This window comes from Micromesistius poutassou (genome assembly GCF_964030765.1).
Source record: "Micromesistius poutassou genome assembly, chromosome: 16".
Lineage (NCBI taxonomy): Eukaryota > Metazoa > Chordata > Actinopteri > Gadiformes > Gadidae > Micromesistius > Micromesistius poutassou.
In genome coordinates, this window is record NC_140286.1 from 5332602 (window position 1) to 5402382 (window position 69781).

General features: G+C 44.9%; 7 protein-coding genes across 10 annotated transcripts; 3 read left to right on the forward strand and 4 right to left on the reverse strand.

Annotated features, from left to right (window-relative positions):
* Window positions 1-1678: 1678 nt before the first annotated feature.
* On the reverse strand, window positions 1679-15024 carry LOC311361125 (uncharacterized protein). Of its 3 annotated transcripts, none has more exons than XM_084481326.1 (10): window positions 12948-14991; window positions 6792-6951; window positions 6565-6706; window positions 5375-5758; window positions 5069-5176; window positions 4785-4889; window positions 4572-4670; window positions 3386-3439; window positions 3066-3183; window positions 1679-2956 (listed from the first exon to the last, which is right to left on the reverse strand). In XM_084481326.1, exon 10 carries the CDS (start codon window positions 2713-2715, stop codon window positions 2299-2301), a length of 417 nt encoding a protein of 138 aa, XP_084337452.1. In that variant the 5' UTR covers window positions 2716-2956; window positions 3066-3183; window positions 3386-3439; window positions 4572-4670; window positions 4785-4889; window positions 5069-5176; window positions 5375-5758; window positions 6565-6706; window positions 6792-6951; window positions 12948-14991; the 3' UTR covers window positions 1679-2298. The 3 variants fall into 2 exon arrangements, 1 of the variants encoding a protein (XP_084337452.1); XR_014638565.1 differs by lacking the exon at window positions 12948-14991 and adding an exon at window positions 14994-15024.
* A 240-nt stretch (window positions 15025-15264) lies between these two features.
* Window positions 15265-21947, forward strand: LOC311360497 (3-keto-steroid reductase/17-beta-hydroxysteroid dehydrogenase 7-like). Its single transcript, XM_084480575.1, has 9 exons — window positions 15265-15415; window positions 15857-16060; window positions 16404-16496; window positions 17311-17425; window positions 17760-17954; window positions 18591-18695; window positions 20291-20347; window positions 20576-20674; window positions 20992-21947. Exons 1-9 carry the CDS (start codon window positions 15381-15383, stop codon window positions 21097-21099), a joined length of 1011 nt encoding a protein of 336 aa, XP_084336701.1. The 5' UTR covers window positions 15265-15380; the 3' UTR covers window positions 21100-21947.
* Window positions 21948-23061: 1114 nt separating this feature from the next.
* Window positions 23062-31186, forward strand: serbp1b (SERPINE1 mRNA binding protein 1b). Its single transcript, XM_084481530.1, has 9 exons — window positions 23062-23402; window positions 24457-24673; window positions 25028-25168; window positions 26151-26219; window positions 26706-26780; window positions 26938-27115; window positions 27494-27559; window positions 28030-28227; window positions 28803-31186. The coding sequence occupies exons 1-9, from the start codon at window positions 23147-23149 to the stop codon at window positions 28860-28862; spliced, it is 1260 nt and encodes a 419-aa protein (XP_084337656.1). The 5' UTR covers window positions 23062-23146; the 3' UTR covers window positions 28863-31186.
* Window positions 31187-31771: 585 nt separating this feature from the next.
* On the forward strand, window positions 31772-34575 carry slc35d1b (solute carrier family 35 member D1b; the record flags this gene model as incomplete). Its single annotated transcript, XM_084481598.1, has 13 exons — window positions 31772-31959; window positions 32066-32099; window positions 32186-32272; window positions 32356-32423; window positions 32530-32601; window positions 32688-32756; window positions 32846-32948; window positions 33040-33132; window positions 33210-33277; window positions 33366-33444; window positions 33560-33642; window positions 34233-34285; window positions 34392-34575. 13 exons carry the CDS (start codon window positions 31772-31774, stop codon window positions 34400-34402), a joined length of 1008 nt encoding a protein of 335 aa, XP_084337724.1. The 3' UTR covers window positions 34403-34575.
* A 3412-nt stretch (window positions 34576-37987) lies between these two features.
* mier1b (mesoderm induction early response 1b, transcriptional regulator) lies at window positions 37988-44547 on the reverse strand. Of its 2 annotated transcripts, none has more exons than XM_084480923.1 (13): window positions 44518-44547; window positions 43676-43700; window positions 43357-43505; window positions 43055-43261; window positions 42224-42380; window positions 42023-42087; window positions 41794-41866; window positions 41562-41713; window positions 41283-41364; window positions 41061-41155; window positions 40637-40683; window positions 39985-40112; window positions 37988-39879 (listed from the first exon to the last, which is right to left on the reverse strand). In XM_084480923.1, the coding sequence occupies exons 1-13, from the start codon at window positions 44524-44526 to the stop codon at window positions 39512-39514; spliced, it is 1557 nt and encodes a 518-aa protein (XP_084337049.1). In that variant the 5' UTR covers window positions 44527-44547; the 3' UTR covers window positions 37988-39511. The 2 variants fall into 2 exon arrangements, with proteins under 2 accessions (XP_084337049.1, XP_084337048.1); XM_084480922.1 differs by having other exon boundaries at window positions 40637-40764.
* Window positions 44548-46276: 1729 nt separating this feature from the next.
* Window positions 46277-47914, reverse strand: dynlt5 (dynein light chain Tctex-type family member 5; the record flags this gene model as incomplete). Its single annotated transcript, XM_084481574.1, has 4 exons — window positions 46277-46480; window positions 47161-47288; window positions 47537-47625; window positions 47796-47914. 4 exons carry the CDS (start codon window positions 47912-47914, stop codon window positions 46277-46279), a joined length of 540 nt encoding a protein of 179 aa, XP_084337700.1.
* A 2749-nt stretch (window positions 47915-50663) lies between these two features.
* LOC311360582 (SH3-containing GRB2-like protein 3-interacting protein 1) lies at window positions 50664-59779 on the reverse strand. The gene is made up of 17 exons (XM_084480684.1): window positions 59717-59779; window positions 59141-59204; window positions 58775-58845; window positions 58136-58213; window positions 57964-58044; window positions 57553-57851; window positions 56715-57210; window positions 55754-55875; window positions 55246-55393; window positions 54585-54641; window positions 54175-54286; window positions 53388-53543; window positions 52941-53073; window positions 52480-52682; window positions 52254-52318; window positions 51374-51538; window positions 50664-50895 (listed from the first exon to the last, which is right to left on the reverse strand). Exons 1-17 carry the CDS (start codon window positions 59766-59768, stop codon window positions 50873-50875), a joined length of 2325 nt encoding a protein of 774 aa, XP_084336810.1. The 5' UTR covers window positions 59769-59779; the 3' UTR covers window positions 50664-50872.
* Window positions 59780-69781: the final 10002 nt, after the last annotated feature.

The following is a 69781-nucleotide window of genomic DNA, read 5'->3' on the forward strand; positions in this document are numbered from 1 at the left end:
TTTACACCGCACTTATTTAACATACCCTGCAAATGTATAAATCAGTGTTCGAATTACGTGGGAGCCAGAGGGAACCGAGCTTCCAAAAAGGCAAAGTAAAAAACTGAGGGGTCTCATATCTGAAGGTGTCTGCCATATTTGGCATTGTAATTTCATCTTAAACAACACTCATCCATCCCCGTGCAGTCTCTTACCATTAAAGATGTTAGATTAAAATATAGGATAGCCTACTATACGTCACGTAGACTGACTCATTTCACGGATTCCTGTGAGACCGGGTTGCCTTAATTACATCGGTCGCATTTGTCAGGTGAAAACTAAATGTCGAGGCGGTGGTTGAAAATAGTATTTCGATCGCTTATTAAGTTCACTCGTGGCGTGTAATGGTTTATTCGTTTCCCTGTATAATGTCCTTAATTTAGAAGACAGTTAAAAAATAATAATAAAAAAGAATAATTGTAAAAAAAAATTGATATAAAACAAATTATTTAAAAAAAAAATTATATAAAAAAAATGATGTAAAAAAAATTATTTAAAAAAATATATATTATTATAATTATTATTATTATTTTTTTTCATAATTTTTTTAAATATCTTTTAATATAACTTTTTTTCAGATTTTTTTAATATCTTTTTTTAATCTGTTTTTATATATATTTATATATTTTTTAATAATTATTATTTTTATTATTATTATTTAATAATAGGTAAGACCGCACGGGGATGGATAATGAGCGTTGTTTAAGATGAAATGACAATGCCAAATATGGCAGACACCTTCAGATATATGAGAGACCCCCTCAGTTTTTTGACTTTGTTGCCTTTTTGGGAGCTTGGTTCCCTCTGGCTCCCACGTAATTCGATTTATAGGCCTACATTTCAGAGCTGCCAACTTGCACGGTTTCACCGTGTGACACACATTTTGCCTGCTTACACACGCCACACATCCAATTTCTCACGGCCAAAAAAACAAAAAACACGCGTCCCTCCGTCCCCCCTGTCAACAATCACGATCACGATCCCCCCACAGTCAACATTTACACCCGCGGACCCTGCTATAAGGTATGCATTACAAGATTCTACAGAATCTCACGTCAGTAATGTAATGCATTACTGAACTGGTCGTAGGAGACCATTCGGGAACCATGCCTATGTAGGTAAACAAATGATACGTCTAAACGTAGGAGTCTTTGTAGCGCGTTAAGACTGGACGTTATCGTGAAACCGGGCCCAAAGCTCTTCTGACTGCGCAGATTCCACAAGATGGATCATATCTGAAGCTGACTGGTTCCACGTTGCTTAGCAAAGTAAACATTCGTTGAAAAACACACAACATAAAGCATGTCAAATGTAAGTAACATAATTAATATACCTTTCCCATATCTGACCCAACTCTGTCTCTGGGACTTGCTGGTGGTTGACTGGTGTGCATTTACAGTTATGGTCAACATTATGACAGCCTCTAAACTCGCTTCAGTAAAGATATAAGACTATACAAGCTATAGTTATAGTAGGCACACATATGCGTGTCCAGAAAAACGTGAGATTTCAAGACAGTTGACAGATAAACGGCCATCATTGGATCAAATCAATATTTAATATCACGTCCATCAATCATGAAAAACAAATTTAAAAGCTACTGAATAGTAAAAAAATAAAATAAAAATCAAGCATTGAGTTTAGTGAGTTGAAGAGATTACTTCCAACGTGAATGATTCCTCTGCTTGGTCTTCCATTCGAGAACTTGATTAGCAAAATATAACCACAAGGTGTTGCAGTAGACTGTTTTATATGCCTATTACAAGAATAAGCAGACTGTAAAGCACTGAAAACTACCAGCTTATATCAGAGGCACAATGGTAGTCTCCTATACTATATTCAATCTCCAAGTTGGAACTTGCAAACGCACAGCATGAAAGTAAATGAGAGACCAAAGTCTATAGGCTTGACAGATTTACAAGCCAAAAACTTTTTTATTTGAACAGAGGTTGAGCAGACTCATAAGGAAATTAAGGTAAAACATTAACAATCGGTTCCTTTGACAGCCACTTATTAATATCAATTTTGGTTAACTCGCCTTCACTTGACTTAACATCATGGAAGTAAATAAACCAACCCACTTAGAAGACCATGAAGAAACATCTCCACATTTATTCTGAACCTGCCTTCCATTCATCTTTGAGGTTTCTGCTACTGCAGTGTTTCAACCAGTTGTGTGTTGTGTTGTGTTCATATAAACCAACAGAATTCAGGCTGACAAGACCAACAGCTCAGCTCTGTAGCGGTAACCGTGTCACTCTACTGCTTGTGTTTCCCTTTCCTCTGTTTGATGGTGAAGAGGTTTTTGTCGGCGGGGTACATGTCTGCGCCGCTGCCTTTAGATGACCTCTTCTTCTTCCCGCCGGCCCTCTTCCCCTTCTCCTTCCCCGCCCCACGGCCGCCGTACAGCTGCTGCGGGGTGTAGAACTCGCGCTTGAAGGGAGACGTGCGCGGCTCCGTCCCCGCCGCTCCCCAGTTCAGCCGGTTGGGGTTCTTCTTGTTCCTGCTCTTCTTCGCCGCCTTCTCTTCCCCGCCCCGGAAGCACTCCTCCTCGTAGAACGTGCGTTTCTGCGGTGTGGCAGTGGTGGTGGAGGAGGAGGAGGAGGGCGGAGCCGTCACAGGCTTCCACTGGTTGGCGGCGCCGCTGACGGGCGTCGGCTTCAGCTTGGCGGACATCTTGGTTTTGAAGACGACGGCCGGCCAGCGGGGCGTGGGTGTGGGTGGGGGTGGGGATGGAGCTGGAGCCGGGCGTGGGGACCCTGGCGGAGGAGGGGCAGGTGTTGGCGTTCTCCTGCTGCCGGTGGTGGTTCTTCTTCTTGTAGTCGTGATGGTGGCTGGTCCTCTGCCCCTTCTTCGGTGGTCCCAGGGCGGTGGGGGGGTTTGGGTGTGGTGCAGAGCAGGCCGGCTTCCTCAAGTTCTGGACGGGGGGGAATAGTAAATAAAATCACAACGTTATTCAGTGGCATTCTGAAACTAGTGGGGTCAGGGTGCTGTGTGTCAGAGGAGAAGAGAGAGACAGAGCTTACCTTTGACCTTCCACTTCACCCTGTGCTCCCTCTGGTTGAAGTTGACGGGAGTGTCGTAGTGATTGATGAAGGGCGTGCTGGGGTAGATCCCATTACACATCCGACGTTGTGTACATGCCTGAGACACACACAAACACCCAATACTGATCTTGCAAAAAGGGCACACGCTCGCTATATTTTTTGATAATATTCATCTTTAGATCATAAATTTGATTCATCATTTGCTTTGGAGAAAATGAAGAAAGGGAGAGCAGGGTAAAGAGATAGAGGGAGGGACAAGAGGAGAGGATGCTGCGGTGCAAACTGAAGCGGCGACTCACGTGGCCAAAGTGGCCCTTTCTGGAGCAGTTGAAGTAGTAGGCGGGCGTCCTGCCCTGGTCCAGGGGAGAGAGAGAGAGAGCAGGGGAGAGAGACAGAGAGCAGGGGAGAGAGACAGAGAGCAGGGGAGAGAGACAGAGAGCAGGGGAGAGAGAAGACGCACATGAATAATCACAAAAAAAAGGAAAGCCTATCAGAACGACACCACACTGCCTGTCAGAACACCCCTCCAGCGTCAGCGTGTTTAAAAGTGACATGTTATACCACTAGGTGTGAATGCAATTAGCCGTTGCAAGCAGTTTGAACAAGTGGGCGTGTCCACGTAGATGTGCGCTGGATAGATCAGTCTACCATCGTACATCTAGGTGCACACGCCCACTTGTGATTTTTAAAAAACGGCTCGTAAGGGCTAATCCCACTCCCACCTGGTGGTATAATATGTCACCTTTAAGAGCAGGATGCTGGGAGTCCCACATCAGGTTAGCCCTCTGCCGCTGTCACCCGATAGCCTCCATTAATATTTCACATCAATGACATCGTGTGACGAACATCTGCTTTCTGAAAAAAGGCCTACTAGTAAACTAGGCCTAGGCTATTCACATGAAATAAAACAAAACATTGAGACCATTCCACAAAGCACACTGGGTAATAACAAATTCAACCCAATGGACTTGTGGTAAAACCACTCGTGGTCTCCACAAGTAACTTACAACTTGTAACTTGCAACTTACGTGACTTAGGGACTGTTGGTTATTTATTTTAAGACCCACCGGAGGGATTTGGACCTCTGATCACTTTATGCATAACCCCCCCCCCGGCGATATAATTTTATTTTGACATGACCCTGCAATTGACCCTGCATGACCCCCCCCCCCCCCCGGACAATTCATCATCAACTCAATAAGTCACATCAGAAATATTGAGTGACATATATGAAAGGATAAATCTAGTGATATATTCTGTCAACAAATTCCATGAGAAGACAAAAACCAATAGATAATTGATCCTACTAACAAGTATTAGTTGTGTATCCAAATCCCGATGTGGCATAAACACGGACACAAAGCATTTTCATATATATTTTGGAGTTGCCCCTCTGTAGATCCTATTTGGACCAACATTCACAGCATCCTGGAAACTTTTCAACCAAATAAAATCATAAATAAAAATAAATGAATGTTCACCCACCAACCCATGGCCCATTTATTGTGTGTGAGAGCAGAAGCCAGCGTGCAAGTTCTCGGAGTAGATGCCCTGCAGCCCCCCTCTTTTCCCCTTTCCTGTAGCCTGTCGGTAAATAAAAACAGTCCTTGTTAGAGGGCCCCCCTTTATTTTCTATGGATTGCAAAGACATTTTACTAAACAATTTTCAAATATTTGTGTGATTAAAAGTGTACTTACTGTTGCCTCCACTTCTCTGTCCAATCCCAGGGACAGGAAGTCCAGCCTTTTTAAAACTGTGGTACCCACTTGAAATCGCCTCGCCTCATCCAACACATCATCGAGCTTTAAAATGACAGTCAGTTAAGTACTTACTACTATATCATACTTGACAGCAAAAAACAAACGACAATAGAAAACCTCTTTAGAACTAAATTATATGAAGAAAATACTTCGCTTTGTTTAATGTGGGCCATATTAGGCCTATTAGAACTAAATCAAGAAAAATAAAAAAATACATTTACCCATGTCAATTGTCCTTCGTCCATCTCATGCTCCGTTACTTCCCTTCCTGCACATATGTGGTATATGTGCTTCATTCCACAAGTGTTCATTGCAAACCTCAAAACCTCCTGCAATACGGTCAGAGAAGCCCAATTTCAGAAATGACAGAAACATAATAAGCAATGTGTGGAATTTGTACCATAGCATGTCTTTCTAGCAACTGACTTAGTAAATAATGTTACAAGTTGTACAACATTATATTTTAGTGCATTAGATAGTGTAGTATTAGGTGCTACATTTTTGTACTGTGATGATCTCTGGAATACCTGTTGTGGTTGTAGCTGGAGCTTCCACTGCTATTGTCGCACTCATGCCAGAAGCTTCTACGTTAATTGTAGGGGCTACGTTGACAGCAGGGGTCGGTGGTGGGATGATGGCAGCGGCCTGGTTCGTACCGGTGGTCGGTGGTGGGATGATGGCAGCGGCCTGGTTCGTACCGGTGGTCGGTGGTGGGATGATGGCAGCGGCCTGGTTCGTACCGGTGGTCAGTGGTGGGATGATGGCAGCGGCCTGGTTCGTACCGGTGGTCAGTGGTGGGATGATGGCAGCGGCCTGGTTCGCAGGGGGTGCCACGGATTGTGTCACAACAGAGGCTGCTGCAGTGTTTACAGACTGGGCAGCTGTGCAAGATGCAGCAGTGGCTGCTGATGCTGTCAGCAGGCAAGGGAAACAATTAAGATTATGACATTTGACATTCTAAACAGTACGTGTTAACCAAAACAAACAATTACTGCTAGGAATTTCCACACATTGGATTAATAAAGCCTTTTTATTGCAGGAGATGGCTTTACAAAGACAATACCAGTTTGACATCCGAATGTCACAAATATGGGACGATGGACTCATCATGTCTAAGAAGTGGTTGTTCTTCCTCAATCCACTGAAGAGCTGCTCGGCACACTGGCTATTGGCCCAGCCACGTAACTCAGGCACAAGCTCTACCTTGCGCAGAACATCCTTTGGGTCTTTGGTGTTCCTCATGAAAGCGGTCACAAAGAGCATAATGCTTTGATGACCCTGTAATAGGGTGGCCATTTTCATCAGGTACTGGCTTCTTTGTAGTTAGCCAAGGCAAGCTGACTTTCACTTTCTTTGCAGAGGCCAATCTGATGTTGTCATCAGTAGGATCCAGCAGTCTCCCCTCATGAGGGCTTAAGGGCGAGGACTATGGCTCTCTTATGTTTGTATGTATGTGTTGCCAGTCCCCTTGCAAAATCATACAAGGTCACATTGGGGAAATGCTTCATTGATAGCAGCAGATCAGCACAATCTCTTGGGCTCTCAGCCCTTAGGTTGAGTTTAACTCCATAAACAACAGCACAAGGGCATGTGACCACAGCACATCCACCTGGTAAAATAAACTTATCGTACCCGCTATGATAACCATTACAGTGAAATCTAGTGAAGTCTGAAAGTTATTACTGATGCAAACACTTTTGAATATAAATCAACTCACCAGAAGCCCCCCAGACCTTTGCAAACACTTTGTCATATGCTGACCGGTTCTGCATTTCTTTGCGGAACCTCATAATAAGGTCCATCCTGGAGCCCTTGGAGTCTATGCCACACCCCTTGCAGAGACTTAGCACAGCTTCCATCTATGATGTTAAATAGCAAATATTACAGCCCTGATAGATTTAACAATGAGAAAAACCATACAAATACTCCACAGTGTGCAAATACCTTCAGTTTCAGAATCTCGTCAGTGAGCCGGTCCTCTGTAATTAAGAGGTTGGATTCTTCATCTGGGTTCCTTGGTGTGTGGAGCCTCTTGTGTGGGGACCAATCCATGGTGCCCAGTTATGGTAACTGGGCCGTACCACAAACGGATTCTGCTTGTAACCTGCAGGAACATTTCAGAAGAAGAGTACAGAATATGTTACTCTCATTGCAGCACCTGTAGGATTTTCATTCATGTCACTCAAAACATATTTTGGATGTTGACAAATTCTGGTTCTGGATGTAGTTCATACCAGTGGCGGCTGGTGGTTTTTTAAGTGAGGAAGGAAGGACTGCGCGCTTGGTTGCCATTGGCCTGCTTGCACTGTTTGTGGCGTATGGTGGCATAAGAATGTGTGACTCAAATTGTTTCAGGGTGTTTTGGTGAACTACAAAATAGCAGGGAGGGATAATTATGTGAATAAAATTGATACAAAGCCACTAGTGGCAGCATTGTAATTTGAAAGCTGGTGGGCAGCATGTCTTGGACTACAAGGGCAGAAGGAAAGGATGCAAAGCCAATTAGTCAAATCAGGCCTACTCTTGATTTGTAAAACTAAATAAAAAAAATCTGCTCTCAATGACTGAAGCTATTGGTTGTAATTTGGTTCATCAAATGTTTATTTTCAGTTACAATTGTTGCACGAACATCCTTTCTACTAGGGCTGAACGATTAATTGCATTTGCGATAATATCACAATATGACAAAACGAGATTTTCTACCCGCAAAGGCTGCGATTTGATTGGTCACGTGACTTGCGAGTGAGCCGAGCGGAGCAAAGCAGTGCAGGCAGTAGGAGAGACGCTGCTCTTTAACCTGCTGCACAATGGCCTCAGGCTCGTCAGAAGAGCGCACAGCTGAAAGTTTGGTACCAAAGAGGGGCGGCACATCAGTTGTGTGGAATTATTTTGGCTATAAAAAAGACGATGCTGCGCAACTGTCCCGCATTTCGATCACAGCCTCGTCGGCTTGAAAAAAAAACAAAACACCTCAGCGCACCAAATCAGCCGGCCGAGACCTCGCTAAAGAGGTGGTCTCAGTTCGCTTGAGATGTGAAAGCGAACGCACCTCGGTCCGATCCAGTTCCAAAAAGCATACGCCTCTTTGGACGTAACAGGCACCCGCTCAGCCGCGTGCATTGTGGGAATTATTGTTTGATTAGCGGTAACAGCCAGGGACGTGCACAGGAGTTTTGAGGGGCAGGTGCCGAATTGTTGAGGGGGGGGGGGGGGGGGGGGGAATCGCGGACGAGCGCTATTGTTGACGTGGGGGTTGGATCGCGGACGAGCGCTATTGCGGGCGCGATTGTTGAAGAACACTCAGAGGGCACTTTTTAATATCAGGCAAAAAGGGCAGGGGCTCAAGCACCCCTAGGGCCCTATGTGTGCACGTGCCTGGTAACAGCACATTGTCGGACCGTCGGGTGAAAATGAGTCGTGGCTCAACATGGAGCAAAGAGGAGACGGAATGTCTATTGGATATTTGGGCAGACGCCCACATAGAACGTATGCTGGCAAACACACATAAAAATGCCTTTATGCATTTAACACATTGAGCACCAGGATGAGGGAGAAGGAGTTCGAAAATAAATCTGATATTGTTTACTATGAAACAGATAGATTTATTGCTTGTGTTCGTTGAAAAATACATGATATGAGGACCGTGAAAAAATAATCGCATATTAAATCGCAATCGCAATATTGAGAGGGAAAAAATGGCAATTAGATTATTTTCCAAAATCGTTCAGCCCTACTTTCTACAATATCACACAAAACGGTCAGAGTAACAAACTAGTAAAAGAACAACAATAACATTATTTAACAACTATTTACATGGGCTGTAAGCCTAACATTGTTTGAGGTAAATGTGGATGTTGGTCATGGTTGAGGGACTTAATTTGTATATCAAGTCAATCCTCCTTGAGGAAGATATCAGTGACCTGGTCATACCAAACTGGATCTTTTGTTTAGTGATTTCAGCATTTTCTTTTCAATCAAAATAATGGCCAAATTTGTAAACCTCTCCTGCCCCTGAACAGTCCACGTTGGAGATTTGACATTATTCATGAGCAAACAGGGCCAGCAATACAGTCGATTGTTAGTAATGCTACCAGTGAGCCATGAGTACTTAGCAAACCATGTAGCACTCACAACATTGACTCTGCCATTACTTTTGGTGATCTCGATTTTGGGAATTGGTCTACCTTTCACTTGCTTTGTGTCTCTTAGACTGAGCTGCACTGCAGCGCGGGTTTGATCTCGTAACCGAGACAGCGTTGCCAGATTGGACACATTTTCCGCCCAATGATTATTTTTCCAATCTAACGTGGTTAAAAGTAGACCTGTAAATCTGACCAATCTGGCAACACTGAGCCTAGCCAGGGCTCCTGCTTATTGGTTCATAGCGCAGTGCGTATGAAACAACCACCGCGTAGTTGGCGCGATTCGATCCCTTAGCTAGTCCCACCCATATACGGATAACATCTCGATCATGATGGAGAAGCTCACGGCTTTGCAAAGGCAAGGGGATCGTTCTGGAGACCGGCATGGACTTGGAGAGTAGTCGCGCAAATTGGAATGCGGCTACTCGCCCCAAAATCAAACAACCCTAATCTTATCTTTCGGCCCCCCCCAACCAGCACCGGCCTCGGCCAAGGCCACTGCTGGAACAACATCTCCCGGATGAGCACTGCGGCGCGACGCTCTCTTCGTGCCTCCCTCCCCCCCACCCCACCCCACCGACACCTGCTGATTTGACTCTGTCTGGGACATGATCAAGGCTGTCTCCATGGCAACTTGCTGTGTTATCGCGATGACATCCTGCGGCTGAGATACCATGGTTGAGCCGTCGGGCGAGCGACTCTTCAGGCCTACGCACACATGAACTCTTACACGGATACAGATACGCAATCACCCCCCTCTACCCCCATCCCACGCCTTCGCCGCTTTTGGCTTCCCCCCCAGTACGACAAGACGGGCCTGTGTCCAGCGCCTAACGGCTGCATATGACCGGGTGGCTGCTTGCCTGTACTGGTTAACCCCCCCCTCCGTTGCAGGTTTTGTGTTCTCATGTTGTGACTATGTGCTTATGTGCTGAGGTGTTTTTTTTTCCTGTTCCCACACTGTACTCCCCCTGGAGTATAGCCTGGGGGTTGCCTTTTTTCTCCTCCCTCTCCTTATGTCTTGCTGTATTTTTCTCTCACCCTGTCTTCCGGTCCTGTCTACCCCATGTGTGTTGTGTTTATGTGTTGGACTGGTCGATGGCCCACTTTCGTTGTGCATGCAAGTGTACAATGACCGGGTTTATTGTTATCAATAAAGGTTTGTTTGAATTTGAATTTGATAGATATATATGTTCTATATATCTATGGTCCCACCCACTCGGAGGAGGACTTTCCTCCTCTCGCCCATTGACTCCCATGTAACTCACCGGCCGCCAGTACTATGAAGGTATTACTGTAGCAAAAGTCTTGAGCATGTGTACACTAAAGTCACAAATGTGTAACAGTAAAGTTGAAGTCGTAAATATTTATGTTGCATGTGTACACTAAAGTCACAAATGTGTAACAGTAAATTTGAAGTCGTAAATCTTTTTTCTACCATTGTAAACACAAAATAGGGGCTACGAGTTCACAAGTCCTTTGTTACAAGTGCACAAATCCTATCCTGTGCATCACAACTTCAAGGAGTCATGCACTTGACACTTATGCTACAATCATTGCAGCGCAGTTGGAGCAAAACACATTCGCACACCCGTGTTTCATAATCTGAGAACGTGCACAACATTTGTGCATTTGTAAACCCAAATGTGAACTAATGCATCAGAAGTTGCACATCTGTGAAATATTTCCTCACAAATAAAATGATATAGATCACTATGTTCATTGAGCATTTTAATGAGCGAGCACAAGTCCATCGATACAACTGCTTGAATCTGCTGCTACGAGTCTCAGCTGTTGTTTTTCCTGCGGGTACTGTTGCAACACGTCTAGGTGGTACATGTGTAGTAAAAGTGATTCGTATCCGTATGACACAGAGCGTCCGTGGGCGGGACAAAATTGCAGCATAAACCAATGAAAGTTGCCGGCAGGGGGTGCAGGGAGTGCAAATGAGCTCATTAAAATGAACATAGCGATCTATATCATTTTATTTGTGAGGAACGGTGAGGAACGGTTTACGAATGCACAAATGTGCACATTCTCAGATTATGAAACACGGGTGTGTGAATGTGTTTTGCACCAACTGCGCTGCAATGATTGTAGCAAAAGTGTGTGACTCTGAAGTTGTGATGCACAGGATAGGATTTGTGCACCTGTAACAAAGGACTTGTGAACTCGTAGCCCCTATTTTGTGTTTACAATGGTAGAAAAAAGATTTCCGACTTCAAATTTACTGTTTTAGTGTACACATGCAAAATAAATATTTCCAACTTCAAATTTACTGTTACACATTTGTGACTTTAGTGTACACATGCAACATAAATATTTCCGACTTCAACTTTACTGTTACACATTTGTGACTTTAGTGTACACATGCTCAAGACTTTTGCTCCCTTGCGTCTTTTAGTTGCGCATGAAATGTTTATTTTGAGTGAAAGACGTGCATTTGGGAAGAAGAAAATAAAGTCTTGGTTAACCTTTGTGTCGTGTTCATTTCTCCGCCCTTACTTTGGTGCTCCCGGTCAAATTTGACCAGCCTGTTTTTAATTGCTCTTACATTAACAACACATTAAAAAAAAACACCAAATTTTATTTAACTCCCCTTTAAGCTGTAAATGTCTGTAAATGTCAATGTCAATGTCTCAGAGTCATGGTTTACATGAATAACTGCAGTGAATATACAAAGAATAGACACAGAAACTGTGTGTGCGTGCTGTGGTGATGGTGGACCACAGGTTACAAAGTTGACTAAACCACTCAAAATTCAATGAAAGTGGTGAATTGTATATGTTCAAATGCCTAGTGTGGAGGATATCATAAGGCCTTGAGACAATAAAATGTAAAACACAATATGTATGATTGATGAAAGTAGGAAATCGGTCAGATTTGACCCGAACACGACAGTAAGATTAAGGTCTGAGAGCGCAAATAAATGCCTCAAACTAGTGCTGTCATTTTAAAATAACGTTACGTTTCTTTTATTACTGTTATTTTTTAAGGCAATTAATGTGGATACTCTGCTATTTGGTTTCATTTACTTACTCAATACTTAACCTAAAATTACAGCCAGGGCATCAAAATGAACAAGAACATTTTTATGTGATTCCAAACATTTGAACAAGAGAGAAAGATGGCAAAAAGATACCTCAAAGAGCTTTTCAGAGAACTTCTCTTAAATGGCATGTGTAGCGGACGGAACCTACGTCCGCTTAGTAGGGGTAAATCACTCTTCCCTGAATGGCTGGAAATCAGAGGATCTAGGTCCCTAACCCCCAGGCCTATTAGTCTCGTGTCTACTCTGCCTGCTCCGTTGAAGTACAATAGCTTAGGCTTCAGAATTTAGACCTGTCACAGTGAAGACCTAAAGAATAGAATACCAGTAAGTAGCTGTGTGTGTGACTTACCCTGTATTCCCCCTAACTACTACACTTTAAGGACAGAGGGTGAGACGCCCCTACTTCAGAGAAGAAAAACTCCACAATAAAAGCAATAGTGTAAAAGTTGAAAAATGAGTGGTTATTTATTATACTAGTTTTCTTATACTAAGTAAAATAGAAAAGTAAATGAAAAATAGAAATAAACATACATATATATATATAAAAAATGTAAAGCATAGAGGAATCGCTTCCCTATCAACCTGTAACCACCATATAATGTTCAAAACCTTACATCAACATCCACTTCACCAGAGTGGCTCAATAACACTTTCACGGTTTGGCTTAACAACACTATCACACAATAGTAAGTATGTCAATTGTAACTTCAGAAACGGTTTTGCACCATACACATAATAACACTCAATAACAATATGTCCACTCTCGGTTCAATGTTCCTTTTGGTTCGGATTGTCCACGTTACGTGTGTGCCGACCGTTCACCAATTAGACATGTCCATCACGAGTGCGTTGCTGTCCGTTGAGAATGATAGCCATGTGTGGCAGCAGGGTAGCCTATTTACTCACCCACCGCACCGTGCATCAATGGAGGGAGAGGGAGAGAGCAGGAGCCACAGACACGTCCCGGTCTGTAGCAGTGAACTGGCTGGCTCTTCGTTCTTTGGCGTGACAAGCTTCCAACGTTGGCGACGGGCTAGTAATATAACTGAATAGTCAACACTCTGCACTACCTAGCGAGGACGGTCGCCTCGCACTACGCGAACTATACTTGTTAATAATACGACCCCGGATGAATCTTCAGCGCTGATGGCGTGGAGTCTTCCGCTCCTCCACACGCCACTCCAGCCGTAACTGTTCCGTAGCTCAGATTAAAACATGTCGCACACGCAATAACTAAGAGCTAAACTGTTATTCAAGTGATCTATCATACCGAAATCTCCGTCAGCATGGGACCTCGCCGAGCGCCGCCATCTTCTTCGTTCTTCCTCACCAACTCTCTCTAGTCCCGCTCTCTCTAGTCCCGCTCTCTCCTCTCATTCGCCAGTGCACTGCATGCGAGTACCGATTGGCCGAGCCTATGGCGAAGTTCATGGGTGCGATTGGGTGAGGCTATTTTGAGGGAAAGGTTATCGTAGGGGCTACATATCAAGGAATATATGCACACTCTAGGTGTACACCTACACATTATCCTTTTCAAAAACTCTTCCAGTCTCTCTTCTTCCCTCCTTTCATGTCTTCTGTCTCTCTGCCTCTCTGTGTGGACCTTGTTGGATTTCAAATTGTTAGTTTGGTGTTACTTAGCCTATATTTTATTTATATTACAAGTGCCTTTCGAGCTAAGCACGGAAAGAACAAGTAGGCTTCTATAGGCTAGATAATCCATAGGCTATGTTACAGTTTCAAATATGTTAATAAGGACATGTTATTTTAATTCTGATTTAACATTAATTCCATGTTGTTACTTTTCAATATCAGTCATTAGGCTAAATAAAGTCACGTTTGGCAATTAGCGGAGTCCAAGTAACCTATTCTCGCAATATAGACCCTAAAGGTCTAAAGGCCCTCCTCAAAACAAAATTACAAGGTGTCTTAATGTAGTGTAGGCTATCAACCAATGACCAAATTACTAAACTAATTAAAGGCCATGACACACTGTTACCTTCTGTTAAATTCCTTATTTCTGGGTCAGACTGGGAATAAATTCTGAGGTCTTGGTTAAATACATATCTATGGCAGCAGGTATCAGTATACAGCTGTGTTCCCATGTCAATGCATGATTAAATGCATGATTAAAACATATCTAAACACATTTTGAATGTCCTACGTCAACAACAGCCAGTGGCTTTTATATAAGCCTTCCTTCAATTTGTTGATAGGCCTACTAAGTAAACGAAATTTGGGTTATGGTTATCAAAAATGTTCGCCGCGCGCTCTTCGCACGCCCGCTGACATTTTGCAGGTTCTCTCTCCAGCCAAAGTCCCATTAAGGCAACCCTGCCTTAATGACACATCCAATACTAACTCGAGCGACTTTGAGTAACATCTCGTTTGCTAAATGACAGAATGATAAAAGACGAGCATGCTCGTCATCGAACAGTGGACTATAAACTAGCTCAATAACGTCGGGTTTATGCAAACGTATACACCAAAGACCACATTATCCCTATTTTTCATTTATTTTCAACATTAGAAATAATCATCCATGGTTTTGGATGATTCAACAATCCCGTCCGACCGCAAACACCCCCCGTCAACAATCCCGTCCGTCCGCAATCCCGAACCCTCCCGGCAACAATCCCGTCCGACAGGGGGGATGGGGCAGTGTCCCCGTTTTAGTTTTCTATGACAAAAACACTACACGTTTGGAGGTTTTTACACCGCTGAGCCCAAAATGTCCCCGGATTTTGTCTCAGAAATCTGGTCACTTTACCATAGCCACTAAGCTTGGAGCAGGAATCAAGAAGACGAATCCTCTTAAGTTTAGGCTTCAGGGCCTGTAAAATATACCGTAATAAACCTACAGTTTAGCTTCATAACAACGACAATTATCTGCAATAAAACTTATTTCACTCCTCAGTACATGTGAATGAGGCTTTGACGTTCAACACTCACCGACGTAATGGACTCTCAGTCTACCTTCTTTTCAACCGCAACCGGAAATGCTAATATAGTATTGTGGGCGGGGCTGGACCTTTCTAGGCAGGGCTGGTCGTCCAGCCACGCCTTCCCGCAGCCGTCAGCTTCTCCAACGAGGGCGCTCTGTGGAGACCAGGAAATAGTCACTCTCAGTAGCGGCCGCTGATTGGCCAGAACTCTAGTGACATCCAATCACACCATGTTTGCAGTTGTGCTGCTGTTCAACGTCTAGAGTCGGATCATACGGGGGCTGTACAAACCATCCGTGGGAGTACGACTACAATCCCAGTGTATTTCTATGTGGTGACAGGTCGTTCATATTCCTAGATTTAGATAAAAAACGGCTGTCTCTGACTTTACAATATGGAAAAAGTTGTCCTTGTCACTGGCGCAAACAGGTAAGTTGACGACGCCGTCAAATCTCTGTTTACATAAACGCGAGGCTATCCTGCAACTCCTGTGCAGCAATTACAATTCAGTTTACCACAACTTTAAAGGAAAAGGATAAAAGTTGTACAGTTGTTATACATTGGTGTACCTTGTTGAATAGCATTCCAAGTCGTGTGTGCGTATTTGTGCATGCTCCCAATATTTAATAATTAATTATAATAATAAGTAATTATTACAATATTTGCATTGACATTTCAACAGGTCTGATACAAACATAGACCAATACTCAAACCCAACATTACCCACGTACACATTACCTATGTACACTCACTTAATCCCACACATGAGTACTCATTACCCCCAGTAAAATAGTACAATAAAGATTATACTATTATCCAGAGAGTCTATTTTGCAATATAAAACTAAATGTATTTTTCCGTTCTCCACAGCGGCATTGGCCTGGCCCTCTGCGAACGTCTGCTAATCCAGGACAGCGAGGTCCGCTTGTGTTTGGCCTGTAGGAACTCGGGCCGGGCGGAGGCGGCCCGGTCGGCCCTGTTGACCTCTCACCCCGGGGCCCGCGTGGACCTGCTGAACCTGGACGTCGGCTCTGTGCGCTCTGTCCTCCGCGCAGCCCAAGAGGTCAAGGCCAGGTATACATGGAGGAGTCGTTCAAAGGGTTTTTGTAGAAAAACTTTATTAAGGCTATAGTATGCTAACTAATGAGGGTTATTGAATATATATCAGACTATTCTTTTTTTTTTGTTTTACAATTAAACTTGCACTTAGCATGTACTTTTTCCCATAAGCACCCAAACTCTAGCGGTTTAAGTTGTAATTACAGTCAGGTGCATTTTCTGAGCTTTTTCCAGGCGGTGGACCACAATAAAACAATTTATAGAAGGGGATAGTAGTAGAAAAGTTGCATAGTGCGGGTTTAAAAAATGTTTTACATGGGTAAACGTGTCAAATGAATTTGTTTTTTTTATCCTTTAGGTACCCTCGCCTTGATCACCTGTACCTGAATGCAGGCATCATGCCCAATCCACATGTGGACATCAAAGCCTTTTTCAAGGGCCTGTTCTCCAGGTAGAGCATGAATCCAGCCTTATATTCCACCTAGTACTAGTTAGCATGTACTATTTTGTCATTCTGCAGACACAAAGGATGATGGATGACAGTGAAATCGTTACATATCACTGTAATCACTGCCCCGAGGGAGGTTGAACCCAGTACCTGGCTAGGGAGTCGATCCCCCTAGCCGCTATGACCCTATCACCAACCAGTGTTTCCCCCAGCACTGTATGGTTAAGGCGGCCGCCTTAACAACACTAGGGCCCCGGCTTGACTACCAATGTATTGAAGAAAAAAAATAATTTATTTATACTGTATATATATATATATATATATATATACACATTATTTTTATTATTACTATGCATAAACAAAGTACAAAACTCTCGGGGGGAAAGAAAACATACTTCCATCAGGTACAAAAAATATAGATAAATAATGCATTGGTAATACTGGTTACAACAATATTTGTGCCAATAAAGCTTTTTGAATGGAATTGAAACGGCGGCATCTGGTGGTTGTATATACAGCCACGCAGGATAGCATGCGCGAATGCTTCTCGTCAGCTGTGCCACAAATAAGAAGATCCATTTGTATTCAAATAAACAGTTGTTTATTTCATTAGTGCTTATTGGCATCTTTGAGCAAAATACCCCCAAAATGTTCACCTCCTTGCTATGCGCCACGCATCCTCGCTCCGGGCAGCGACCACCTTGACTAAGACATTTCCTGGGGGAAACACTGACCAACCCACTCTTGGGGTTCTGAAGCACTGAAACGGTTGTGTTGTGTTGCTACAGCAACGGTGATCTGACTCTCTCCATCACAGTAACGCCATCAACATGTTCGCCACGGCAGAGGGCCTTCTGACCCAACAGGACCGCCTCAACTCGGACGGGCTGCAGGAAGTCTTCACCACCAACCTCTTTGGTCACTTCCTCCTGGTAGGAGGCTCAGATGTTCACCTTGATTGTATTACTGAACACCTCAGAGAAATGGCTTGTTGTCTCGGGATTAAATGAGATGTTTGTTTATGACAGTATTACGGCTCATATTTTGTTGCATGGAGTGACAACCTTTTCTTTTCTTTAACATATACAAGTTACCATGGCACCATGTTTTTAAAACACCTTTTTCAAACAATTTCATTTCAAATAGAAGCTCAACTTTTTTTTTCTTGTATTCTCCGCATTTTAGCCAATCAAATCAAAAAAAAATTTGTATTGCCAAATGCTGACCAGACATGTGTGCGCGTGTGCATTTGTGCATGTGTGCTAGGTCAGGGAGCTGGAGCCCCTGCTGTGCCAGGCGGAGCTTCCCTCTAAGGTGGTGTGGACCTCGTCCAGCAACGCGCTGCGCTCTGCCTTCAGCCTGGAGGACCTCCAGCACGCCTCTGGCACAGAGCCCTACAGCTCCTCCAAGTACGCCTCGGACCTGCTCAGCCTGGCCCTGAACCGACACCACAACGCGCAGGTCAGCCCCGTAGACCCAGTGGTACTCAGGACCCAGTGACGCTTTCTTACTAAGGACCCCTCTGGAAGATGCTTCGTTTCAGCCAGGCACCCCTTTAACCAGCGCAAAAACCTTTTGGGAGGGTTTTCACCTCACTTTTTGGGATGAACTGAGGTCTCCCAAGTTTCTTCTTAAAAAATGTATAAAACACAACACTGATGTTTTGTGCTGAGATGCCTTGGAAGATGGCTTCATGCATCTGCTAGATCCTTTCTCCCTCCTAAAATAATCTCCAAGCCAGAAAGGGGTTGCAGCCAGCGCATGTTAATCCCATTGACACATCATAAATATTCCACATGTTCTTCCTGACACAGACAACCTTTTGGTGTTTTTGTGCTTCTTTGTCCTTATTTTATAATTGTTCCTAGTAACCCCTGTAATCCTTTAAAGTACCACAAGGGGATCATGTTTTTGACCCCATTTGAGAAACATTGCCATAGCCTAGAATAGGTCATCTTGTTCCTAGGCGTTCTCATCTCAGTCCTCACTGTGTGTGTGTGTGTGTGTGTGTGTGTGTGTGTGTGTGTGTGTGTGTGTGTGTGTGTGTGTGTGTGTGTGTGTGTGTGTGTGTGTGTGTGTGTGTGTGTGTGTGGCCAGGGTCTGTTCTCCTCTGTGATCTGCCCAGGCCTGGTGATGACCAACCTGACGTACGGCATCCTGCCGTCCTTCTTCTGGACACTCCTCATGCCCATCATGTGGTTTGTAAGTTCTTGTTTAGCTTAGCTGCTCAGCCCAAAGAGCACTCACTATATAGATCCATCGATCGCCCTCACTCTCTCGATGTCAGAGATCAGGGCCGGCCCGAGGCATAAGCGACCTAAGCGGCTGCTTGGGGCCCCCTGGCCATCAGGGGGCCCCCAATCATGTGATTTTTTTTTATTATTATTTTTTTATTCAAGTTCAGTAAACCACACTTAGTGTTTGACTTCAAATATGAGAGTTTAAAATAGATTTGGATTTCGGTACCCTCTGAGGTTAAAAATACACTGGTTTGGGGTAAATAACAACTATATTAATACAGGGGCGGATTACCCTCTCAATGGGGCCCCAGATCAAATACAGAATGTGATATGTTTTAATAGGGCTTCCTTAATCATAAAAAATGGGTTATGGGTTGATGTCTGAATGGGGCCCCTCAAGTAAATATCACACGATGTGATGTGATATATCTAAAAGCCCTCTAAATCATGAAATTCTGCTCATGCCACAATATCTGTGTGGAACCTTGAATGTATCTAATCAAGTATGGACCAAAATATAGGCTAGGCCTTTAAAGTAGACTTATGGTTTGGGGGCAGCTAAACCCAGCGTTATATCTGTTTGTGCAGGCCCTGCAAGTCAGGTTATAGGCTGAACGTATTAAGGTATTGCCCATCTCCAGCTGGCCATCCCCAAGATGCACCAGAATACAGGAAATCACATCTACCAAATTCAAAATTTTCTGGGGGAGGACCCCCAGACCCGCCCCACTCCCCCTTTTACATCCACTTTTGCACAAATTGGAGGAGGGGGGTCTTTATGCATCTTTGCATAAAGAGTGCCATTTGTGTCAATAATCATCAAGCAAAGATGACTCTGCAGCGGTGGGAGGGGGGCCCCTAAAAGCTTGAAACAAATTCTGCTTAGGGCCCCCAAAAGTCTTGGGCCGGCCCTGTGAGAGATGTATTGATTACTGTCGATATATACCAAGAAAACCCTTCTAAAATTAGCTAGCTTTAAGATATATGATTATTGTAGGTTTGTGTGTTAATGATACAATGTTAGTACCAGGGCCAGGGCATAGCGACCTGGAAGCACTTTTACTTGAAAACTAAAAGAATACACTCACACAACAGTTGTCGTTCCTAATTTGTGAATCCAGCCGCACACAACAAAGTGATATGTCCCCAGGCTACGCTTTCTCTAGATCTCTGGTGCTGAACGAGGTCTGCAGTACAAGTTGATTTACTGTCTACCAACTCGATAGCAGCTAAATATTTAATATCACATTATAAATAATTATATTTTTAAACAATGCGGATCCATTCCACCTTTTTTGTTCTGGTAACTTCCCTGAATGTTTGGCTCCACACTCACATAAACAGAGTACTGCCGTTTTACGCTCTGTTCTGCCATTTGGATGTAGTGTTGCTTTTCTCTGCTTGTTTGCTTATTGTGTGTATCTTTTGGATGTGTGTTGTTGCAGTGGGTTTACTGTTAGTGTGCTGAGTGGTATTGACGAAGAGACGGTCTTATTCTATTATTATCCATTTGAATATGCTGTATTCTTATATTATTATTATGTTTGTCTTCCACAGATCCGTATTTTCACCAACACGTTAACATTAACCCCGTACAACGGAGCAGAAGCCCTGGTATGTCGCTTAACTTTAAACATTTAAAAATGAACAATAGGCTCATTTTTAACTTATTTGCCCAACTCAATTGTCTGGAACAACAATTCTTGAGAGATGAGACAAGATGTACTTCATGTACATGGATTCTGTTCCATGAAATCCATTGACTTTGAGATGTGTATGAACATACACTCTCGTGTGGTTCATCACTCTAACATTAAACAAATGTTATGGTCTTTATTTAAGAACTGGCTATTTCTGCAAAAGCCAGAGTCGTTGGACGCAAGGGCCAAGTATCACAGCATGACGTCTGGCCTGGGGAACAACTACACACAGCCTCGACAGGTCGGACTCACCGCAGGCCTCTCTCCACCATGAACCTGCTCCCATGTGACAGTGACAGTGACATGGCATGGCGGTCCAGGCCAGATCACTGTGTTCATGAACAGCTCTGTGTGAACCATGCATGAACACACGTCACTCCCAGCACCATACATCATTTCGAATAACCCTTTCACTGGGGAATATCTGTAAATCTCTTATCTGAATACATTCAAATGTAGTTAAATATCTGATATCCTGTGAGTGTTTAAATGAGATCGGCGGTTGTCACCAGGACACTATTCCCTTATGTGTTTCTGCGTGTCGCACTCCTCTTTCAGATGGACATCGATGAGGAAACCTCAGAGGCCTTGTATGGGAAGCTCCTGGAGCTGGAGAAGGTTATCAGGGGACAGATCACAGAGGAGCCCGACAGACTGAAGGCCTGATGGAGACTCTCTCCCTCTCTACCTGATACCTGGTGGGCGGAGCCACACCTGACTCCTCCCCCCCAGAGCACCTCTATACCGGACGCTTTGGGCCTTTCTTTAACATTTGTTGCTGGTGTATTCGGGTCACACCATACACCACCCACTACCCGGTGCAGTCAATTCTTCCACATCCCATGTGGATCATTGTGAAAACAGTCAGTTCATTTATTTAAATAAATGACTGATTGTTGAAATCCGTAAAACTGAATTTACGTCTCCATTGTTGTTGTGGCCAACAACCAACGCCTCTGTGTTGTTATGATATGGTTATAACAAATCAGAGTAGCGATAGGTTGTGTGTTGTTATGATATGGTCATAACACCAGAGGGGAGATAGGTTGTGTTATGATACAGTCATTGTTATAGAGAGGGAAAGAAGACTGCAGGAGCTGTTGGCTTCAGGCTGTCAGAACATAAGCCCCTTGAGCCCTGACTTTACGTATTTCAGACATCTGAGAACATTTCTGTCCAGCGAATAGGTCTTTTTTAATTTGACATATCATTTAAATGTAGTCCTTTGGCAGGTGTTTTTTGTTTCAAAGTGACTGACGGGTGAGACTTGAGCCATACAAGAGCCATGTCAAGAGCATGAGTGGCTCTTTCTGCTCATTTGCGTATTGAATGTGTCTTCCTCTGATGTTTCCATTCAAGTACGTAGGTATTTACAGAGACTTACAGAATCGTAATTATTCTCAACCAAATTGTTTGTTTTCCACGATGAACAATATTTATTCACACTTTGACAAAAAGGAAAGCATATGCACAAAACAAGCCAATATAAATAAATCTATGATCTTAAAGATGAACGTCTGGGCCGTCTTGTCCGTTGCCTGTGGGCGGCGTCTGTTTGTTGACACTGCGACACCTCCGCCCTCCGTGTGCTAGATACCTGATAGCTATATCCAGTTCCACCCCAATGACACAGTGCTTATCTGTAACTTAACACTGACTGCTCTGTGTATGGGGTGATGTGTGCTGGCCAGTATTGCTCACCAATTACAGCTTTTCTCTTTTGTTAAACCCAAGTTCAATAAGTCATGAGATATGATTAGCCAAGGCCTTGCACAAACCATATGAAAAATCGGAAGACAATTTGGCTGCAAAGACCTGCGCAATATCAACATTCTGCCAGTAAATCTGATCATCGATCAATCTTGTGTAATATAATACCCTTTGGAAACACTTAGGCCTACCTACCTACATCTTCGCTGAGAAGAATAACCTCGATAGAACCTTTAACACCCTGCTTATTTCTATCTATGGATCATAATGGTGATGATGGGGGAGTCTATTTTGGCCAGTGCAGCAGATGTTGAGGTTGTGATATGGAGTGGTAATGTTGAACGCACAACGGCTGACCCTCTGGGGTTGGAATCTACGGCTGTTGCTTTGCTGCATGCATGTTTTTTTTATGAACATACAAATCCCTCTTAATCTTTTGATTATGAACATATGTAGCAAGAGCAACGGCTATAGCTTATTTTATCCATCCACATATTCCACATTTCTCAAACTTTCCTATCCCCAAATACACATTTGTAAATGGATGAATAGCTCTGTAGCCCATATTGATCCAAATTACAATTCTGCCAATGAGGCAAAGGTTTGCGCATAAGATTTCTGTACATAACTTTACTAACTTAACAATTATAGAGGTGATAAATGGTTTAGTAGGCTATTGCAGTTTGATGCAAATATTACAATGACATAACCCCACATCTTCCTAGTCTAATGAAACACAATGAAAACATCTGTCATGCGTTCCATTCCATTGAAATGAGTAATAACATGTTCATACCCCATGCTGTGTACTAAGTTGGTAAGGATGTAAAGGCATAATGCATCATGTAGCTCACTGTACTAGTGACGGTACAGAGTGTCCCGGATATTCCTCCCGCCGGAAGAGAAGGGTGAGCTATCCCAGCCATCTTGTGGCAGTTACAAGCGAATTGCTCGCACCAAGCCTCGCAGAATCGGAGGTAAATCCCGCTGAAGGGGCGTCATCATGCCCGGACACTTGCAAGAAGGCTTCGGCTGCGTTGTGACCAACCGGTTCGACCAGTTATTGGACGACGAATCCGACCCGTTCGAGATCCTTAAAGCCGCCGAGAACAAGAAGAAGGAAGCGGCCGCAGCTGGGTCCACCAAGACCGCAGCGCAGGCAGCCAAGCTGCCGAAGAAAGAGTCGCAAAAAGACAGAAAGAACCCGCTTTTGGACAAGAAGGAGGAGTCGCAGGCTCCGGTACCACTGAAGAAAGATGGTAGGTTGTGGGTCTGCGCATCCATCCCCCCGTTATCCCCTGTCTATTATTGTTGTTTTCCTAAATAAGCGGTCATTTGCAGGTGCTTGGTGAACGTTGCTGCTGGGTGTCCACTGTAGTGATGCTCAGCACGGGGATAACATGGACCCTGTTCTGTTTTGGGTGTCTTTATAGAGGACAGCCGCACTGTCTCTGCAGACTGAGACTACACACATTAGAATCATCTTAGTTGAGTTGCATAGATGCTGCCGACTTAAGGCTTCTTGTGTGTCGCAGAAACAGGCTATAGTCCACCACCACCAGCAGAATAGACATGGTGCGTTATGCCTTCATGTCCTATTTGTGATGTATGTTACGCACATCGGCAGCAGCAGGAAGCTCCAGAAGAAAAGATAGGTCACCAAAACAAGCTGGACTCGCTGCCACCACTCTGGTGGATGCTGCCGTCGGGTATCGCGATTATCGGTGTGTGACCTTGTCAGCTGCAACCCTATCTTGACCTAAACATTAACTGACAGCGACCAAACGGAAGGTTATTTCGGCGATGGCGCTTGGTGCCAATTAGCTGTGTGTTGTGATATGTAGCGCCTGACCCGGAGGATGCACAACACCATCAATTCAGAAAATGTTTACGTAAGCGTCTTGGATGGTTCAGAAATAGTTGCCGTGGTTGTTGCTGTTGTTGCCTTAAAAATGCAATTGATCATGACACGAATATCTCCCAATAAACTGTTTTTGCATAAATATGGAAAAAAAAGAGAAATAAAAAAAACGTTATTAATGTTTAATATGTATCACATGTTATTAATATGTTTTTTGTTATTAATGTGATGTGGTTTATTTCAATAATGTAAACAATAGGGCACATAAGGCTTTTATAGGACGTTTATGGTATGCATTGTTTGCACAGTGTCAAACCTCTAACCCGGGCAGTGTTGATGCCATGCCCTAGCAAGTTGAGCTACACTGGACCACGCGATGTAAACAAACAAAGTAATTCTGTGGCTGGTCAATGTATAGCATCCTCTCAGGGCTGTTGTTGTTTATGTGTCAGGCATCAGGCGAGTGGGCCGCCGACCTGACCAGCAGGGTCAGCCCGGCCCCCCCCATCAGGGTGAGGGGAGGCGTGAGGGGGACAGGAGACCGGACCGGAGACCCCCACGGGAGCGCCGCTTCGACAAACCCACCGAGGAGAAGCCCGAGGGGGGCAGTGGGGGCGGTGGTGGCGGTGGTGGGGGCGGGGGCGGTGGTGGAGAATTCTCGACTGACAAGTGAGTGGCCATAGATGTTGGTTCCCACGCTCTTGAAGAACACTGTAAACGTGCCATTTTTTTTCCTTTTTTTTTTTCCTAATTTCCTCCAAATGTCATGCGACGAGGACCAACAATTTTGGTGAAATTATGAATTAAAAGTTGGAATCTAATATTCTGATATTTTCTTTTTATGGATTTTAAATTGAGTCCTAATTGTTTTTTTGTATCACCAAGAGAAGCATGAATATGTTTATACGTTTTTTTTACAATTATTAATAATATATATTTAGTTACGCAGAGGTCTGTGTTTAAATTACTGCCGAGCCTATGTGTGTATACGTTTTTCAGGCCTTCTATGTTTATGTTTATCAGGCCTTCCGGGGACCGCCCCCCAAGAGGGCGTGGCGGTGGACGTGGCGGGCGTGGCGGAAGGGGGCGTGGCATGGGCAGAGGGGAGGGCTTTGACTCTCGTGGAAAACGGGACTTCGACAGACACAGCGGAAATGACAAATCGTGAGTTTTATACAGCCACATTATCATCACCCTTCCCATCACCCACCCTTCCAGCAGTGTGTGCTGGTATCCAGTGGGGCTTTGTTAGACGTTTTTGTTTTTCCGTGAAATGCTTTTCCAAGCAAACTGGAAATTTTATCAGGGAGATCAATCTTTGAAGGTTTACTTTGTTATTGCTCTTTATCATTATTTGTTGTTATTGTTAAGGCTATTGATAGCTCACCCCATCCTTGTGATGTGGTAGGTCTATTAGATGTGAGGGAGGTCAGGGTCTTGGGAGGGGAATAGGAGAGGAGCTCAAAGCAATACATGACACAACTCACACTATGGCCTTATGCCGTTTAATTATCCAATATATTCAAGCATGCTTTAGTGTTGATGTTATTAAAGTGGTTGTTTTATTCAAACACCCTTTAACATTGATGGTATTATTGTGGATGCTTTAGTTTGGATATCTTATAGCTTGCTGTGTGTTTCGTCCTATTTATTATTTTTTAATTGTAAAGCACATGGGAATTATGCTTTTGCACTTTTCAATAAAAAAAATATTGGTTGCTTTTATAATTGGACCCATTGTGAAACAGTCCTTTAAGGGTGGTCATTTATTTTGTGATTATGCCCCGGGTTCATTGCATCACATCTCTGCGACCCTTTGTTTGGGGCACCAGCAGTCCATTGTGTAAATATGGGTGGACAAACTCTAGGGTAGCTTGTGAAAGGGCTTGCAATGGCTTATCAACATCACACCTGGTGGTGACACCGTGGCCCTTTAAATGACTTACACCACAATGTCCAGCATATGTGTTTTGACACTTGCCGTTGCAATGGCAAGGGCAAGGTCTCCGAGACCCAATTAGGCTGACTGTGCACATAACCTTTAACCCGTAGACAGGATGGTCGTTTCAAGTTAGTGGCCTGGTTACGATGAGGTCGTCTACCGGACTCTGTTACCTGATGTGGTTGTGTGTCTTTGCCACAACAGTCAGAAGACAGAGGAGAAGCGTAGTGGAGCAGGACCTAACAATTGGACCAATGCCAAGGAGGAAGCAACGTGAGTCCCATACGTCTGAGTTCAAACTGATCCGTGTCTCATGTGATTTGAGGTTTTGTGAAGTGAAGTGAATACTTCATTCAGAAAAGCCTGACATTAGTGCATTATTGATAATGTTAGAAAAACGATTATAGAAAACGTTAAATTATTGTTATTTTTAAGTCTAGTTCACACTAGACTTGGAGGATGCCTACAGCTAGACTACGCACATTGGTGGTTGTATACTTCCCTTTTATAAGAGTGGCGGCAAAAACAGCCAATGAATAGTTGAGGATTGTGTTATTATTTTTTCGATGTGTGAATTCTAATTAGCATAATGTTCACAAACTTCACTAAAAGAAAGTCCAGGCAACAGAAGCTAGTGTACTGAAAGTGTGTGTGTGTGTGTGTGTGTGTGTGTGTGTGTGTGTGTGTGTGTGTGTGTGTGTGTGTGTGTGTGTGTGTGTGTGTGTGTGTGTGTGTGTGTGTGTGTGTGCGCGCGCACAGCGAGACTGAACAGACGACGGCACCCGAGGCTCACCCCGAGGGAGAGGAACACCCACCGGCTGACTCTGAGAACAAGTGAGTGACCTTTCCCATCTTCATCTTCATCGTCAGTATCTGCTCACCGCTGGCTTTCCTTCATCATGGACTCTAGTCCGGGTCAGTTCGGGCGGTGGTTAGCGTAGCTGCGTCGCGCCGCGCTCGACTCGCGTTGACCCTCACGTTGACCTTTCAGGGAGAACGAGGTGGAGGAGGTAAAGGACGAGGGACCCAAAGAGATGACCCTGGACGAGTGGAAGGCCATGCAGGACAAGGAGCGCGCCAAGGTGGAGTTCAACATCCGCAAGCCCAACGAGGGAGCCGACAGCCAGTGGAAGAAGGGATACGTGCTGCACAAGTCCAAGAGCGAGGACGTGAGTCGTGGAACATATCACTGAGGAGTTTGGTCAAACTGTAGACTTTTTGTTTTTTATCCAAGCAAATCTTTCACTTTTTTGGCAATTGTTAGTTAAATTTTTTGTTTGATTTTCCCATTATAAAAGGTGAATTTGTTTTATTTTTGCAATTCGTTTTTTCCCTTTCTAATAATTGGACACGGTTAGGTTTTCTGTTTGCCTTTATTTCTGCGCATGAGCAATATGCAGGCTCTTACTAGAGTGCATATAAACATGATTTAGTGCCATAGACCCCTCTTGGAAAAAGTATTGCTGCCTAGTTTTCCCCTTAACTGGTTTCCCAGACAAACGGCTCTCTGAGTTCTTTGTTCTGATATTTTGTCTACCCCCCCTCAGCGACCCGTCGGTGCTTTGATCGAGTCCCCGGAGACGGAAGCAGAACCCCAGCCAGTATTTCCAAAGGTGAACCTCTACTTCATTTATCTGCAATCTGACCTGCAACTCATTTGTCCTCGACATTTAATTTATCTATATATTTTTTCGTACAAAAACAATTAAACCAAACGATTTTGTCTATAACATTTGGCAAAAATGACTGAAGGAAAAGTTGGTGTTTTTTCAAATGTGCTGGCTTGCCTGATAAGTAGCCAGTAGAAATGTGTGTGTGTGTACTTCATAATGAACTGGAACAAAAAACATCCCACTATTTGAAGTGGGATGTTTGTTGCTCATTGAAGCTATGAGCAGGAAAAATCTATCGCTTTCCTTCAACACTACTTGAAAGGCAGAGATCACAGTAGGACACCTGCTCCAATACAGAAAGTACTGAAGGAACCGTCGCATTGAAGGGGAGACGTTTAGCTTTTTTTGGCACCAGCCAGTCTCGTTAGGTATTGACGTATGACCCTCCCTAAATGCCTCCCTCCCCACAGGCAACCTTGGCCGCAACCGACGAAGCCGCAGACCACCACTTCCGCAAGCCCGCCAACGACATCACCTCGCAGCTGGAGATCAACTTTGGAGACCTTGGACGCCCTGGCCGCGGGCGCGGGGGGGCCCGCGGGGGCCGAGGGGGGAGGGGCGAGAGGGGAGGCGCCAGGCCGGCACGTGGGGGAGGACGACCCGAGAAGGTAGCTATGGAGACCACTTGCTTATTTGTGTTGGCGTGGATTGGAAATGTGGGTCAACTTGTGATGACGTGTGGATGCTGGATTTGACTATGGTTGCGATCGTTATTTGTCATGCTCTCTGCGAATGAGGTAACGCAATGGTGATGGAGCCCATTGCCCACTGAGCCCAAAGCCCTTGCAGTGTTATGAATGTTACGAACTGGGTGTCGTGGCCACATTCCCACCATGCATTCACATAACAAGCGGCACACAGTTAGTGACGGGTTTTCCCACAGCCAGCAGTGGTTGTACCCACCGCAACAGGCACACTCTTCAATTGACGTGTGTGTGTGTAGTGGCGTGCTGTTCTGTTACTCTATAGGGTCCACCGAAGAGAACTAAACGGAGCACTTCATGCCCTTTTATGTGAAATGACTGTCAAAGGTTGGGTTATTTTCAGAACTTTTGTTATATTGCACTAGAGTTGTGAGTGTTATTCACATCAGTTTATCAGTGGAAAAAAAATGATATACTGTATATCCTTGTGTGTGTTCAGTATTCCTGACCAGTATCCTTCTTATGCTTCTCCTTCCCAGCCCAGTGGCGTGTCAGTCCCCAACGTAGATGACCCCGAAGCCTTCCCAGCGCTGGCCTAAGGCCCACCCACCACCACCACCACCAGCCCACCCATCAAACCTTTTGTCCAGGGAGGGGGGAGGGGGGGGAGGGTGAGAGGGTTTCCTTGACGAGGCTTGCATGCTTACCACAACTTCAAGTATATAAGAAAAAAAAAAACAGAAAAATATACCACCACCCACCCACCCACCCGCCCAACCAACTACAGATTTTAATGATGAAAAAGACTGCCATCCCATACGAACCACAGCCCCGCCCCAGGAGACTGACATTCTAGTTTTAAAAAGGAGAACCAAACGAAGGAAAAATCTAACAAACGAACCACGTCACAAAAAAAAAGGACCTCTTGTTACACTGAAGCAAATTATTGGTAGACGTTTTGTATTCAAAAGACCTGAAAGCAGGAGTGTTTTCAGACAGTGTTTTCCGTTTTTGTTTTCCAGAGTTATGCATACTTCATACGACTTTCTTTCCTTTCGTTCTTTCCTGTGCTGCTTGACTTAATGCATATTTGAGGTTTTTTTTGTTGTGTCCGTGTCTCTCGTCTGGATCCTCCAGTCTCGTTTTCTTGGTTGTGACCTCCAAACTCCAAAAGGTCCTCTTGAGGCGATGCGGTCGTAAGGGTCCAGGGTGTATTGTTTATATTCCAGTTATAACGCACTGATTGTTGTGGAGCTACACTACAATTTAAGAAAGAAGAAGGAACTTGTTTTGTGAATTATGCTTAAAATATAATATATACTATTTGGAATTGTGACTCTTCCCACTCTGGCTAGCCATCCTTTTGTAAAAAGCACATATTCGGGATGGGTGACCAGTGGATTCCTTATAGCGCTTGATATTTTTTATTTCTGCTTGTTGTGCAGTGAAAGTAAAATGCCTCATTTGTTTTATTTATTTTTATGCACTTGTTACTTTGCTACCCTGTTACGCTTGTTATTACGTGTGTGTGTGTGTGTGTGTGTGTGTGTGTGTGTGTGTGTGTGTGTGTGTGTGTGTGTGTGTGTGTGTGTGTGTGTGTGTGTGTGTGCGCGTGCGCGCGCGTGCGTAAAGCGGTCAACATGTGATGAGCTTTCAGCGTCGACGTTGCCAATGTAGTTCAATGGAGCCGAGCGTCACAGCCCCATCTAGCGTTGACGCTACCCAAGGCGCAGTGGACAAGCTCGGATTCAAACCATTTTAACCTTGACCCCTGTTGACGCTGACCTCTCGAAGCATGTCCAATCAACAGCTTTGTTTGACGTTCTAAAAACAATGGAATTCAAATGCCTTTATGTTTGTTGGCTGGCTATATTCCGTTTTCCCGGACGCTCATCATGTGTTGACTGCTTTACTAGGGCCACTCGGGGCCCAAAATACTGCTTCATCCCTTCTATGGTTTGCAGACTGCACTACTAGTTACCACAGGATCAGTAAGCAAACATTGTTTTGTTTTTATGTTCACTTGTATGTATGTATGTATGTATGTATGTATGTATGTATGTATGTATGTATGTATGTATGTATGTATGAATGAGAGATGGGACGATTGTGACAGTGAGAGACTGCCTGCCTGTAAGTGTATTTGTGTTTCTAAAAAGTGTGAAGGGCAATTTTGTGAATTTGACAGGTCCAACTTTTAAGTATTCCTTCTTTGCTGTGAACTCGTTTTCTCAAACCGACGACCGCAAGTCTACGCAGCATGTTTCTTGCCAGATGTAGTACATATTGTGTTGTTTTTTTTAGGTAAGAAATTGTAGGTGTAGACCATGTGCTCATATCTTGCACTTGGAGTATTGGTATGTGTCGATCTCGGAAGCACTTGGATTTCATCAGCATCAGTAGGCCTACTCTAAAATATAGTTTTGTTCTTTTTCCTCGCGTATACATATTTGCCGTTTTTATTTTATTGAAATATTATATTATTTTGTAATCCTTGCAACAGCACCACTGCATAATTTGTCTGAATGAAAGATCTTTTGGTGGTGGGGCCCTCGAGCGCTGCAGAATGTAATGTAAGTTAACGGAGCTTCCCGCCGCCAGCATCTGCGTTTTGTTACCGGTAACCGTTGTACTATGTCAATGCGGATTTGTTTCTCATATCGGCTAAGGATGGGGAATGCTGGGTTCCGGTCTAAATATATTTTAAAGCTTTATTTGCGTCACTTTGAAAACCCTTCCTGGTACGATGCAGATGCAGATGCCGGCGGCCCGGAGCAGACCTCGTAGGCCCGGTGATCCACTCGATGGCCCCGATAGCAAACATCCCTGTTCTAATAAATTGCTTTAGCTGTGTTCCATGTATTCTGCCCACAACTGTTGGGTTGTGTGAAATCAATACTGTGATTTTAAAGTTGTAAACAAGTGTCGTGGACTTTTTATTGCTTCCTCGTTAGAGTAAGAGGCAAGAGCAACAGAGTGACAGCAAGGCTTTCACATATCTGAAATAGGCAGTGTAGGGAAATATGGATAGCCAGCTAGATGGGGACATTAGTATTTTTAAGTTCTATTATCATTATGTACAAGCGTCGTCCTTGGGCGAGTTACGTTGGTTCTCACCTGGTAGTCAAAGTTGACTGAACGTATTCTGTTTACTTTGAATCTGAACTAACTCGTTTGCGCATCAACCAATCAAACAAACACTGCCTTCGGCTACATCAGCAAACTAACTGTTCGATGGCTCTAGGGTAAATGGATGTGTATAAGCAAACGGTTGGTTATTAAAACAAACTGCGGGTAAGTTAGTAGCCTAACTGAAGTAAACGGTGTTGGATGTGATTTTAAACAATGAAAATATATAATAAATAACTTGTATATTATAATATATGGGTTAACCTTGACATAAGTAAACAGTTGGATATGATAATTATAATTTACTCACGAAATGATAAGTAAACCGTGCTTTATGTCATACCCCGCCCAGCGCGTCATTTGACAGACGTCAGTGGTCATGGCTGAATTTGAACCGCGCAGACGTCTGCACGATGAGCCCAACTTGTCGAATAAAGCCCAAACCGCTGTCAAATCGGTCCCCGCTGACAACGCAGACGTCTATTTTAAGCTGTTGGCAGCCGGGTTTTACGGTATTAGCTCTTTTCTTATTGTCGTGGTCAATAAAAGCGTCCTCACAAGTTACAGGTAAGCGACCAGCCTGTTTGAACTTCGTAGCCCCCGGCAGTAGATAACTAACCAACCTGAATATGATAAGATATCCACGAAAGATTCGTGTTTGTTTTCAATGCAGGTTCCCGTCATCAACATGTGTAGGAATTGGCCAAGTAAGCTTTAACCTACATGATCGCAGCCAATATGAGTCTTCGTACAAATTGCTCAAATATTGATTATTGTATATTCCATCGTACAGATGCTGGCCACTATTGTAGTTCTGAGGGCTGCAAAGGCGCTAGGTGTCATCAAATTCCCAGATATGGACTTAACCATACCAAACAAGGTGATATTCGGGTGCATGTCTTAAAATTAAAATGTGGATTTATGCGGGATTCCTGCGTTTAAACTTGTATCTCCCCTTTACAGATGTTCCCCCTGCCTATTCTCTATGCTGGGAATCAGATATCAGGGCTGTTCGGGACACAGCGACTAAAGTAAGGTGTAGCCATTCAATAATCTGTATCTGTATCTGTATAATAATCTGTATAATTGATCACCCTTGAGGCTCTCATACAATGGCTTTGTTTTTCTACCCAACAGTCTGCCCATGTTTACAGTCTTAAGGAGATTCGCCATTTTGCTCACCATGGTGTTTGAGGGGCTTATACTGAAGTAGGTGTAGTCCACATTTACACCAAGATACAATGGAGTAGGGAAACATTTACATACGTAATACTCTAACTTTCCTGTTCACACAGAAAGACTTACTCCAGATCTGTTAAGTTGACTGTATTTTCCATGGTCTTGGGAGCGTTGGTTGCGGCCAGGTAAGAGCCAGCACTGGTTCGTCAACTCAATCGTCACACTCTTTGCTATTTCTCCTGTCACAACATGTTATCTCGTTCTTCTTTTGTAGCTCCGATCTATCCTTTGATCTCCAGGGATACGTGTTCATTATGCTGAACAATCTTTTCTCGGCAGCCAATGGTGCTTACATGAAGCACAAGTTGGACTCAAAGGTAAAGTGTTTGTATTTTAACTCTGCATGTCTCAATGTACACATTTAATTTTTAAAATGACCTATATATAAAAACACTTTCTTTTCATTAGGAGCTTGGGAAGTACGGTCTACTTTACTACAATGCGTTGATCATGATTTTCCCTGCACTGGCATACGCTTTCTTTGCAGGTGACTTGCATGTGGTAAGATCTTTTATGTGGTGTTAATATCCTCATCTGCAACACTTCTTTGGGTATAACATGTGTACTTCCTTGTTTAGGCGATGGAGTTTGATGGATGGTCCGATGCAATGTTTGTTATACAGTTTCTCCTCTCCTGTATTTTTGGGTAAGACCATATTTAAGAAAATAAATGCATTGTGAGGAATCTTTAATTTAGCAATATAATAGTCTAACTTTACTTTATATTTCGGCAGTTTCATCTTGATGTATTCCACGGTGCTTTGCACTCAGCTCAACTCCGCCCTCACTACCTCAATCATTGGCTGTATTAAAGCAAGTCATTTTTAACATTGGATGAGTCAGGACTTTCACCAATAGTTTCATATTTATTTTCTTAACTACAAAAAAGTAAAAAGTACTTACTATGTTTTTCACTCCCTCTCTGAAGAACATCTTTGTCACATACATTGGTATGGCGTTCGGTGGAGACTACATATTCACCTGGACCAACTTCATTGGCCTTCACATTAGGTAAGAAGCAGCACTCATTTGGTCGGGCCTCCATGTTTGTAGTCATTCAGTGCGTTTACATGACACTCAAGAAAGTCAAATTATTGGGTTAGTCCAACTATGATTGGATTACTAAGATGCATGTATAGTCAAGCTAAAATCGAATCAGCTTACTCAGTCGAATTAAGACGCTCCATTGTTCCAACCTCTCGGTCGTATGCGGACTCCTACACCGGCAGAGCAGCCGGAGGAGTCTGCATACAACCGAGAGGTCGGAACAATGGAGCGGAGAAATGATACGGACACAAAATGAACTGACAGCTGTCTACTGAACAACATCTTTCTCGAATGCCGCCTGAGTTTGTTGTTGCTGGTGACGTAAAGAGGTTAACCGGTGGCTCTATTACCACTAGTAGTACGGTGCCACCTATCGTACCGGGGAATGACACGCTTCGGCCAATGAATCGATTTACTCACCGCCATGTATACTCGGACAATTGCAGTTGCCCAATTGTAGAGCATTGTCGAACTATGGCTTTAATCGGATTAAGCCATGCATGTAAACATACTGATTGTCAAGATATAAAACGACCATCTTTTCCCTACCACAGTATTGCTGGAAGCTTGGTGTACTCTCACATCATCTTCACACGGGAACAATCAAGTAAGAAAAACTTGGGTTATTTTTCTGCCATCAGTCAAATTGAAATGTAGTGTAGTGAATTGCAAGTTCTAAAGTTTCTGAAATATGTGCCATTTGTATTTCCCAGAAAATACCTAGAACGAAGATGCACAATATTCTCCATGGAAGAAAATGCACGACTGAGTTTTAATTAATAAATATATCAACATGTTTAATGTACAGGTAATGATAAATGTATAGTAAATATCAACTAAGCATATATCGTATCTATTGGCCGTTAGGCAACAGCTTTTATATTCATGAATAAATGGCAAGAGATACAAATGGTTGATGGGAACATGTGTCTTGTTTGAACTTAATAAAATGGTCCATCATGTTTCCCCTAGGATTCTAAGCCTAGTCAGCATTTACATGCCTACTAGACGCCTGACAACTGATTGAGCCCTTGCTACGTAAAAGCCTGCCAGGTTTAGAGTGGGTGATTACATATATAAAAAATGTACACCCTGTGCTCCATCCCATAAAAGGGCATGGATCAACAATGTTTAAAACATGGGCTAGCTGTAACTCATTTGCATAATTGAAGTCCAAGCAAAGAAGTATTGCGTCAAGATCATGGAATGAACCCACTGAAATTCGTAAGAGTTCCGAAGATCGAACCCAGTACAGAAATAAATGTGCAGCAAACTCTAGTTGTAGCTAAAAGTCAACAAAAAAACAAATTATACATAGTCATGTTTATATGATGCAACAGGTATTATGTCATCAAATATATAATCTCTAGCTCAGTTTAAGCCCTTGAGGATTAAAACTCAAACCTCGGTGGGGAAAAGGGAGAAACCTTAAAAGGGGATCAAGCTAGAATTTTTTTGAAATACCAAAGCTGGATTCATGGACTACATAAGGGTCAGACACTGGCGTGGCTCCACTTGGTTCAGTCCCGATGCCCTGTACGGCATGCGTGCAAAAGTCAGTGTCTTAGAACATTTGTGCTGGAATACTGTAGTTGTGGAAACTTTATCTCCCTTTAAGAGAAGTTAAGCTATAGTTCGAAACGATTCTGCATTTGATATAAGATGAAGGATGTTTGGTATAAAGTTTAAAATGGTCAAGTTAAGGATTGTAGGTTTGAGGTATACAGTTAGTTATATTTACATTTAGGCATGATTTGAGAGGGGGTATGGTATTAGGTTAAGGTTTATGTTTTGAGTTTAGGTATTAAGTTAGTGATTGTCAAGGTTTAGGCATTAGGTTACATAGTTTAGGTATTCTAGGTATCTCACAAAATAATATAAATTAGAAATTTGTCAATTGAAAATTGGTAAAACTGAAGCAGAAGAATTTGACAGTGAATATGTTAAGGAATACCAACCTCAAGTCCAACGCATATTCAACTACAATGCAAAAGTCACAGCACAATTGCCCCCCAACAAACCACCTACCAAACTAGGGGTGCAAGGCGCCCAACAATGCAAGAGGAAACTAGGTTAACACAGCATTCTACATACTTTAACCACATTTCACACAATCAAATGTGAGCCAAACTGTAGACAGCAGTAAACAGCAGCTTTAAATGTAATGTAAAAATAGTAATGCTAGAAGAAATGGGAGAACGATAAGAGTAGTACGTGAAAGCGCATGTGTAAATCAAAACTAGCTTGCCAACATTCTACCAATCAATTTAACCTTGACTCAGCCATTAATCTGGTCTACGGTCTGAAAGAGAGGCAAAGGTCAAGGATGGAGCAGGAACACATGTCCTTTAGGGAGGTTCTGCACTCCCTTCCTTGTTCCGGTGTGCCAGACTTCAGGATCATGCCGCGTTGGTTGTACACATTGAGGGTGCTTGGGTAAGACGAGCCCTTGAGGCACATGGCATGTCAAGTCTTGTTTGTTGATTCTTGATTGAAGCCATGTGCAAGAATGCTGTACCATTCTCCAAAAGGAGTACCATCGGTTCCTCGTGATTTCACGTCAAGACCTTAAATGTGTCAGATGGCGTCTTGGCAGGAAGAAAAAAAAAACATTTGTAAGCCAGAAAAGCCCTTGACCAATTCTGTCGTACACTCTTTATACCTTGTACTGTGATTGTCTACTTATTTTATGAAGGAGGGTGACCTGTATAGCTGGGTTTTCAAAGTGCCAAATCCAAATGACAAGTTTCAAAGTAATGCTTGTTCCTCCTTGAAAGCAGGATTTCAGTTCAGTAATTCATCCTTCCCATATTGGGGCATCATGTGGGACGCTGACTTTCCAACCGTGGTGAATCTGGTTCATCAGCGGTTCCTGCAGTGCTTTCAGTAAGTCTTGGCGGACAACCAAAAGGACGACCACTTGGTCCTGTCCGCTTGCTTTTCAAATAGGGACCGTCAAGTAATTACTCCATTCATTTCCTATGGAAAATGGCTTTTTGCTCAATAGCTTCCATGGTATGGGACCCAAACACCTCAAACCAATGCAGAACTGTTCTACTAACTAGGTGGTACTTATTAGAGACAATTTTATTAGATTAAAGAATCCCATGGGATGTGAAAACAATTGTTGGTGCAACACATATTATCATTGGGTGTGTCTCATTAGAGAGATTTATTGATGGTCCCCATGAGAAAAGTAAACAGTCAGGAGCAAGTGGGTGTCCCTTGGTCGTCCGCCAAGACTGACTGAAAGCACGGCAGGAACCGCTGATGAACCCGAAATGAATATGCGAATATCTGTCAAATATCCAACAAAAAACTAATTTCACCACGGTGACTTTCAAGTCAACAGAGTTCCCTACGCAGTTGGCAGTTTATTTCCCAAACATTGTGGTCAGTTATGCCAGAGTCATACACCAGTTATTCCATTTGGTTGCCAGACCTTGCCACAGTTACCAGAACACACATTTCCAGGTTTCCAAGCAGTGGTATGGTAATAAGCCATTTTGTATTGTAACAAGATGCATACAAATAAAAATAAAAACATAAGTAGCGTGCATACAGCAAAAGTAGCCTACGTACAACTCAAACAAGTCCCCCCCCCTAAAAACAAAATGTATACTAAAACAAAAAAAAAATCAAGTGATGAGCAGTTAATTGCTTGCGCGTGAAGGAAAAAACGTTTTAATCAGGAATTTAAAGCAAGCAAGTATCTCTTCAGGAAAGTGGCTACACACTTACATCAAAACAAGTAGCCTAAGCCAAGACAGTTGACTATAACAGCTCTAAAATGAAAGTAAAAGGTTTGAGGGGGAAGAACAGGGATACCGCGCGCGCGTGTGTGTGTGTGTGTACAGAGATTATTGTGAGTGCTGAACAATACACACTGCCAACCTGAAGCCAACTGCCCAAACAGATCGACATCACGTCAACCAGCGCAAAAAGGCATACCGTGTGATACTCACTGCGGTGTTCCTGGCCACGTTTTTCCTGATTCGCAGTTCGACGCAAAAAATTAAAAACAATAGGCCTACCACATGTTCGTCTAAATACAGTGCATGACCCAGGTGACCTTAATTGAGCGCTAACGAGAATGAACGTACTGTGATTGGCTGTTATCGAGAAGCTCGCGACGAGAACGAGTATAGACCACCGGAAGAAAAGGATACCACCCAAATTATAATTCCTCGTTTCTTACGATGTTACCTTTGCGGTACAGAGGTGTGATGTCAAGATCAACAAGACATTTATAATACTATCTTGTTAAAGAATAAAGCAAAACAGTAATCATACGACCAAGTATGTCAATACTAAATTTATTAAATATAACCAACATAGCTCCATTCAGTGTCGGCCTTGGTATACGCTTGTTTAATCATGTCATTTTTGGAGGAAAAAAAAACAAAATACATTTTTTTAGACCAGTAAACAAAACAGACAACAGTCAACATCATTTGAGAGACAGTGAATGCCTTGCTCTCCCCTAAGGGGTCTCCATCGTTTGGTGGGAATGCTTTGCTCTGAACACACTAGCAGAGTAACCTCCAACAAGCAGTTTTTCAGCCTAAAGACTACCGGTACACACATTTCACCTTTGGATGGCAGGAGAAAATGTGTTTAAAACGGTGTGTGAAAAAAGAAGCCTCTTTGTCATTGACGTCCTGGCAACAAAAATTCTAGAACGTTGTGACTGGGTGAACAGAAAGCCGCCAACGGCACATTTAATCTGACAAGGAACGCAAAGAGGAAACGGCTACATCTTATTTAATCTGACAGAAAGCAACAGCTACGGCCTCCTCACGTCCCAGAACACGGAGGGCGGAGCCGGTAAGCAAGGGGGAAAGCCTGTGATGCCTATGAGGGCTGAAAGACTGTTGTCCGAGTTTACAAACTGCACACAAGATTGGAAATCTATACAAATTGTACAATAAAAATAAAGATGAACAATAAATCAGGACATTGTCTAGCAAAACAAGCAAAGTACTTACTATGGAATAAAGGTGACCCTCTCAAAGCAATGACTTATAGTACAGGACGTCACTGACGTCAGCTGCGTTACACAAACAAACCCTGTTGTGGTTCATTTTTAGAATTGTATAGCGTACATTATGTGGCCATGGTTATGACCCATGATGGATCCAAAATGGCAGGATGGACATTTCAAACAGTGTCATAATGGTTGCTACTCCACATCTTACAAAGTGCGACTAAAGTGAGCCAGCCACACCACATGGTTGTTTAGCGGGTTTGCCGTTATTTTGTGTTCTTTTGTCTTTTTTTTTAACATTTCTCCAGGGCTCCAAAGGTTAAACAGCACATTCAAATCATTGCAATTCGTTTTCTTTTTAAAAAATATAAATATCTCTCATGTAAAAAAATATCACCGATTTATATTCCTCCAATACAAATAAGGGCGAGTCGGGTTTCCCGAGTTACAAAAGATAATGGTTAAACTGGTAAGCAAGATGCCATGATGGGTTGCAATGGGCTCCAGAGGGGATGTTGGTAAGGGTTGTGGTGTGGAGACGGCTCGGGGGGGGGGGGGGGGGGGGAGGGGTGGGCAGTGTCCATGTAAGGGGTGACTCCTTAACAGCCAAACCCACGGGGTGCCCCCAGTGGCCGGGTGGACCAGCTAGGAGTCTGTTGCCGACTGGTGACTTTACAGCGGAGTGAGTCATTGAGTCCGGGCATAGCAGGTATCCCATACTGCGCTTCAGATGCCCTCCCTCTTGGTTCAGCTTACTAACCCATACCCCATCCCCCAGGCTATTAGCATGGGAATCACATCGCTTAAGTTAGCCGCGAGCTAACGCCAACTACCACCTCGAGCACTTCAGTTCTCCTGGCCCATCGTGGCCTCCAGATCCGCCTGGCTCAGCGACTCTGCCTCGGTCCGGCACCTCTTGGGGGGCCGCTCCGACACCACAGGGACGGACTCTTTGTGTTCTAGGAGCGGCTCCACTCCGTTCCGCTCGTGGTTAGGGGCGGCGGGCTGGTTGCCGCCACCGCAGCCGTTGGAGTTCGAGTCACTGTCCGTCGAGACGGGAACAGGTAGGGAAAGGAGGAGGGGCGGCGGTGGCGGGGGAGGAGCCTCAGACGGAGAGTGGGAGGGGCCGTTGGACTGGAGTGGTTCTGCTTTGACCTCGTGGGCCGGGAGCGTTTGGGAGCACTCGGCTGAGCTGGAACCATGGCTGGTTAAACCTGCACGACAACCACGGGAAAATACGTCAAAAGTGAGCCAAAAAATGATCACAACTTTGACAGGTCAAAGTCTGCAAAGGACGGGCTATCCTACTGGCCGCTCACCATTCTGACCACTGCTGTCCTCTCTTTCTGATTGGCTGGTGCTGCTGTTGGAGGCGTTGGCAGGGGGCGACGCAGCCCTGCTGGAAGTGGCACTCTCCGTCTCGTCTAATAGCCTGTCCATGTAGTCTCTGGAGACACACAGCCAATCAGAACATAAGTTATGTGGAACGACCATTTAACATGTATATTATGTTGAACAGGGAAACCAGTCAAAACTATGGTACATATAACAAACATTAAGTAGGAGAAACAAAATATCTATCTATCTATAATAACAATGTGTAATAACTCAAATTGTTTACTTGAACGACTCAAGACAGACGTATGTTTATCAGCGTAAAAATATGCTTAATGTTTTATTAATTGTACTTTAATTTTTGATCTTAATATTATTGATCTAGTACTTGTTTTACTTTTTTTTTTCATTAATCTTGCTACATAAAATAAAAGGTCAATATTATATAGATTTATATTTTTTAACACATTTTGTGTGAAATAAACAAGTTAATGTTAATGTTATCAGTGCAACCAGTCAAAACCCATGCAATGTTAAAGTACAACTGGGTTCAAAATACACACAAAATACAAATACATACATACAATGCAAATATATTTGCTAAACATATACACATGATTAACATTTATAACTCACGTGACACCGGGGTGAAGATTATATTTCCTTTTCCCAAGTCTGGTTTGCTGTGCAAAGAAATCATAACGCTCAGACTTCTTCCACATGTAATAAAAGGCCACACATTCTCCTACAGACCTAGTTCTCACCTGGAAAAATTTGATTCAGCAGACACGAAAACACATTATTACCTTCGTCTGTGGGGAGGGGCTCAGGTCAGGTTCAGCTCAGCTACCAAAAGTTCCAAATCAATTTTGTGAGTTTGACTAAATCCACGTGCGTAGAATTGTCAAATCACAAAAAAGTTCCAAAGTACTTTTTTCTGTATTTGAATAAATGAATGAAGCTGAATCCAAACCTGAGCGCCCATGAACCACACACACCACACAAATATTGACATTATTGTATGTTCGATGTGAATAGCATGATCAACAAGTACGCTCACCTTATTGGCCTGTATTAGATGGAAATCTTTCCCATAGGCTTTGAGACCTTGCTCAAAATTTCTACATTCCTCTTCAGTCCAGACAGACAATTCCTCTGTTGTTGGGGGGGAAACACCAGAGTTAATGTTTACGCTACACAACAACACAAGTCTGAAAGAGACGTTCACAAATGTACAACTTTTTGATAAGAAAACATAATGCATGGCAGTGAACTGGCCCACCTCTGGCGGCTTTCACATTAAACTTGAGTCTTCTCAAGGCCTCCTCTGGATCAAAGTCACACTTGACCAACTCGTACAATGCCTGCGGAAAACATGAGGACATGAAGCTAGGCAATAACAAACTCAGGGATATACTTTCACACAAATTAAGGACTTTTGAGGGAACAATGTGCACTAATGCAATCCATGTCCCTGATGTCATTTCGCAGTCGCTTTTATCCAAACCACTTCACTGTCCTGCCCTCAAAAGTGTGCCAAGGCATGGATGACATAAATTACCTGTTCGTTGTCTTTGATATGGGATCCCTCGGGAACGGCGTCCACTCCCGTCTCCTCTCCAGTTCGCCGGGACGCCTCTGTAAGGAATTCCACCACCTTTCCTTCCGGAAGGCACTCAGGATTCCATAACAGCTGGTCATCGTTCTCATACACTGCACGGAGGATTCAAATAGATGAGCCGGGGAATGCTTTAATGTTGGAGCATGTTGGAAATGTGGGTGCGTCATCTTACCCTTCTCATTCTCTTTGTATTTAGACAGACCGGATGGGGTCTCTGCCTGGTACATGGAGCCCACCATGATCTCCTACACACCAAGAACACAGTTTAAAATATAGTATAAACAAAATGACAAATTTATCCGAGACACAAAGATGTGTGGATCAAAAACAGTGAGTACATGAAACCTAGTAGTCAACATACAGCAGTCATGACAGTAAACTTTTCAGAAGAGCGGCCCTACCTTCTTCCAGTCTTCCGATGGGACGTAGTCCTCATCCTCCTCCGACTCCTCCTCGGCATCGTTGCCTGAAACAACAAGATGGATGTTTTCACCTCCAAATGTAAAGACCTAAGCTGCGTTCAAGACATCCTGATGATGCAGAATGATAGGTATACTTTACTATCTATCTAGCGATGGCTCAGCAAGGGATTTCACACGTACTTTCAAAATATTTGAGCTTCTGTGTGCGAATGAGGTCGGCCGTGCCCAGGGATCGGACCGAGCGTGTGCGTCCCCCCGCCAGGCCCAGCCCAAGCCCCCCCTCGCTGGGGGTCTTGGCGTCGTCCTCGAGTTCAGACGGGGTCTTGGCTCCCTCCACCTGGAACACGTAGAGGCACGGTGAGCTCAGACACATCTAAATCTTATCAATAACGACTACACCTCTGGCATCGGGATGTTTTCAATGATTACTTTATAGCATTTGGAACAAATATAACGACAAACTAAGGATGAATCCACCACTTAAGGGCTCTTTATGGTCCCACGTTCACGCAACGCATGGGGGTTATGGACCCCTTACGTCCTTGCGGACCCTCCTTGCGTCCACCGCAAGGGCCTGAAGTGCGCCTCCCAAAAATTGTAACCGTCCATCGAGGCGACGCAGCTGCAAGGGCTGTGATAGGTCCGCTCACTAAAACCCGACGCAGAACCATAAACGTTCACGACTACGTCGAAGCGTCTGCATGGTCCTTGCGTTGCGTGAACGTGGGACCATAAAGAAACGTGGGAACGTGGGAGCCTTTAGAAAAACAATATCAGTACTTTATGCCTGATAAGGTGCTGGATTGTGGAGGGAATGTTGTGGCTCTGATCCCCAATAGCAATAATGAATAACAAAAATGTGTTAAATGATTGAATGGCAGTACTAAGTTACTTATAAAAGTTACTAAGAGAAGTACACACACACACACACACACACACACACACACACACACACACACACACACACACACACACACACACACACACACACACACACACACACACACACACCTCAGTTCTCTTCAGGCCGCCAGTGCTCCTGCTGTTCTCATCGTTGTCCAGTTCCTCCTCTTCCTCCTCTTCATCGTCCTCTTCTTCTTCTTCATCCTCCTCCTCATCATCCTCCTCCGGTTCCTCCTCCTCTTCGTCCTCGTCCGCAGGGGAACCACCGCCATAACCGTACAAACTCAACAGCTCGTGAATGGGCATTTCTCCCTCCTGTTGGGTCGACAAAACGCATGCATCACGGACACATTCTAATCCACTGACACAGCTTAATACCAGCAAACTGACGTGGTCGTATGAAAACGTACACGGGCGAGATCTTCAATCTCGTTGGGGTTTGTGTCGTCCGGCGTCTCCAACAACTCCTCTTCTTCAAGGGTGCGTTCGTCGTCAAAGTCGTGTACCAGCATGTCTGCCGAAGGATCGAAGTCATGGTCCACGGAACCCGCTGAGCCTCCTGAAAAAAGCATTTATTTAAAACGTATTACATTGACTGATCTATTAAGAAATACCTTGCCAATAAATCCAGTTGATAATTTGCACATAACATTGAGCAGTAATGAAATGGTTGCTACCAAAGTTTGTGCAAAACGTAAAAAAAAAAACTACATATAGAACATTGCTTACCTGGGCTCGACTTCCCTACGGAGGGCTGGGGAACAAAAGAAAGAGGGGAACAGCGAAGCATGAACATGCGTATCTTTGTAGAATAAGTGCGTTATTTGACCGTCATTAAACTAAATATGATGGTATGAACATGAAACACCTAAAACAATCTCGGATAGTATTACACTGTTATAACAACTCAAGCATATACACCATCCATGAGTAAAGGTGGAAGAGCACCAAAAAGCGCGCCTGAACCTATGGCCTCAAAACGGACCCAGAGTCGCGTTTACACCGATACCTCAACATACTAGCAACACAGCAGTACCGTAACCAAACAAAACAACACAGACGTCGATTTCACAAGACCAAACATCACTTGCGCTATCTTACACTTAAAAAAAAAAGGATTTTTAACAAGTTAACTTTGCTTGTGTGCCGCTGTAGTACAAGTTACAAGCTTCATCTTCTGGATTAAGACATAGCCTTGTAGCTACCTGTGCTAGCTTGGTCTGCTGAAACACTGAAATACGTCATATTATGAAACAAAACATACACATTTACGTTTGCTACATGTATTTTTTTATATGGGGGAGTAAACTATCAATAAGCAGGCGACATATAGCCTAGCACGAACGGCTAACAGGCGTATCGGGCTAGCGCTGCTAACGCTAGCCCCATCCGAAGTTTACCAAACAGGATTGTCTTAACAAATATAAAGTCCCACATTTCTGCACATGAACTCATTCGGATATTCGTTTCGAGTATTCCTTCATAATACGCTTCGTATGAATGCATGGAATTAATTTGACGAGCAGGCAAAAATACTTTTGTTATTTCAAATATTTACTAGACTTTCTTACCTCCGCCATGTTTGCAATCCTGCAGGGTCGCGCTGGGGGTCAGCAGCAGTTCCCGGATACACGGCCCCGCCCACTTTTCTGCAGCATCTCCAACCAAGAGTGCAAGAAAGTTGAAGCATCCGTGTACAAATATCATGGTAAATAATGACTCCTTAAGTATTTGTAACTCCAACGATATAGTCGTGTTTAAATGTATTGGATACAGTAATCTACGATTTTTTTTGTAGTTTATATAATGGCTGTTCATAGAATTGAATATATCCTCCTGTCCCTGATCAATTGTAGCCCTACATTAAACATGCGTGCCGTGGTATCATTCTCACAATCGCTGATTTGCTTGTTAAGATAGTCCTCACAAACATTGCTATATTGCTATGTAAACAGCCATGGCCATAATCTGTTGATAGATATCAACAGATAACAGTTAAGGGTATCACCATCACCGAAAGTAATCCACTAGGAAACACTTTGCTGAAAGCATTGCAATAAAGCCCACACAGTCCTCTGCCATAATCACCCATTCCACTCTTTAACATTTTAGAAAAAGGACTTAATCACAGCTTCCCAAAAATGGCCCCGCCAGTCACATCTGACAATCTTGATTACCCCACCCAAGTCCACATCATGGGACCTGGGTCTACATGGGGTTTACGTACGGGAGTCACCCGGAAAAGACCCAAGTATGGAGTATGACATCACATCAAATGCTGCATATATACAGTGAGTGTTCGTGTGTGTGTCAGTCAAAGAAAACCATTTGCAGAGGAGCCAACATGAGGTCGCTTCTCGTGGTGACGCTGTGCGTGTGGTCATGTGTGTCGGCGGTTCGGATGCAGGACACAGGGTACACTCTTAGGCTGTGTGGTAGGGAGCTGCTGCGGGCCGTGGTCTACACCTGTGGGGGGTCCCGGTGGAGGAGACTGTTGGAGACCACAGATTTTGGTCAGTATATGGTATACCTATTTTATTTTCCTTGATACCTGTTCAAACCTTGGATTCAGGGGGTTTATTTTCCTCTTAGTTACCCCTACATTCTCGTTAGGTGGGCACAACACACGATAGTTGGGGTCAAATACAGATGCGGTTGTCACTCCAAATTCCTCCTCATTACTCCTTATTGTTAGTAGTATAAAAACCATGATTCTCTCTCCCCCAGGCCACACATCGCCAAGCCTATTGGGCAGGAGTTTGGACCCCGAGAGAGGCCTGCAAAAGAGGGACGTGAACCAGTACCTGACCTTCATGTGCTGTCAGATAGGCTGTCGGAAGATTGACCTCTCCCAGCTCTGCTAGGCCGCCCGGGACCATGGACAAAGGCCAAAGGTTGACGACAGTTTTTAAGACTATAGCGTGGAAGGCAAAGATGATGGAATCATCTGCTTTTTTTACTGTGACTATGCTGGCATAATTATTAAATAAAGAAAATCAGCAATATATAGAATTCTGGTTGTTTTTGCTGCACTTTAGATGATCTTTGATGACGCCCATAGTAGATAGAAGGATGTATATAGATGGGATGGATGGCAATGTACTATGAATAATATTAATTCTGGTATGGGCTAGCTAAGACACAAATCGTCAAAAAGATGGAATAGTATACTTTATTTTTGATAGCGTAATCCTAATCAGATCATAAAAATGTACTCAACACATAAAATCCAAGGCAAGGCAACGTTTATTACCATGATAGCAAACATATCATGGGTTCAGGTCGTCACCGATCATCAGTCCCCTATCTCCGTCTTCATCTGTGCATGACTCATTCAAAGTAAACAGAGTAAACGCTGGCCACGGCCAACAGAGAGCTGTTCTTGAAGGCGTGCGTGGCAAATGTGTCGTTGGCCACGTCCCAGAGGCAGCGGCTGCCCACGTACATGCTCTGGTCCCCCAGCTGGCCAATGCTGATCAGGACCACGATCTTGTACCTGGGGATCAACAGCTCCTTGATGCGGGCCTTCACCACCTGGAGAGGACCAGAGCAGAGTGCACAGAGAGGAGTGAGACGAGATCCAAGGAAAAGTCGTCTCAGACACACACACATACAGTGTCTACTGTACTGGGTTGGATATTAAACATTCCAGACCGATTATTTACACTAGATTAACAAAGTGCTTATGAAAAGCTGTGCGAGTTTTGAATCTCTGTCTGCGTGCTTCCAGTTGGGTCTCTTATCGACTGTGGGGACAAGAATGTTTGTATCTGTTGAGCTCGCACCGTAGGACAGTGAAGGCGTTCTGATAGGTACATACCGCATGAGTTGGTGCCATATTGATTTAACGTTAAAACGGCAGAAGTTCAGGAATTGCTAGTTTGCTAGTTGATTGCTAGTGCTAAATGCCCTAAATGTAACTGTAAATGTAGTTTGAAGCCATGATAATAGGGCATGATAGTGTGGTGGCTAGGGTATTAGACTCCCAGCCAACAGGTATACTAGGCTTGATCCTCACTGTCCCATCCCAACAAACTACCTGTACTAGGCCTCCTGGGAGCAAGATGCCCCAACCCCAACCTGCTCCTTAAGGACCTGTATCTAAATTCAGTCGCTTGGACAAAAGCATCTTCTAAAATGACTTAATTCCTGAATCTCCCATCTGGGATCAATAAAGTGTTATCTTTAAATTTGAGAGAACAATAGAAGGGTACTTCTGATATGGTCTTGGTCATCTGTCGACACAGCTCTGCGTCGTACTTCTCCTCCTGCAGGTAGCTTCCGAGCACGTCCTTCAGTATGTCCGTCACCACCAGCACAGGGAAGCGTTTGGACGGGCCTGCTCGGAATCAGGAACCATGAGAAGGAACTCTGGTTATTCTGGAGTCAGTGATATTATCAAATTGGCAGTGTACGCTCATTCTGTACGGTGTAAAAGTAAAACACGTGCGCACACAGAGCAGTTATAATGAATATACTGTATATGTAGGCCTACAATTAAATGTAATTGAATCAAACATTTGGATGAATGGATGTTTGATGGCGGTGCAGGACGTTTTGCAGGAGTCAGACAGCATCAGTGAAGCTCACCCATGTGATAGGTGTTCTCCATCTGTACCAGGCGCGCGTTGTCCTCTTGGTGGCCCGCCTCATCCATGTAGGACACCGTGCTGAGTGAACTTGAATGGACATACCGGTATATCAGATTGGGACACACACACACACACACACACACACACACACACACACACACACACACACACACACACACACACACACACACACCGCACAAACAAATGTAATGCTAACATTTGTATAATTCCCAGTGTCGACAGTTCAGGCAACTTACTCCTTGGTCTTGCCTGTAGTTTCCTTTGCTTTGACTTCATGGCTTCCCAAGGATGAAACACTGCCTCGTTTCTTTACACTAGCCCTGCGAGCACCTTTGTCTTTGGCCGGCTCAGACATTGCAGTTCTCCGTCAGTAAGACTACTGTCAGAGTCAAATAGAGATTATTTAGTCAGTGTGGTTTAACGTCACTATTGTGTATTAAGCCTAGACGTCTGCACCTCGGTTGCTTACGAACAGGTGCATGACGTCACATTCTCCAGTCGTGTAACTTGACAGTAGACTGTGTAAAATGATCTCTATGCGGACCTGACAACGAGTGGTATTTTAGTGTATAGCTAAATAACACAGAGAAACGTGGAAACGCCCAAAGAAATGCGTGAATGAAGAGAGGTTGAGGAGAAATGAAAAATACATTTGAAGTGAAAAATAAATTAATTACCGCATCCAGCGTCTCTCTAGTGGACAACTGAAGTGGTGCTGTTGTTGTCCTGACAACCGTCAATCGCGGCAGGGGTTTCAAGATTTTGTTAAAGGGAACGCGCACGTTTCATTTCGTAATGACGTCATTTGTTTTGATTGTAGCGAGTTTCTGTATCACATTAAAACTGCCGTCACTTATGGTTTCTATCGGAGAAAGACAAAACACAAATGAGAGAGCCATATGACCAACATTTTCCTTCTTTATTACCAAGTGAAACAGGTATATATTTACTTTTTATATATTTATTTACTCTCAAAATCTTTGGATGGGAAATTTACATGAAATGTTTGCATATTCTGTGTATTATGCACTGAATTAAACACAGGGTACATTAGTTCAAAATACATACAAGAAAGAACCCAAAAATAAAGTCAAACATTGGCAGATGTAAAATAAAAAATAATAATAATAATAATTAAGAAATCTTTGAACTACTGTGTTTAATCATTATTTCGCAAAGACTAATAGAGCTTTAAAAAACTGATTGGAAGTCAAATTCATACATCTAAACATCCTACAATGAAATTTCTCTCATTTATTATCTCAAGCCAATGCATTTATTCTGAAACAAGCAATTCTCTGACTTCCTAACAAAGGATGTGTGACAGTTTGCATTTCATGACTTCAAAGATTGAATTTAAATTAAAAGACACGGAGAGAGCATGGATGGCCAACAACCTTCAGACATACCATGGAGTTGCTATATTAATGAGTGCATGCCAAAATGGCGGAGCAAAGAGTGGGTTTGTGAAGGTGCCACCAAAGTAGGGCTACAGATCATGGGCAGTTCCCCCTTCAGATCCTAGTTTGACTGCAGTTAAGGTTGGAACTCTAAAATTTCGGAACTGGAATCAGAACCCTTTGGACATGGAATCAGAACCCTTTGCAACTTAAATCAGAACCATTTGGAAATGGATTAGAATGTCTTGGAACTGGACCAGGGATGAAATGTGAACCATGGTAAGGACAAACACAGTCTGATGCAGATTTCATGCAGTGACTTTTGGACTATTTCTTTCATTTGGAAAGTCTCATTTGCGGTTTACTTCGTTTGTACGTTTCCATTTTTTTCTCATAAGAAATCCACACTAAAATAATACGCCTATGTGAAGATGCAGGGACTTGTGTTGTCACGGAAACTTGATGCATTATGAACGGTTAATATTGAAAACTCAACTGACAACCACAAAGACACATCCATATGTTCAAAGAGATCACTTTTTTTTAAACATACTTCTTTTTTATCGTATGTACATTTTTTACACATTTTAAATATTGCTATTAGAAAATGAAAAAAACAACTATTTACTCCACACGGTGGAAAAACCAGAAAGAAAAACAAGACAAGGAGGGCGGGGAGGACATGTATAGTGCTGCTTTGTTGATTGCCGAGACTTCCCTCTCTCCCTCTTCCAGCTTGTTGCAGGAGCTCAGATCCATTCAAATCGATGGAGGTAGCCAAGCTGTCACTCATCACCATTCACAAATAATAAAACAACCCAACAACTGAGGAAAACGTCTTACTTTCAAAGCGTTACCCTTCCAGAGGCACATCGAGGAGTTCACATACCGAGGGTCAATATTACGGAAGGTATTATTATTATGCTCTTTATCTGCTTCATGTTGAGAGCAGCCACTCAATGATTATTTTCATCGTTGATCTATCCGTTTTTTTCTTTCCATTACAGTCATTGTATATATAGTTTTAGCTCATATTTTAAGCCAGTGGTTTAATTGTATTTAATTTAATTTAATTCATATAGACGTATAAAATATGAATTAATAATGGAAACAAACTTATTGAGTAAACTCCTCTAGAGGGCGTAAACGTTGGATGAAGACTATCCCTGATCATGATATTGTTCTAAATATAAATACAAATTAAACTATTCAATGTTTAGGTAGCAAGGGAAAGATGACGGCCCAAAGATGAATTAACTCAGATCCGAAGTGGTAGTTTAAACTATCAGCTATGGATCTTATTGCACCTCATTAGCAGGTATCTGTAGAGCCACAAGCTGCATGTTATGGGCCTTATTTACCTAGCGGTCAAGTACTAGCTGGGTGGGGGGAGCAGTTTCATCCATCCCGCTAGTTTTAGAACCACGATGGCCATGAGAAAAATAAGGCTAATTGTTGAGTATGTTTTAGTAATTATTAGGCTACTATTTATTGACGTCATCTGACAACCAGCTAAATAAACTAAAAGCTGAAGGTAATTATGGCCGGATCTCCGTATGAACCCATCAACAATATTTTGGGGATGGAAATTATCGTCAACAAATGAAAACATCACTAATGTACCCGCTTGAAACATTTGTACTCGCTTGAAACAATATCTAAATGTTGTTTTTCTTGAGTGTATCTGTGAGTGTTTCTGTATTTGCGTGTCCGTGTGTGTGCGATCATGTTTGATTGTACTCAAGTAATTCCACAGCTGCTTGAACAAAAGCAAAAGAAAAGGTTCACAATTTGGCAGGATGCGTCTGCGGTCGTGTGCTCTGAAAATGGGATGACAACAGCAAGCCTCTCTTCTCTGCGCCGCGGTCCCCACTAGTCATCAATTCTCTTGGCTATATTCCAGACCACATCCGCTAGTTATCCGCCAAATATTTACCTGCGAAGCAGAGAAAAGATGGCAGCGAGTCAGTGTGGAGAATATCAAAGCTTTAATTAAAGATGACTGTGTTTGCAGGTAAAAATTTGGCAGGATTTCTATTTACACTAATTGTTTTTTGTCTGCACCTCTTTATACAACTCGAAGAGTTGCTTTTAAAATATAGTCATACTATTCTACTTCTAGAGTACTGTATCACCCAACTACCGTCCTGGGACATTGGCTACATCCCATAGTCCCACATAAGGCAATACATAAGCAAGAGTGGCATAGCAGTGAGGTATTTTGATCTAACAATGCCTCTGTATCCCAGTGGCTAGGTAGACAGCAATGAGGATTAGCTGTCAGTTTGGAATACATTTTGGAGTTTACCGTCTGCCCTCTAGTGGCTAAAAAGCAATGAATACTACTTTACGAAAATCCTCATACCCTAATAAAAGAAGAAACCACATGGGGTCGGGTTCAATGGCACACTGACCTGCAGCAAACCTTTTCTTGACCAGGGACAGTCTGTAGCCCGATCCCACCAGCTGGATGTCACAGCCCGACAGTGTGCTTCCCTCGCTGGTGAACTGGACCGCGAGCTGGGAGGGTTTACTGGGACCTCCTGTTAACTGGAACCGGCCCAGTAGAGCCCCTACTCCTGCCCGGAAACAGACGTTAGTCTAGAGCAAGCTACGTGATTCAATCATCGGCCCCCTTCTAACGGTACACCGGTGGTGCACTGGTCCGTGGGAGATGACCAGTGAACGTTAGTTTTTCAGTAGCTGGGTGACCGCGATAGAGGGAAGCCTAGCAACGGCTTGGCGATGGAACAGCGAGAAAATGACGGACGACCGCCATGGCCACACACACACATACACACACCCTCTGATTTTAGGAATGGTTGGTTGGAGTGGTCTGTTCTGTTCCTTATTATGTGTCCTTTAGCTGGTATTTACAGGGCGATTATGGATGTGCAGAGGGAGGTTTCAAAGGTTGTTTGGAAACCTTTTTATTTTAGTTTCATGCATTAACATGAAACTAAGTGCTTCGCCATTTGAGCGCTAGCCTCCACTCGCATGGCGTGCCAGGCTCATTGATAATTCATCAATGTCAATGGAGAGACTTTCAGGATACACTTTGACGGTTTTGTGGTATGTGTGTGTTATGAAGACATTACAAAAGCTTTTGGAATATACGGTACATACACATGAAAAATTTCATGAAGCAGCAAGTCGAATAAAGACGGCACAAAAAGATGAGATCAGTCCAAATAACATTCAGTCTCAATAACATCTATCTATCTATCTTATTAAAAAATATCTATTCATAATAATATGGAAAATAAATATTCAGAATTTAACGATTTACTGTACCTCCATTTTCGGACCTCGGAGACAGACTGGGTATCTTCCACAGTATTGTCTGTTGTTCATGGTTCCTGCGAGCCACACACAAACAAACTATATTAACTCATGGCCAGACAAGCATGTTTCCTTTAAACTCAAAATTAAAGTGTTGCAAAACAGTTGCAAAACAAAAGAAGAACAGAGAGAGGACGTGACGTGGCCGGCGTCCCCGCTCCCCCAGAGGTCCCCTCACCAGGTCGCTGGAGGGATCATGGCCTGCAGTTTGGCCATGCCCCCGTCCACGGGGACCAGGAAGTGGATGTTGTGCAGCGGTGCGGGCGCGGCCATCGCGTGGCTGTTGTATTTGTAGTCTATCCTCAGGTCCGTGCTCCCGGGGTCGCCGCGCCAACTCAGCGCCAGGTTCAGAGGGGTGGACTGGATCCCCTCCGTGGCCACCTGCACACAGGGAGCAGGTTGGAATATGAGGTCACAAGACACATGCAAACACACACACGTGCACGCACACGCACGCACACACACACACACACACACAGGTAGATCGATAAATAGACAGACAGATGAATCAAACAAATTATATATTGAGGGATAAAGCGATCAATAGAGAGACAGAGAGAAAGAGACAGACGAACCAATCAGCTGACAGACAGACAGACCGATCAATTGACAGACAGCCAGACATACAGAGAGGCTGACCTGGTATTTGATCATGTCCACATTGTAGTAAGTTGCTTGGGGCTTCTGTTCCGCCACTCTCTTCAGATGGCTCATCAAGTTCTGCATGTTTACCCAGAACTCCTTGCTCTCCACGATGTCTGTCGTTGAATCACTGAGGTATCACAGAGAGTTGGAAGAGAACATATGTCATGTGTGTGTTTGTATGTGTGTGTTTTGACTGTGTGTGTGTGTGTGTGTGTGTGTGTGTGTGTGTGTGTGTGTGTGTGTGTGTGTGTGTGTGACACTGACAGTGTGTGTGTTTGACAGACACTGACAGTGTGTGTGTGTGTGTGTGTTTGACAGACATTGACAGTGTGTGTGTGTGTGTGTGTGTGTGTGTGTGTGTGTGTGTGTGTGTGTGTGTGTTTGACACTATATATTTCTCTCCGGTCTGTGTGTGTCTTCGGTGCAGAGGGCTCCTCCTACCAGCAGAGGAGCTGTGGGTTGGGCAGGACCTGCTCCAGCCGGTGGTAGTTACTGATGCTGAAGGAGAGGATGGGCTGGGTGGGTTGGCTGGCAAAGTGCCTGGTGATGCCAGCCGGGAACGACAGAACGATCTCCCCGGTGATCTTCACCACGCACCTGGGACCAGACACAGGGTTATGGAAACTTTATTTAACACACCGCATTTAACACTATCTCAGTCTTGAACGCTGCCCTTTAGTTCTGATGTGACGCCCACATTTCCCGTGTGGGACTGAAAAAGACCATTTGTATCGTTTGAAGTGTAATCGTCTGGCGTAGTGTAGTGACTCATGAGCTTGACTCTCAGCCGAAAGGCAGTGGGTTTTCTCTCCGAGGTTTGCAGCCTTGGCCTCGATCTGAATTCAGTGTCAATTGCTCTGTCGATAAATGTGTCTTCAAAATAGTAGTGCATTTGGGTAGAGAGGTTTGGGTTTTAAGTACACAGAATATCAGATTTCTGACAGAAGCAAATTATAGTCTTTTAGAATTTAATATATTCCCAACCATGACCCTATTTCCAATGCCTTCTCCAATGTTTTAAATTGGTTGTTTTAAAACATCCAGATGGCTGTGCATACATCAACTGAACTATACCAGTTGTGTTGTAAGAACGTTAGCACGAGATCATGTTAGCATCGTTGCATGCTAGCATCAGTATGTTAGCATCAGAACATGTTAGCATCAGAGCATGGTAGCATTGGCGTATGTTAAATTCAACACGCAGTGGCAAGGGAGCATGTTAGCGTACTTGCTGGGGTCGGCGCCTTTGAAGTAGGCGTTGATGGTCTCTGTGAAGGCAGCCGCCACTGGCAGAGTGTCCTGGAACCCCATGGTGAGCGGACTGGGACCTCTGGAGGAGCCTGCAGAGAGAAGACACACACACATATTTAAACTTCGGTTCTTATACACTTTTAGCTAAATGGCTAGCTCGACCGTTAGCCAGGGATTTGAGACTGTGGACATGCAAGCGCTGTGAGACGCAAACAATCCTGAATCAAGCTTCTAGATTCTAGAATGGGAAGGGGAGAAGGTCTGGGATTGGTGGAAAGGATTCATATTGGTGTTTGAGAGGGGATCCACTACTTCTTCAACAGGGCTACGACGCTTTCAGTGCACACACTGCTCGCTGCTAGCTAGCGATATGTTGGCTCGACTCACCTTCAAAGGCTAAATAAAACCTGCCATTGTCAAACCACACCAGGGGCTGGTAGCACCCTGATCGGCCAGATGTGGTGTGACAGGGGAGGATCATGGAATGAGCGAGGAACAGATGACAAGAGGAAGAAGGAGGAGGGAAAAAAGGAAAACACATGATGCCGACGACAATGGTGATGATGTTCATGAGCACAAAGCTCTAATTTTAGATCCGGTCCACAGATATTTTGTGTTGGCAGTAGGGCAGTAATTACGCATAAGGCAATTTGAGTGACACATGATGGAATGTAAGCAGGGCCCGGCTTCATGTGTATGGCTGCTTACCAGGCCGTGCCCGTACAAGGGAGAAGAGTGACCAGAGAGTCTGGGACGATGAGCTGGTTCATGGGGAGAATTACAAAGCACCGCATTGGTGACGTGAATGTGCTGTCGCTCCGGACTTCTGCCCGTTTTAAGAGCTGCGAGAGCACGGGCTGAGATGGAGGCCATGTACACATTATGACGGATAAATATGAAGAAGAGGCTCTCAGAAGATAAACGCCTCGCCCCGTCCATACGGCAAAGTGGACGTTTTCAGAGGCCTCCACTGTGGATGGAACCGCTCTGTTTACATCCACCGGGGTCGAGGGTGGTCACGGCCTGGTTCAGACCGGCGTGTCAGTACCTGTGTTGGACAAGAGCTCCCTCCCGAGGGTGGGGGTGGAGGCGGCGCTCATAGAGGTGACGGAGGAGATGGAGGAGGAGCTCTCTGCCCGGGCCAGAGGGGCGAAGGGGGGCGGGCTGGCCGACACCGGCGGACTGAAGGGCCGCACCTGGTGGGGACATCACCGGGAATCACACCGCACGCACACACACACACACACACACACACACACGCACACACACACACACACACACACCGGACAGCAATGAGGAAATCAGTTAGTTCAGACAGAACAAGTAGAGCGAGAGCAAACTAGATAGAACTACATTTAAAACACACAAAAAAAAATCTGCTCACGGTGTAACAGTGTGACCTGGAGGCTAGATTTAGAATAGAATAAGAGAAACGGATCGACATCACAAACAAACAGACGGGAAAACATTATACAACGAATCATCAAAGTGAAATGAAGGAGCAAGAGAAGCAGATGAGGGAACGAAGGAAGGAGGACAGGAGAGCAGCTCCTCACCAGGTCTGCCATGGGCCTCCCGGGGGGCAGCTTTGGCCGTGAGGAGGGACGGGGAGGAGGAGGAGGAGGCACAGGACTCCCTGCTGAATGAGGAGTAGCAGGCCGCGCTGGAGAAGACGGGCCTGGAACACACCGAGCCCGACCGTCACATACAATAACAATAAGTAACCTCATTGTTACCTTAGAATAGGATTAATGATGGCTATTAACCAACAGTGCTCTCACAAATCACATTTCAGATTAGTAATCTAATGTCTGACAGCAGACGAGATGAGATCTGGCTGAACGGGGCATTTAATTTCTTTAGTTGAATGCTTTCTTCAACCAATCATGTTGCTGGATCTGTAAGTGCGTAATACGCCAACACAAACTTGGCCAGCAGTAGCAAACTGTAAAAGAGTCTGTAAAGGTTTCAAATCAACACTGTGTAGACTTGCCACTGTAGAAATACACATGGGTCCCCATATACAACAGACCGATTTTGACTGCTTCATAGTTGAGGTATGTCATTGCACAATTTATTAAATTGAATCAGTTTTGAAAACCACAGCTGGTACTCCCTAATTTAAACCCCACAATAACATTGTGCGGAAGCTGCAGCCCACTTCATTTGAGGCATCGACTGTTTTGCGAAACCGTATTGGCAGTAAGTCAGATAACAGGCTGTTCTTAAGAAGTGTGTCAAGGTAGCCCAGTCCCCACTATTATGTGACTGAACTCCTAAGAGAAGTGCTAAGAATCAAATTGAAATTGACATCAAGCAAGCAGCAGGAGGAGGGAAGGAACAGAAACATTTTATATATGAATATAAATGAAAGATTTCCAATTACCATGGTCACCATTATTGGGCACGTTTCTGTTTAGAAATCTTGCATTTAAAATGAAACTGAAAGTAAAAACTGAAACTGAAAGTAAAAGTGTATTGGTCAAGGTGAACATAGTAAAGCGGTACCACACTCACCGCTTCCAGAGTAGGGTCCTGGGGAAGACATGAAGGACCTGTAGGTGGTTGGGGGGAGCGGTGGCGGCGTGCCCCTGAACCCAGGGGTCATCTCCCTGGGGGGGGTCATCTCCCTGGGAGACCCCACCGCGTCCGGCAGGTCGTCCCTCAGGAAGGCGGCGTCGGGGGTCCTCTTCCCGCAGCTGCCCAGGACAAGCGGGGACGGGACCCCCGGGCGCCACGGCGACCAGCGCTCAGCCGGCAGCGGGGGGACGGGGCTGGTGGGGGCGGGCGGCGAGGCGTACCGCGCCAGCTCCCGCACCTCCTCGTCGAACGCCTCCTCGTCCAGGCCCACCGGGGGGAGGTCAGAGGGGGAGAAGTCGGGCGGGAGGGGAGGCGCGGGCTGGTCCGGGGGAGGCCCCAGCACGATGGAGGGAGGCGAGTCGGGGGGAGAGCAGGGGGGAGATGACGTTGCGGAGAAAGGGGGCGGTGACTTAGGGGAGAAAGGGGGAGGTGACTTAGGGGAGAAAGGGGGAGGTGACTTTGCGGAGAAAGGGGGAGGTGACTTAGAGGAGAAAGGGGGAGGCGACTGACAGGAGAAAGGGAGAGGTGACTCTCGTGATTGACGGGAGAAAGGGGGAGGCGACGGATGGGAGAAAGGGAGAGGCGATTGACGGGAGAAAGGGGGAGGTGACTCTCCGGGCTGACGGGAGAAAGGGGGAGGAGACGGATGGGAGAAAGGGGGAGGCGACCGATGGGAGAAAGGGGGAGGAGACTGAGGGGAGAACGGGCGGGGCGGTGAATGGGAGAAGGCGGGGGGCGACGGAGGCGTCCCATCGGAGGAGAAGGCGGGCGGGGAGGGCGGCGGCTCGCTGGGGGGCGGGCCGGGCGAGAGGCAGGGGGTGGAGGGGGTGGAGGAGGGCGTGTCGGGGGGGGGAGACTCCGGGGGAGGCGGGGGAGGGGCGGGCTCCTCGGGAGGGGGGGGTCTCTCGCTGCCGAAGGTGACCCAGCGGGAGGACGCGGCGTCCTCGCCCGGCTGGGGGCTGTCGCCGTGGCCGAACACCTCGTCGGGGGGGTCTTGGTAGGAGACGGGCGATTGGACGTTCAGGTAGATGGGGGCGGAGCTTCGGGAGACCCCTCCTCCTTTCGGTAGGTCGACTGTAGGGTGAAATTAAGAAAAACGTTGAGGGCCACTCAACCTGTCAACTTTAAAATTTGAAACAGCTAATTATTTCACTGAATAAAGTGTGGGGAAATGATGTAGCAAAACACAAGGATTTACCCGAGGGGTCCGACGGGTAGCCATAGTGGCTTGTTGATGGAATGTTTTTTGGAGGCAGCGGGGGAGGAGCTGAAACACAGTTAGGCGGGTTAAAGCGCCGTGCATTTATCAAATAACAGGATCTGTCGGATGGAGCGGAGGAGGGTCCAGGACGGCCTACCTCCCATGGGGAAGCCCCTGCTGTAGGAGGTCTCAGGCTGGGGTCGGGACGGCTCCCCCCACGCGTCCCCCGGCACCACTGGGGCAAACACAGCGGTGCAGTGAGACAGACACCCCACGACCCTCAACCTCTCAGCTTACTATTTACACCTCCAGTACAACTGGGATCCTACCTAGCTCTTATCAAAGTATTTAAAGCTATTTTACCCTATTTTTGTAACAATAACAAGCTATTATACTTTATTTACTGAGCAATATAATAATAATAATATATTTATGTTCAATTATCTATTATATATTTTTCTATCATTGTAAAGTCGTCTATTTTAAGGTTCAATTCCCAAATAGCACCTTTAGAACCCTCAGTACCACACATTGAAAAACACTAAGTTACGCAACTTGCTCAAGGAGACTTTGGCTGTATTCAGCAGACCTTGGAACTCCTTTCGCCTGGTTAAACCCTAACAACAACACTATCCTGCCCCCTAGGGATCCAAAAAAAACCCTTTGTAAAGTCACTTTAGGGTCACTAGTCTAGTCTATACTCCAACCATGTTTCCGCATAGCATTTGCCCTGGCTAACATGACATAAGCTAGGAGCTAACATAAGCTAGGAGCTATGTTTTTTTTTGTTACTGACCGTCATATGTGGGGTAGCTGGACTCTGGAGGAAGCCCAAAGAAGGTGGGAACGTTCTGGTGTAGTCTGTCACTGGAGGGAAATGCATACATAAATATATTAGTTCCAAAACATGTCACAAATTCAGAGATTTTTATTTCTGTCATTTTTTTTATCCGCGTTCAAGAAACCAAGCTATGACAAACATTCAAAAGTAGAAACTTGTATGTTAGTTTACACCAACCGTCCCCTCACAATAGCTGGGTGGGAGGGAACTGAATGCGTCCTTTCCCATTGAGTTCTCCCCACTCAGCTAGCGTTTAGAACCAAGATGGAACCAAGACGGCCGTTCAGTGAGAAAGGCCCATTAAAGAGGTGAACGGCTCACATAGGATTGTCAGGAGCAGGGCTGGGTGTGGGTGTGGATCGTCTGGGCCGGGCGATCTCCTCACCTGTCCCAAACACACGCGAGAGCAGAACAACACCACATAATCAGAGGGGGGAGGGGTCAGGAAACTAGAAGCCTGACATCGCCAGACCAATTCACAAATCAGTCTGGAACCCCCACCGTTCATTTTCCATTTCCAAGGGTGCAGACCAAAAGGCCTCTGGACATTATTGGATCGACCCACAACCAATCAGAGCAACGGAACGTTTGACACATTGGCGGCAGCCATGCTGGTTGATGACGCAAATGCCTCCACAGCGCTGCCAAAAGAGCGCTCCTCTGTGCAGTCATTGAATGAAGTCTGCCCCATTTCAGATAAACACTTGTGAACGTCCCAAACCAGGCATGGTCTGCTTGAGATCTGTCTGAGCGGAGCGGGGCCAGACGCATAGGCCAGAGCAAATGAAACATTTGTCGGGTTCCCAGGCTCGGGGACATTATGACCACAGCCAGTGGACGGCAGTAAGAGCTTTACATTTTGTAATTCTAAGGGGTGAATGTTGTGAGTGTACTTACAAGATAGATTCCTCTTCATCTGACCCTGTGCCAAAAAGAAAGACAAGGACATTTAGAAAGGAGCATATACTTTGAAATGTGCACCCCAAAGCAACACATACGTGACCTATACATGTTATACTTGGTGCGTGTTCAACCCAAACCCTCCGTCTGTCTACTGTACACAACAGGGGCCCCGACTGCTCTCACACGGGGCCCCTGACTTCTCTCACACCGGGCCCCCCACTGCTCTCAGGCCGTGCCACAACTTTCAAGGGTCTTTCCCCCAGGACCCTTCTTATATTTAGTGTCACAGCGGGGAAAAACATGCAATACGATTTCATCACCATGTCAAAAAGGGGAGATATAATTATAATTTCTCTGTGTTTATTAATAATCAATAGTGCAGTATTGCACTTTTCGCTCTTCAAACACACTAATAACCAATTGAACAGAAAAGGCAGGTAGGTAATCACCATATTTTTTTTTAAAAACTATTGATTGTGGCCAACCCACAATCAATCTTGTTCCATGCTGTGACCCACTTATGGTTCCAGCGTGACCCCAGTTTGAGAACCACTGGTCTACACCACACAGCACACACAACACACAGACCGGCTATGAAACGCGTGAGGAAAAGCAAGGGAGGGGGGGGGGGGGTGATGGGTGCTGGGGACAGACAGCCAGCCGACGGGGAGACAGACTCACCGGGCTCCGTCTCTGAGAACAGCAGGAGGTAAGAGAGAACGCACCTGGTTAGAGAGGTCAACAGTCGCCTGGACATCTCTCACTCTCTCTCACTTTCACATCTCACTCAATCCCACTCACTCTCACTCACTCTCGATCACTCTCACTTATCACTCACTCTCACTCTCTCTCACTCTCACTCACTCTCACTCTCACTCTCTCTCACTCACTCTCACTCTCACTCTCACTCACTCTCACTCTCACTCTCACTCTCACTCTCTCTCTCTCACACATAAAAAACCAGAAGGCAGAAGAAACAAAGCATGGTCTTACCGGACTTCTCTTCTACAAGAGGGATGGCACAGAGAGAGAGAGAGAGAGGATGAGAGACAAACAGAAAGAGAGGAAGAGGATGACTCAAGTTGAACAGATCACAATGAATACCAAAACGTGTGGCCCTGGAGGTTGTGTACAAGTGTTCACTCTGTGTCCAGTGCATTGTTGTGTTTCATTGCGTATCCTTATCCTACACTACAGAGACTACTACAGGCCGTGGTAAAGTGCGGCTCTGCGTTGAGGAGCTGCGTCCCGTGTGTTCAGCGGGGCGCTTGCGCCGTCGCGGTTCTGAATCAGGGATTAGATCACACCGACCACAAATGCGATTTCTCGCCACAAACTCGGTGACAGCCGGTGATCCGTTATAACGCGATGACGATGGCGACGATGGGTCGTACAAACGGACGACCTCATCAGCGGATCGCTCCCCCACGCTCCACGCTGTGGTTTTATTTTCATCGTCAGCGGAAATTAAGCGGAAAGCCGTGGCTGGGAGAAAGGGCACGCGGGCCAGACGTTGTACTCATGGTGGTTACGCCCCAGGGAGGTACCCATAAGCTACGGCCACGACTGTCACGACAGTGGTCACGTATAGTGGAACGCAGTGTCGGAACGTTTCGTTACTAGTTTAGACCGGCCTCCGTGTCGCTGTGGAGAGGGGGACGACAGATCTAAATAGATCCCGCCCACCTTGTTTTTCTGACTGCTCGCCCACTGTGTTGCCCTCATCTGCCTCAATTTTGTTTCCTCGCCAGTTGCTTTTCGTTTTGTTCTCACAAGCTCGCCGCACCACATTCTGAAGCAGAACTACCATTCACCCTTTCCGGAGAAGATTGCGAGAAGGTTTTGGGAATGGGGACGCTAAACTCAGAGATGCACGTCTCGTTTTTGTGAGCCCCAAAGTCGGATCAGACCGTATCAAACCCGGGCCCCTCACCAGAGCAGGAGACAGGGCCAGGCCCCCCACGGAGGCCTTCAGCACGTCCACGGACGGCGTGACACACTTGACGCTCTCGGACACCAGCGGCTTGATCTTGATCTTGAACTTCCTCCGGCTCTCCTCCTCGTCGTCCGACTCGCTGGAGGAGAAAAACTGCTTAGCCCTGGAAGCTGCTTCACACGGGGGTCAGGGAGAGGTCAACGGGAACGCCGGGAACGACACAGCACAGCCGCCATCTTGAAACTAAAGATCGCCTCAAAGCTCTGAACTCTGAGCAAAACCCCTAACCCTAACCCTAACTAACCATAACCCTAACTAACCCTAACCGCTTCAAATGAAAGACCATCTTAAACCAAAACTGGCTTAACTAAAACTGATCTTAAAATTAAAAGCTTTAAACTGAAACTCACTGACCCTGAATCTGCTTCAACGCTAAACTGTCTGTCTAAGCGACCGGTCTCGCCCCAAGAGTATCTTACTGGGTGTCATCTTATCCAAGAACTCGGATCCCATACTTCCAACTCTTCCCATTAATAATTAATACCGAACGTCCACCTGATAAATCTCTGACTATCCACTGATTTCAAAAGAGAAAATCAATCAATTTAAATTCCCACTCAGCCCTGTCTTCAATAAACAACTCATTCTGAAGCCCTCACTATGATAACCAATTTATCCTCTATTTAAGAGATGGGGGACAAGAGTTGTGACGCTGTTCTTCCATGGAAAAACTGAGCTTGGTTCAATGGGAATGTTCCATCCCCCCCGAGCCCTCTATCTCCCGCTACCCCAGAGGGAGCCCTCACATTGGTATAAACCACAGAGAAAGAGGGGGTGGTGGTGATGGTGGTGGAGGTGGGGTTGGTGGGTCTATTGATTTAGCCCCATTTCACTCTGAAGAGCACTGGTTCAATGGGTCGCTCTGTCAAACAGGTCAACAGCTTTCCAAGCTAAGATAAGCTAAGCTAAGCTAAGCTAAAGGTCTGCAGGACGGCTGAAAAGGATACTCTCTCCTTCCTCCCCCGGTCGAAGGCTGAAGCCCTCCTCGTCCACGTCCGGAGAGGCCTGGAGGGAGGAGGAGACAGGCGAAAGGAGGAGAGGAGAGGGGAGGAGGAGGAGAAGAGAGGAGGAGGAGCAGGAAGAGGGGAAGAGAGGGAGGGGAGGAGTGAGGAGGAGAGGGGAGAACAGGGGAGAGGGGAGGCGAGGAGGGGGGAGAGTGGAGGATTGAGTAGCAGTGGAGCAGGAGAGGGGAAGAGAAGGGAGGAGATGGAGGAGAGGGAGGAGAAGGGAGGAGAGTAGGAGAAGAGAGGACAAAATAGGAGGAGACAAACGTTACACACTGTAGCATTGTTACGCTAACCAACTTAACTCCATTTCCTCCTTGTCCTTATGTTGACTGGAAGTCACTCAGATGCTGTCAGCATGCCAAATAAAAAAACTTACTGACTCTTATTATCTAGGTCACTTCCTTCATGGAATATTACTGACATGTGTTTTAAACCCACCATGATGTTCACAATGGCTGCAACATTCAGTAACCAACAACCATTAGAGAACACGCATGACTATGCTGCTCACTCAGGACTAGGTGAAGGAAGAGAGGACCAGCAGAAAGAGCAAGACGGGCTTGAATGACTTACATATCTGTCCCAGTCAATCTCCCCGTAGAAGCCATTGGGTGCCCCGTTTGCCTTTTTCTATTGAGAAGAACACAGAAGATGTTAGTGATCGTGAATCAATAGGGCTTGTACATCAGAACGCATCGTGGGATTTATGGTTGGCTGCCATATTGAGAGGACTCAAGAGAGTTGTAGTACTATAAAATACTAAGTTAACGCAAATAGACCGTATCCAAGTGCAAATGAAAACTTTATTTGGCCACGTCTCCCATGAGAAACACTGTGGCAGTTAAATCAATGTCTCCACATAATGACAAATTTCATGAAGACTAATTAAACAATAACTAATGAAAACATTACTAACAACACAATAACTAACATTGCAATGCTCCTGTGCTTCCAAAATGGAGGTGGTGATTGCGTTGCGGCGCTGCTATGTACAAGAATGGGAATAGCACATTTAGCAGTTAGCATTCACAATGTACCGGAGCTTTGTGAGGGGATTCTGTGTGAATCACACAAAGAACCCATATATCCTGGTAACAATCATTTAACAATAGTTGTCTTTTAGGTTATTATCTCTTTACAGTACCAAAAACCTTTTGTGTAACAGGAATTAAAAAGGGACCACTCAGACTCAGCCAGAGTTGTTCGTTCTAGATTTCATTCAGCTCAATAATCTATTAGACTGAACAAAGTGAGAATGAGTAAACAAATGTGTCTTAATTAGTCTCGTTTACTTAACTGTTGACTCAATTCCTTTTACATGTAATCCAGCCTTCATTACCATGAGGAAACAAAATGTATTGTGATATAACCAAACTACTGTAACCCTAGAGGCAGTCTCCCATCACAATATCCATTTTAGATCAATACAATCCCCAGCTCTAACAAGAGCATGCAACAACTACAGAATTACCCACAGCAAGCTGGAGACTTCAAAGCACAAGCATACAGTACAGACTGCGAACCAAGACATCGCATAGACACAACTGGGCTGGCTGGTGGACTCAATGTGTTAGTGCACGAACCATGTGGGTTATACACCTCTTAGCGGATCCCAACTGTGGTCCTATGCTATATGTCATCCCTCTCTCTGTCAACCCTCCTTTGGGTCATAACTGTTCGTAGAACAGAAAAATGAAAGTGCGAAAGACTGAAAAGCAGTTGAAGACCAATATCATCCGCCATATTGAAATGTACTCACGCTTCCTTTCTTCCCGCCACTTCCACTTCCTTCTTTGTCAGGTGAGCTCCTACGGTTCGAGGGAGAGACGAGACAAAGGTGAGCGTCACCGTGGTAACAACGTCATCGCACGTGCAACAGCATTTCTCTGGCATTTCCAGAGAAGTACTACAGACCAGCGCCATGCCAGTTGATTATGCAGTGTGGCGGCATCTTTCAGAAACGTTTATTAATCTGGTGTTCTTAGTTTCAAGTGCGCTGGGGGTTCAGGGGCGTTCTCGCCACGAGGAGAGATACTCACGTGGAGTCCGAGTCCTTGTCTCTCTTCCGTAACCCCAAAGCCTTCCTCGTTCGGTTTTTCAGTCCTGGCACAGAAAGAGAGAGAGAGAGAGAGAGAGAGGGAGAGAGAGAGAGAGAGGGGGAGAGAGAGAGAGAGAGAAGAAGAAGGGAAGGAAGAGAGTCAGGAGAGAAAGAGAGAGAGAGTCAGGATTGCAAAAGGAGCCCATCTGCCCCTGTCCCAGATGACATGGGCAGATAACAGGGACTTAAACAGAAAGCCAATACGTCAGAATATAGTGAAGGATAATCAAAAGAGGACCACATGATGCGGTGCAGCCAGGCCCAAAGGCTCCAGAGAACTACCCCCCATCCCCCACGCACATCCCCAAAAAACTGGGCGGGAACTCAAAAATCACATTATCCAGATGTAGAAGCAATCATATTGAGTGTGCCCAATAACAGAGCTCTGACAGGCAGAGGAGGGTGATCAATTCCAACGGCATTCCATTACTGAGATTCAGGGGAGATCTACTTCTCCACCCACACCCAGCCCAGCACCGAAGCCCAAGCCCATGCTCCTGGTGGGGGGTGGAGGGGGCTGCGGTGGAGCCCCCCTGTGGTGCTGGAGTCAGGGCCGATGGAGGGATAACTGATACTTTAGCAGGTTGGCCTAAGCGGCGTTTCTTGACTAGAAAAAAAACGGAGTCTGGGTCTCTAACTTCATTGTGATATTTTATTTAAACTCCCCGGCTCCACTGAAGTCTGTCTTAGTCTATGTGGAATAATTTAACCAGGTTAACATACTGGCTACTGTTTGTTTGATGCTAACAAACACACACACACACACACACACACACACACACACACACACACACACACACACACACACACACACACACACACACACAGGTCCAAAATGTAGCTGTGAAGACAATATAATACAATTGTTTAACTGGATGTGACTCTTGAGAACAGGTTCTAAGTAACAATACTACATACTAGTACTACTAACAATACTTCAGAAATACTATCAATCCCTGACCAATACTACAGACAACCAGACTACAAACTACTACTACCAATACCAGACATATGGGTAATCCCTGACAAATACTAAGACATAGTACTACTACCGAGCATATAGGTGCTAACATGCTAAGAAGCTCTTGGTTAGCAAACTGTGTGAGCATCCATCATTTATTTACCATAGAAGGCCCTGCTAACATGCTGGATGCTAGCACACAGAAGAGCTGGGTTTTGAGACACAGTGGTGTGTGTGTGTGTGTGTGTGTGTGTGTGGGTGGGGAAAGCAGCCCATGAGCACGTGCACTAGCGGACATGTCAGTACATGTGATGTATGAGCATGCTGGACGGGTGCCCATTGGTAAAGGCCACCCCTGCCTGAGTGGAGAGACCCTCAGAGGGGGAGAGACGGGTGATGATGACAGCCCCCTGTGCTGGGACTAGCTGAGAACATGACACGCAGTACAGGGCCTACAGATGTAAGTGAGCTAATAACTAACTCTGGTACTGCTAATGAGCAATGCATTGTCCCTGTCAAATAAATAAATAGTAAGGTTGCGTATGTCGAAAGGTACCCGGTCCAATTCCCCAAATCTGTGCAGAGTAGACTACATGTAGTCAATCCATGAGCCAGATGCCCCCTAAAACAAAACCTGCTGTTTAAAGGGGAAGTAAACCCTAAAATCACTTTGTTCAATTGCAAACCGTTCTGTTTGGGTCCACAAAGTGTGAGGGAACATTTCAGTGTTGTTTTTGATTAACTTTTTTTTGTTTTTGATTAACTTGTATGGAGTTGTTTTCTCTATGCTACTTCCAGCTAAAAATGCTTTCCCAGAGAGTGGTCGTTTTCTATTGGCTGTGCACCCTAGCTCGCGCAAGTGTGACATGGGATTTGACAGAGTCTGACCACGCCCCTCGCACCTGCTCCTATGGATCCCAGCGCGTCCCTAACCCTTTATGACCGTCACCACTGCTCAGATGGTATTTTGGTGGGCGGAGGTTCTCCTGTTCAAACGGGGGTTTACTCACATCATGTAGCTCAGTTCACTGTGACTCACTTTTAACAAAAGTGTTAGTAAATAGTAAATATAAAATAGCAAATAGGACAGCAGAGTTCTGACCAGGAACATTATATTTCTATAATCTCATTCTAAAGTTGAAGAGTTCTAAAGTTATTTGGTTCCATTTGATCATTTGGTGGACAGGCAGCTCAGTAACTTGTCCTGTTGAAATGCTTTTTTCCTTGTGTCTAGATTCCATGGGCATAAAACCAGCAAATATCCAATGCACGCAAAGCTCCTCCGACATTTCAGTAATAAAACCTTTGTGCACAGCAGGACTTTATAGAAAAGGGCATTATTAAGCGAACATTTCTTTCACATTGCAAATATGCAGGTATCCTGCAGAATGGCATGTCAGCCAAGCAAATCACTACCCCAATAGAATCAGTCGTCTGTAAAGAATGCAGTAAAAACTGCACTGTTAAAACACACTTCAATACCCTATTATTTGGATCCATGTTGGTTATTTACACACATGGAGATATACACGTGTGTGTGTGTGTGTGTGTGTGTGTGTGTGTGTGTGTGTGTGTGTGTGTGTGTGTTTGTGTGTGTACACTGGATTAGCTGTTTGAGGTGACTTGAATAGCATGTCAGGTTGACCTCACGTCTTGGGCTAATAATAGGCACTATTCTCAATTACAATCCTGGCATGAATGAACCGAAAAGCCCAGTATTGTGCGTTTCAGAGCCAGCCCTGAGAACCTGTGCTGTTCTGCATAGCCGGTGTTCATGCACATGCATGAAACTTCCTTGCAACTTTGCAGTACATCGCCAAAGCCTGACAAACCACGACCAAATTATATCTCATGACACTGAGGTGATTAAGGAGCCGATAGGGGTTAGACATTGAATAGCGAAACAGACCATTAAGGAGCATGTCAGGGTTAGATAGTGAATAAAGAGACAAATCATTAGGGAGCAGGTAGATGTTTGATAGTGCATAGTGAGACAGGTAATTTACAAGCAGATAGGGGTTAGAAAGTGAATACAGAGACGTGTCAATAAGGAGCAGGTAGGGGTTAGATAGTGAATAGAGAGACAAGTCTTTATGGAGCAGGTAGGGGTTAGACAGGGAACAGAGAGACAGGTCTTTATGGAGCAGGTAGGGGTTAGACAGGGAACAGAGAGACAGGTATTTAAGGTCCAGGGGGGTGGGGTAGACAGTGAATAGAATAGTCTTTATGGGGCAGGTAGTTCTAAGACAGTGAATAGAGAGACAGGTCTTTAAGGAGCATGGAATGGGTTAGATAGTGACTATAGAGACAGGTCTTTCAGGTGCAGGTAGGGGTCAGACAGTGAATAGAGAGACAGGCCATTAAGGAGCAGTAGGCAGTGGGAGGTCAGACGAGGCCTTGCTAATGGGCAGTGGCAGGTAGTCTGTGAGGACCGTGAGCATCAAACCTAGGCCCATTCGGAGTGGGTTAGGTGGGTTACTACACAGCTGTTAATGTGGTGCCATGTCTCCCTAAAACACAACTGTCACACACAACTACCTCCCTCGAGACACACTTCCAACTCACACACACACACACACACACACACACACACACACACACACACACACACACACACACACAGACACACACAGACACACACACTATGTAGCTTAAACACACACACACACACACACACACACACACACACACACACACACACACACACACACACAGTACTACACGTTCACGTGCACAACCTACCCACGCAGTACTTCAATGCTACACCATCAAGCACAGTATAGTAGGCTTCATCCACCATAATCTCTTCTTCTATCTATCTTTATATCTATCTATTTAGATATATTTCTCCATCCATCTATTTCTCCATATATATATATCTCCATCTACCAACCCATCTATTTCTCCGTCTAACCATCATTGCAGTTTTATATCTACATTACGCCTTTATGTTGCTCCATTCATCCATCCATCTCACACTTCACATCACACAAGAGTCGCGTCATGATGGGAGACGTGTACTAGCCGAGATGTTCCAAAAGCCCTGGAGCAGTTGGACACGAGAGACCACGTCAGTGCGGGCTCTCGGCTACTACATCCCTACACGACCCAACTGACGAGATGAGATGGGGGAGAGGAAAACAAGGCAAAAAAAAAAAGGAAAAGAAGGAAGGTGACATTAGTTTACCTTGCATCATGATCGCAGATTTTCATTCCTGTGTTGCCCCCGCACGCTGTGGCGGTGGGGGGTGGGGGGGAGACGGACAGACCAGACAGATGGACGGATAGGCGGAAACCCCAGATATCCAGATGGTTATAGGATGCCGAGGCTGGGCATAGCTAATTTGCACCACCGCGCTCCAGCGAAGGTCGGCGTCGATTCCCTCGCAACCCCGAGATCCCGGCTCCCATAAACCGGCCGCCGAGGTCTGCGGACTGCAGAGCAGGTGGACGCCAGTAGAAATAGAAATCCAGCGAGGCTACTTGAGACGAATAACGGGTGCTAGGGGACCCTTCCTCGGTGAGCTCTAGGCCCCGGACGACTTATTACAAGCACCAGCACACGCCATCTCTGTCAAGGGGGGATGCTGAGGAAAGGCGAAGCAGGGAGAGAGAGGAAAAAAAGCGAGAGATAGAGAGATATTCGGAAAGACAGGGAGAGAGACAGGAGCGCAGGGGAGGGGGGGGGGGGGGGGGGGGAGAGGAAGGGAGGGTGGGAGCAGCTCGCTGATGTCACATCTGCACTGGACCAATCGCTGCATACACAGTCACGTGGGCGACGTCCCTCGACGCCCCAGCAGCCCTGAGCTAACCCTGAGCACGCGCAGGGAATATTGGAAATATATGTAGTAGCTACGCATCAATACTTTTTTAGATTGATGCGTAGATTCGTTTGTAGATTTTAGATTGTATGTGAGGTGGGTCTTTAGGTCGCAAAAGTCACACTGTCACAACAAAACACTTTTAGACATAGGGCCTACGGGAGACGGTTGGAGAT

Excerpts from the sequence above, each read along its gene's own strand:
- LOC311361125 (XM_084481326.1), bottom strand. The coding sequence starts at position 2,715 with ATGTCCGCCAAGCTGAAGCCGACGCCCGTCAGCGGCGCCGCCAACCAG.
- LOC311360497 (XM_084480575.1), top strand. The coding sequence starts at position 15,381 with ATGGAAAAAGTTGTCCTTGTCACTGGCGCAAACAG. Across the intron at positions 16,497-17,310 it reads TTCAAGGGCCTGTTCTCCAG|TAACGCCATCAACATGTTCG; the intron begins GTAGAGCATGAA and ends TCTCCATCACAG. Across the intron at positions 20,675-20,991 it reads ACTACACACAGCCTCGACAG|ATGGACATCGATGAGGAAAC; the intron begins GTCGGACTCACC and ends CTCCTCTTTCAG.
- serbp1b (XM_084481530.1), top strand. The coding sequence starts at position 23,147 with ATGCCCGGACACTTGCAAGAAGGCTTCGGCTGCGTTGTGACCAACCGG. Across the intron at positions 26,220-26,705 it reads AATGCCAAGGAGGAAGCAAC|CGAGACTGAACAGACGACGG; the intron begins GTGAGTCCCATA and ends GCGCGCGCACAG. Across the intron at positions 28,228-28,802 it reads GGGGAGGACGACCCGAGAAG|CCCAGTGGCGTGTCAGTCCC; the intron begins GTAGCTATGGAG and ends TCTCCTTCCCAG.
- mier1b (XM_084480922.1), bottom strand. Across the intron at positions 41,714-41,793 it reads ATACAAAGAGAATGAGAAGG|TGTATGAGAACGATGACCAG; the intron begins GTAAGATGACGC and ends TCCTCCGTGCAG. Across the intron at positions 40,113-40,636 it reads AATCTTCACCCCGGTGTCAC|AGACTACATGGACAGGCTAT; the intron begins GTGAGTTATAAA and ends GTGTGTCTCCAG.
- LOC311360582 (XM_084480684.1), bottom strand. The coding sequence starts at position 59,768 with ATGTCCTTGTCTTTCTTTTTGGCACAGGGTCAGATGAAGAGGAATCTA. Across the intron at positions 57,211-57,552 it reads CCCCCAGCGAGCCGCCGCCC|TCACCTCCCCCTTTCTCCCC; the intron begins TCCCCGCCCGCC and ends TTCTCCCCTAAG. Across the intron at positions 53,544-54,174 it reads AAAGGCGCCGACCCCAGCAA|GTGCGTGGTGAAGATCACCG; the intron begins GTACGCTAACAT and ends GTCTGGTCCCAG.